Genomic DNA, 72,089 nt, shown 5'->3' on the forward strand with positions numbered 1-72,089 from the left:
CCTAGTCAAGCTCATTATGACTCAAGTTCCCCCAGAACAAAGAGGAAGTGTTCTATTACAGTGACATTGTACATCACAGAGCCTGGATAAAGTCAAGAGCCTATGTAAACCTTGACTATTGATGTCCACAGAGACTGCTATTTAGATAATGCAAGGTGTGTAAGCCATTTGTGTCGATAAGCGATGAAACAAACAATAAACTTGACCTCCTGTATAAGAATGACTCATGTGTTATACAACACTAGATTGAATATGTTTTTCTTGTGAAAACAATTTAAAGGAATACAAAAAATATACCTTTAAAGGTTTCTGCTTTTGTGAGACACAGATTTGACAAGATTGGATTAAATAAATGTTATATGATGAATGTACAAGGGTAAAAGAGAGGGAGAGAATGGAACACTCAGTTATTAATTACATGGGCTAATCATGTACAGTACAAATAGCCTGAAAGTACTGTTGAACAGAATGTAGGTGACCAAGGGGGAATAAAAAGAGGTGAAAACTACTTAGAGAGAATGCTTGGAGAGTCCCAGAAATCCCTTGTTAAAATTATCTCACCAATCTGAAGAGAAAATTGCTTTGGTTTCCCTTGTCTTTCTGATCATCTTGCTTCTTTGGCTTCTAATAAATCTTCTGCCAGAAGACTTATACCTGTAGCTCAGAAATATACTTCTGAAGAGCAACCTTTTTACAGAATGGTGTAGATTACACTAAATGATAGATAATAACAAATAAAAATCACTGGAATTATTCCTCTTAAAAGATCGCCTAGGGTTGTTACCCACCTTCAAATTACATAGGCTGAACACCTTAAGGTGCTGCAGTATCTTTATAGTATTGTTATGGTGTCTATGTCAGAAGGAAAGTAAAAACATTTCCATCAACTGCACTTCATGTAAGTTTGTTTGCCCAGAGGTATTAGTTGCCATCTGTTCTTGGTTACGGTTATGAAAGAAATGTTTTGTTTAAGCAGGAAAAAATGAATAGATTACCCTAGTCTCTTAGGGTATGTCTACACTACCCCGCTAGTTCGAACTAGCGGGGTAATGTATGCATACCAAACTTGCTAATGAAGCCCAGGATTTGAATTTCCCGGGCTTCATTAGCATAAAGCCGGCGCCGCCATTTTTAAAAGCCGTCTAGTGCGAACCCCGTGCCGCGCGGCTACACGCGGCACGGGGTTCGCACTAGCCGGCTTTTAAAAATGGCGGCGCCGGCTTTATGCTAATGAAGCCCGGGAAATTCAAATCCCGGGCTTCATTAGCAAGTTCGGTATGCATACATTACCCCGCTAGTTCGAACTAGCGGGGTAGTGTAGACATACCCAAACTCTCCTTTCCATAAGCTCACCTCAGTCTATTGTGAGAGGGATAAGATGTTTAGCTCAGACTAGTAGACTATGTAGGAGATGGTTGTTACAATGCTGGTTAGTACATCATTGAGAAAATGCTTAAATTCAGTTTAAGGAGTGGAGCTGTGGCTCCTCTACATGCTCCCTCCCTCCCAGGAGCCCAGAGAAGCCCGTCTATATTAACAAGGAGTAAGTTGGAGATCCATAAAATAAGAAAGGTGGAGGGCAGAGCTGGGAGGTAACCATTCAATATGTCAAGCTTTTATTAAACACTTATACAATTTAGAGAACTTAATCCTATGAAGAGCAGCATTAACTCTGTTCTTTGTCTGATAACCCTTCAGGAAGGGTTGTGGAGAGGAAGAAAGTTGAGTATGTATACATAGTGTTTGAGTACAGCCCATGCTAGATAGCTGGATACTTATGACTGGTGAAGGCACATGCTGGGCTTCCTTGCGGGTGCTACTTAGCCCACAAATAGTTTGGACAGAGAGCAGCAACCATACATTGTTTTTTATTTTTATAAATGGGGGGAAAAGTCATTTTGGAGCTCTTCATAGGGAAGAGGCAGAGTATGAGATGGAAGAACCAGCCATCCTGCTAGAATGATTCTGGAACTTCCATTAAATATATGGATTGTTCATGAAGGAGGCATCCTGCCACAGGATGCTAGACAGCAATATGGGGCAAAGGGACTGCCTTTCTACGTGGATGTGCTGTCATCCCCAGTGATTCTCAGGCTCTGCAAGGAGCCCCATCTATGATCTAGCAATCCAATTATCCATGATAGAGCATTAGTTAGGAATTTTGACAGGAGAACTTCTATAATAAGAGCTAAAGGAAAGACCTGAATGACTCAAGAAAATGATCATATAATATGGAACTTCTTCCCTCTTAGGTCAGTGTTTCTCAAAGGGGTTTGTGAAACCATTTTCAGAAACCTGCTAACTGTCTGCTCCAGTGTGTTTATTTACTGGCTCTGCAGCCACATAGCTCCCATTGGCTCTGGTTCACTGTTTGCGGCCAAGGGGAGCTACGGGAAGGAGAGGCCCAGCCCACGCTACTTCCCATAGCTCCCATTGGCTGCAAATGCAAACTGGAGCCAATGGGAGCCAGGAGACTCCGTCAATGCAGACCTGGTAATAAATACACCAGAGCGGCTAGTTTTCAGGTTTCTCAAAGTGGTTTCATGGACCACTTTGAGAAACACTGTTCTGTTTGATCTGAGGAAGTGGGTCTGGCCCACGAAAGGTCATCACCTATTAATCCATCTTGTTAGTCTTTAAAGTGCTACACAGTCCTGTTTTTTGTTTCAGCTGCACCAGACTAACACAGCTACATTTCTACCACTGCTCTAAGTAAGGCATTCAGATATGGTATTTCTCATTAATGACTGGAAAAGTCATAACTTACCCGCTGATAGTTGCTTAGTGGTTTATGTGAAGTGTTGTTTGCAATTCAGTTCCTGATAGACAGGTGTTTAAAGCACAAATCCCATCGTCACTTCTGAAATCCTTACTGATAGTCTTAGCAGTGAGACCAGAACATAGCAGATGAACTATACACATGCACCTAGCCTCTGATGTGATTCTTCTCATTATGAGCAGACACACAGTAGTGATGCATTATCTATAGTGAAACTTGCACTTCCACTGTCTCTTCTACACATAACTACACAGTGCTGTCAAGGTAGCACTTTTTAGGGGCAATATATTCATTTTGAAAGTTCCCCTGAAATATACTAAAAACAGAAAAGAAAAAGAATACCTAATTTATGCCAAGTAAAAGTATTAAAAGCAAGCTTGATTGATTTGCAGAGGCATAGCAAAATTCCTTTATATAGTGGCCTCATGAATGAGATTTGCAATATGCAAGTAAAGCATAATGATTGGCACATTAAATACAAGATCTTTGTCACCATCTGTTTCCTGATTGTGTCAAGCAACTGATTTTTTTCATGAGTGTGAGAATACACCACAGCCTAAAAGTATCAAAGTGTCAATTATATACCACATTTTACAATTGGAAGCCCAAATCACAAAAGCCAGTTTTAGAAATATCCTTGAATTCTGCTCCAGATCATGGATAATTATCTTTCCTTCTACTTTCACTTGCTCACTATATAGTAAGCTACAAAGAAATGACACTGAGGGTATGTCTACACAGAATTCCTCTTTCAAGAGAGGAATACAAATGCAGCTCAGTGAGATTGCAAATGAAACACAGATTTGAATTTCCTGTGCTTCATTTGTGTCCGGGCGCTATTTCAAAATACCCTATTTTGAAAAAAAGAAATGCTGTCTAGATGCAGTTATTTCAAAAGAAAATCCTTCTTTTGAAATTACCCTTAAACCTCATTTTATAAGGAGTAAGGGTAATTTCGAAAGAAGGGTTTTCTTTTGAAATAACCGCATCTAGACAGTGTTTCTTTTTTTCAAAATAGGGTATTTCGAAATAGTGTCTGGTTGCGTTTATGCAGATGAAGCATGGGAAATTCAAATCCGCGTTTCATTTGCAATTTTGCTCAGCTGCATTTGCATTCCTCTCTCGAAAGAGGAATGCAGTGTAGACATACCCTGAGATCCACAAAGCCGAATTAGGCACCTAGGCTCCCTATACAATGAATGGAGAGAGAGAGAGATGCCTGAGAATGTGATCCACAAAAGCCAACACATTAGGTGAGGAGCCCCCAAGATGGTCAGTGAAAAATGCTGATGAGAAGGGTACGTGTAAAGTCCTGACTTTGTCTCAGAGATAGACCTAAGTGTAGGGTGCAGAGAGGCACTTTGCCCTGCTTGACAATTCTCAAACAGGAATCAGTTGCCTAGAGTCAGACAACTTATGCTCCTGAAGCATTTCTGGTGGAATGAATTAAGCACCTGCCTCACTCCACATGAAACAGCCCCAGGGTAAGATGGCCACCTTGTAACCTTTAGCCAGTGATCTGAGCACTCATCTGAGAAGTTCAGGGGCTTGGGATGGGGCAGGGGGAAGATTCCTGCTTTGTCTCTGGCCCAAATATTTATCCACAATGAAACAGTGATTGGGCCAGAGACAGAGAAAGGGTGAATAGGAAAGACTCTGTAGGCCAATGGTTAGGGCAACCATGTGAGGGACCTCAGATCCAATACCCCTGCTACAACCACTCTTATTATTTATTCACAATGGAACAGCTTCAACAAGAGAGATTGAGGGCTTCCCCAGATCAGAATATCCCATAGCTCTCTTGTTACAGAACTCTCTTAAGAAGTAGCAAATCTCATTCATGCCCTTGCTCTCCTTCTGGAAGAGAGGGAGTACTTGAATCTGGGTCTCCCACAACTCAAGAAGTTAAAAGTTATAAGGTAGGTGGAACCATCTCCTCCTCTTGCATCCAGATTTTGAATGGTGCCAATTCTGGTAGGCACATGCTGAGCACACCTACTGGATCAGATTCTGCACTTGTGTTAGGTGGCCAAATACCCATCTTATCCTGTTTCATGGATTGCTCATCAGGTTGCCAGGTGTCTGGTTTTCAGCTGCTAGAAAGTTGGTGGCCCTAAAGGAGATAGGCATCTGGATGCCTATGACAATACAGTTGTACGTATGACCAGAGGCAGAAACATATACATGTAAGATCCTTATTACACTGAAAAATGTAGGTACCATGCGAGTTCTGGTACCTTTTAGATTTGATAGGGGTTTTGTGGATTGCATTGGAGCCACAACTGGGATTTAAGTGCCTAAACCCTAAGCATCTAGTGTTTAGGCAGCTAAGTACTTTTATGGATCCCACCCATGTACCCTACTCCAAAGCCACCTTAAATCATAGAATTCCAATATATTAAAAAAACAACAGTGAGCTTTAGATCAGGATATTGGTGATTGCACATTGGAGTCAACTCAGATGATATTTCTGTGCTTCTTCAATACACATCCTTTGTAAAACACTTCAAGATCTTCAGGTAAAAAGTTATGTATTAGAGCAAAGTATTATTATTTCTAGGACCTGTGTTAAACAGGACAGGAAGGGGTGTTAGCATCTGTCAAGGGGCATGGCTACACTTGCAGGGAGTGCATGCAGCTCTTTTTCAAAATGTTACAGGGCTACTGATTTTTTTCCTTGTGTCTCTCTTGAGGTATTACTACTGTTCAAAGCTGTCCCATTAATAGGATGAATTGGGGCAGTTGCCCCAGGCCCTGTGCTTTTGGGAGGCCCACAGTGGCCACCTGATATGTTCAATGGACAAAAGGGACCTGTGGGATTATGGGGCCCAGCACAGGGTGACAGCAGGCATCATCTCTCCACACTCACGATATAGGCTATGGAACCCTCCTAGCCTGCTGCACTCAGTTTCTCCACAGCAGTGGGAAGCAGAGTATTCCAGCCCCAGGGCACTCTGCTTCCCACCTCTGTGGAGAAGTAGGGTGCAGTGAGCAGTGTGGTTTGGTGGGTAGGGGAGTGACCCCTTATTGTCATCCCACACCAAGCCCCCATAATTTCCCAGGGGACACAGGGGCAGACCAAGGGCAGGGCTTGGGCAAGGGTGGGTGGGGATAGGAGCAGGGTCTATAGTGAGGGGGTGTTGACCCAGGCCCTTTGCTGGAGGTACTGGGAGGGTTGTCCCAGGCCTTTGGCCTCTCTTGGGATGACCCTGTTCCAGTTCCTAGACAAAATCAGAGTTAAATCTAAATCTAAATTGGTGTAATTTACACCTTCTTCCAACCCCTTAATGGTCAAATCCGTATGTTGTATTAAAAGAGACTCCTTTTAGGGAGTTTTAACTCATAGATTGTCATACACTCAGACTCCAGGTCAAATTTTTGTGCAATTAGATGTGTTACACTATGACAGGGGTTGGCAATCTTTGGCACATGGTCCATCAAGGTAATCTTCTGGCGGGCCACAAGACATTTTGTTTATGTGGACTGTCTGCAAACACAGTTCCATGCAGCTCCCAGTGGCTGCAGTATGCTGTTCCCAGCCAATGGAAGCTACAGGAAGCGGTGCCTTCTGCAGTATGGTATAAATAGATAAGTATAAAAATGAACCCAAATCAATCAATAAGCTGGTTAGCAGGATCCCTTATTTTTCTTATTAAGTGCAATAAAAAAATTCATGGATGTACCTGAAATATCAGATTTAATACATTATATTTGGATTACAGAGGCATGATAAATAGAAATAAATGAAAAGTGGGGAAATATCCTGGGAAAGAAATAGATTTGGTGTCTTTGAGTGAGCAAGTTATTACACACCTGCACTCTCCCCTTGTAAGACCAGTGAAAGGACATAAACGGGGGTACTATAATTCATTGATCTCCATCAGCAAAAGCGCCAGGGCGTATATGAGGATAGTGAACATTTGTGTGAAAAATTTCTTTCTCTTTTCCATTTATCTAAATAGAAGGGTTTTCAGGAGCAATGTTCTGATACCCAGAGGGTCCAGTTGTCCACTACAGGTTACAAGTCACTTCCAGGGAAGCCAATGGAATGAGGCCCTAGGAAAAAGGAAAAGAGATCAGATTTCCTGAAGATCCTGTAGTCAGTGAAGTCTGTTATTTCAGTTCCATCGTGTCTATACAGTGGCTATAAAATATGAGCTGGGAGTATGATGTCAATGCATCCACTTCCAATAATTGATATGATGAATAATCTCAACCTTCCAACACCTGTATCTCGCCACATCTCAAGAAACTTCATTCATCAACCACATTTGAAATATTTAAGTAATCTCAGTGATGTATAGAGCACTGACACTCCCTTGTTAGAAATCCTTGCTACTAACATTCTATCAAATTAAAAAGCCACAGAGCTCCTGTGCATAAAATTATCATAAATTATCTCTGAAGGTTCACTGCAGCTTGGAATGTTTAATTGTTCATGGGCTGAACTTCAGCAGCTGAGGACGATTAATCAATTTGTCAGGAGCTCTCTGATAGTATGGGGTTTTTTTATTCCGACTCTAGAAAAGACAAACCTGAGTGTGAGTTTCTTAGAAGCAGGAAGTACCCCTTATTAAAGGGTACTTTTGATTGTTCGTTTCCAATAGAGAATTGGTCAATCACTCCTGTATCACCCCTTTAGATGGAAAATTTAATTCTACTGAATCCTGTCCTTAGGATTTATGGGGCCGTAGGCAGTACTATTAAACTGGTGCCCCTATGCCTGATGGCAGCCAGGGGGGATGATGTTTTCTTAAAGATGTGATTTTACAGTCATCAGAAACTTACTAATTAAATATTTTTAAAACAAAATTTAAACTAAGGTCCTGTAGACCAGTGTTTATCAACTGGTGGTACAAGTACCCTTGGGGTACTTGAGAGAAGTCTGAGGGGTACGTCAACACAACTGAAATTTGGAAACGCTGAATTTTTGTTTTAAGTTTTACAGCGCTTTATTATTTTTGTACTTTTTACACACAAAAATTTCATTACCCTCCTGACTACAATTAAGTTGTTTAAACAAATGTGTTGTAATGGTACAAAAAAATTGTGTTTCTGAACACTGTAGGTACTGGGGGTACTTATAATTTTTTTTAAAGGTGTACTTTATGAAAAAAGATTGAGACACACTGCTGTAGACTAACAGAGTAAATTCAGAAACTGACAGGAGTTGGCAAATGCCTGTTAAATGGTTTAATTACCACTTGAATGGCTCTTTCCCAGGTTCTGCTAATAGGTCTGGCTGGCTTTTTCACCAGAGCCACAGAACAGAGATAGGAAGATGCACGGAGGTGGACATAAAGGATGTGTTTAGACTACAGGTTTTTTTCGAAAAAAAGTAGTCTTTTTTTGAAAAACTTCTCCTGCGTCGATGGCAGCCATGTTCTTTCGAAAGTAAATCGAAATAACTCAGCAGTTTTTTTGACTGTGGAAAACCTCATTTTACGAGGAATAACGCCTTTTTGGAAAGTGATCTTTCGAAAAAAGGTGCTATGTAATGTAAACTGTGCTTTTTCGAAAGAGAGCACCCAGACTACCTGGGTGCTCTCTTTCAAAAAAGGGGTTGCTTTTTCAAAAGTACTAGTTGTAGTCTAAACACTCTTTTTCGAAAGAGGCTTGCAGTCTAGATGTAGCCTAAGGGTGTGTCTAGACTACAGTTTTTTTTTTAAAAAAAAAACAGTGGCCTTTTTTCAGGAAAACTTCACCTGCATCTAGACTGCTGCCGCGTTCTTTTGAAATTAAATCGAAAGAACGCGGCAGTTTCTTCGGCCATAGAAAACCTCATTTTACGAGGAATAATGCCTTTTTTCAAAAGTGCTCTTTTGAAAAAAGGTGTTATTGAATGCAAACAGTGCTTTTTCAAAAGAGAGCATCCAGACTGCCTGGGTGATCTCTTTCGAAAAAGCGGCTTTCTTTTTAGAAAATTCTGGTTGCTGTTTAGACGATCTCTTTTCAAAGAAGCTTTTTCAAAATATTCTTTCAAAAAAGCCTCTTTTCAAAGAAGCTTATAGTCTAGACATAGCCTAAGACCCAGTGGTGCCCCAAATCTTCAGGTAATCTATGCAACTGTGTGGGTAAGGATAGCTTTGCTAGTATTCATAAATCTCTAGTTACAATTTGCATATAGATAAGGGTCAGATTTTTAGAAGAGCTGAGCTTTTGGCTAACTGTTCCCAATGAATTGAAGACTCAATGACTTCAGTGGAAGCAGAGTTAGGCCAGTGTTAAATATTTTGAAAATCTCACTCTGCATGAATTAAAGCTAGTCAAAAACTTCAGCTAAATAATTTTCCTAATTAAAGTGAATTTTTGTTTGAAATGAAGTTCTTTCACATGACATTGAGTTTTTGATGAAATGGTTCAATTTTTAATGTCAAAGTTAGAGAAGAAACTAACCTAAAATTATTTTTTGATTTGTTTCTAATTGAGATTTATTATGGCTTTTGAAAAGGAAAAATGCTGGAATTTTAGATTTTTTTTCTGACATTCTCCCAATTTTTGCATTATTTGGAAAAAAAGTTGACAATCTGAAAAGTTATAGAGAGCTAGAGTTACTGAATTTTATTTTTCCTGTTGCCACTCTGTAAGTTGTCAAAAGTTGGAGAATATGCAAAAAATTGCAAAGCGGAAAAAGAAAAAAATCTTGGTTGCCTTATTTCAGTCATTGGCAGAAAGAGGGTAAAAACAGAAAAAATGAGAGGAAAAAAAGAGAAAAAGCAAAAATGTGTTGTTATAGCCATTAAAATAATCTGAGATCTTGAACTAGCATGCTTCTTTTTTTAAGGCTAAATGCAGACCATTGACACCACAGACCTCTGAGCAGCATGAGAAGATCTTGAAAAGAGAAGTCCCGTATAAATAAAAGAGCTAGATGTATTGTGATTGTTTCTCAGTTTCTCATTACTATAACCCAATATTCTACTGTCATAAAATTCAGTTAAGTCTTACTGCATCATGCACAGTGTTCATAGAATCATAGAACAGGAAGGGACCGCTACTGGTCATCAAATCCAGTCTTCTGCACTCATGGCAGGACCAAGAACCATTCAGGAATGCCTGACAGTTTTTTGTGTAACCTGTTCTTAAGGTTAAATGTCCAGTGATGGAGATTCCACAACCTCCCTAGGCAATTCATTCCAGTGCTTAACCATCATGACAGTTATGAAGTTTTTCCTAATGTCCAACTTAATCCTTCATGGCTGCAATTTAAACTCATTGCTTCTTTGTCCTTCTCACTCTCCTCCTTGTAACGGACCTTTTAGATATTTGAAAACTATTGTATACTCTCTGTCTTTTTTTCCCTTCATACTTTTCCAGAGTCTAGGAGACAATGTTGCACTGTCTTCTTTGCTATTTGCATGGACATTTCACTGGAAGGCTATGTCTACACTCGCAGTTTCTTGCGCGAGTAATATGCAAATGAAGCTAAGCGTGGAATATCGCCGAGCCTCATTTGCATACCTAATGAGCCACCATTTTTTTTCAGAAGAGGCTCTTGCGCAAGAAGGAGCATCTATACTGCCCCTTCTTGCGCAAGAAAAACCCTCTTGCGCAATGCTGTTCTTCCTGAAAAGTAATAGGTGTAACGGCATTGCTCAAAAGGGTTTTTCTTGCACAAGAAGGGGCAGTGTAAATACTCCTTGCGCAAGAGCCTCTTCTGAAAAAATGGTGGCTCATTAGGTATGCAAATGAGGCTCAGCAATATTCCACGCTTAGCCTCATTTGCATATTACTCACGCAAGAAGCCACGAATGTAGACATAGCCGAAATGTCATTGCTTTGAACCCTTGCACAGTGTAGAAGTGTAAGAAGATCTTACTTTGTAAATGAAACATGAGTATCTAAGAGTTAAATTTCCTTTCATATCTTGATAGAGTTAGAGAGACATCATTAATTCTTTAAAATAAATGAGTGTGGTTCATTATTGCTGAATAATCTTTCATTTAACATTTAACAACACACCAATCCGTTGATTTTAATAGTATGATTATTAGGTATATACCAAAAGAATTCAGTGCTTGGAGAGTTATAGTATTTTGTACAACTTACTGTCATATAAATGAAGATAATTTATTTCAGGTAAGCTAGTTTTGTCAAATTTCCTAAAAAGAACAGGCTGAACTTGTCCAGCTTCAAATATAAACATCTGGAGCTAAATTTCACCCAGATTTACATGAAAATGGTTCAAATCTCAGCAGAATTAGCCCCTAATTTTCAGTGTTTGCAGAGCTCCTATACAATTTTAACAGCACATTATTGAACTAAACCTCTTACAGGGTATGTCTACACTACCCCGCTAGTTCGAACTAGCGGGGTAATGTATGCATACCGCACTTGCTAATGAAGCCCGGGATTTGAATTTCCCGGGCTTCATTAGCATAAGCGGGGAGCCGCCATTTTTAAATCCCCGCTGCTTCGAACCCCGTGTAGCGCGGCTACACGGGGCTCGAACTAGGTAGTTCGGACTAGGGTGCCTATTCCGAACTACCTAGTTCGAGCCCCGTGTAGCCGCGCTACACGGGGTTCGAAGCAGCGGGGATTTAAAAATGGCGGCTCCCCGCTTATGCTAATGAAGCCCGGGAAATTCAAATCCCGGGCTTCATTAGCAAGTGCGGTATGCATACATTACCCCGCTAGTTCGAACTAGCGGGGTAGTGTAGACATACCCTCAGATACCTTTGATAAAACAGCTGCCAAAAGTTGTACAAGTTTTAGAAGGTGTCACCATGCTGTGCTGCATCAAAATTTGTCCTTGAAATGGATACTAGGCAATTGCCACTTTGCTTGATCCTAAAAATGTTTTTTTTATATTTACTATATAAAGCTTTAAATGCATTAATCAAAAAAACTCCAGTCAGACCTAATACTAATAAATAGGGATTTAGAAATACTTCAGATATAAAGTACAGAAAACAATGCACATAAATCAGTGGATGGTGGAGTGACAAGAACCTGTCAATAAAGGATTTCAGATTTCATTTCCTCCTGAAGTCACTATACAAGTCTTGCATGATCATGTTGTTTTGAGTGTCCCTATTTAAATATTATATGAAAATTGTTTCTCATAAAATGTCTAATGCCCCAGGAGCTTTTGAGTACCTTTTTCCAATAGGTTTTTTTCAGAAGAGGCTTTTCCAAAATTTGGCCCGTCTACACTAGGCCAAATTTCAGATCCCCCCCCCCTCTTTCGGAAGAGCCTTTCTTCCCCAGGGGAGGAGGAGGAAGACAGGGCTTCTGAAAGAGTGCATCTGCTGTTCCGCAAAAGAAAGAGGAAGAGCAGACGTGTTCCCTGGACATGGCAGAGTTATTCCTGGTAATCTAGATATAAGCAGAGTGATCATCAAAGTGTTTACACATTTAGAAAAACTAAGGGCATACCACACAGTAAAGAAATCTACTAAGCTTCATATTTTACTACAGTATTTAGACTAACTAGGGAAATTTATAAACAGAGTCAGTTTTAACTTTGAATCATCTTATTTTTTATACATGTACAATTTTAATAAAAAATGTGTTCTATAAGAGAAAAAGTCCTCTCATGGAACTAGTACCTGGTTAGAAGACAGAAAACAAAAGGTAGGAACAAATGGTCAGTTTTAGAATTAAATAATGGGAGTTAAATAATGGGACCAGTATATAAATGATTTGGAAAAATGTAAACAATTGGGGTGGCAAAATGTTCAGGTGATACAAAATTACTCAAGATAGTTAAGTTCAGATCAGCAATGGACAACCTATGCTAAAAAGTGTGTTGGGGGAGGAGTGCTAGTGTTTTTGTGTCCACCATTTTGATTTTTCCTTTGAGGCTGCTCTCAGCCTCCCTGTCACCATCCTATGCTTGAAAAGGCGGGAAAAGGAAAGGCAGAAAAAGTGGGGTCACCTGACCCTAAGCTACCCAGCAATGCGAATGCTTTTAAAGGGCACTCACCTGTCCCTCAGGGCTCTCTGTATGCTTGCTGCAATTCTCTGGTGCTAGAGCAGCAGCTCAGTTGTTTAGCAGGCTTCCTGTTTCTGAGGTACTTAAAAAGCTGCTATTGCTTTTTGAATTTTTGATTAGCAATTCTTCATATTTCTTTTTGGCCTTCCTAATTATATTTTTACATTTTATTTCACAGAATTTATGCTCCTTTCTATTTTCCTCTCTCCAATTTAACTTCCAGTTTTTAAACTATGCCTTTTTATCTCTCACTGCTTCTTTTACTTGTTGTTAAGCATCAGTGGCACTTCTTTGGTTCTCTTGCTGTTTTTTAATTTGGGGGCATACATTTAAATTGAGACTCTGTTATGATGTCTTTGAAAAGTTTCCACGCTGCTTGCAGGAATTTTACTTTTAGTACTGAACATTTTAATTTTTTGGTACTGAACATTTAATAATCTCTTCATTTTTTGAAGATCCTCTTTCTGAAATTAAATGCCACAGTGTTAGGCTGCTGTGGTGTTTTCCCCACCACAGGGATGTTAAATTTAATTATATTATGGTCACTATTTCCAAGTGGTCCAGTTATAGTCATCTCTTGGACAAGATCCTGCACTCCACTTAGGACTAAATCAAGAATTGCATCTCCTCCAGCTTCTTCAAGAAGCAGTCATTTAAGGTGCCAAGAAACTTTATCTCTGCATCCTATCCTGAAGTGACATGTACTCAGTCAATATGGGGATAGTTGAAATCTCCCACTATTACTGAGTTTTTATTTTTATAGCATTTCTAATCTCCCTTAGCATTTTACAATCACTATGAATATCCTGGTCAGGTGGTTGGTAACATATCTCTATTGCTATATTCATGCCATATTAGAGCATGGAATCTACGTTTCCTTTCACGTATGGTGCCATTCCCTCTCCAGCACAACCTGTTCTGTGCTTCCAATATATTTTTTACCCTGTACTGTGTGACATGCATCTGATGAAGTGGGTCTTTGCCCATGAAAACTTATGCTCCGATAAATCTTTTAGGGTAAGTCTACACTAGCCCCCTAGTTCGAACTAGGGAGGCTAATGAGGGTGACTGAAATTGCAAATGAAGTACGGGATTTAAATCATAGAATCATAGAATCATAGAATAATAGGACTGGAAGGGACCTCGAGAGGTCATCGAGTCCAGCCCCCCGCCCTCAAGGCAGGACCACTCTCCGTCTACACCATCCCTGAGAGATGTCTATCTAACCTGTTCTTAAATATCTCCAGAGAGATATCTCATGAAATGAGTTTTAACAGCTAATTCGAGTTAAGGGTTTAAATTGCAGAATGGACAGTTTCAGACAAGGCATAAATTCAGACAAGGCATAAATAGTGCAGTAGATTATATATCAATAAGTGAACATAAGTGGATGAGAATTAATGCCTATGAGGCAAAGGAGAAGGGTTATTTTACTTAAAATAAGCAAGAGGGAGATGTAAGAACACATAAGATAAAGCAGACACCTCTATCTTAATTGTACATCCTTCAGTTCATTGCCTTTCTTGCCACAACCCTACGCTCTGTCCGACTGATATGATAGTTACAAAAGCTTTCAATCTCTCTCACTTCCTGATGTGCAACTTACTTCATCACTTACATCACCTCTGATCTTGACCCAGAAATTCAAACTCCTGTTTCACTGCCGCATGTAGAGGCGGGCAGTTATTCCGGGCTAGTCAGTTTCCAAAATGGCGACCACCCGGGAACATGCTAATGAAGCATGGGATATTTAAATTCCATACTTCATTTGCAATTTCAGTCACCCTCATTAGCCTCCCTAGTTTGAACTAGGGGGCTAGTGTAGACGTACTCATAGATCCTTCATAGGCATGGTGAATATTGATTTCTTCCCGTCCTCAACAGGTGAATTGTTGAGCAATTGTTTTGACTTTGACTAGTCTGCTAGGACAGGGATTATGCTTTCCAAATATGCAAATTTATACAGGTGTTTGTCTAACCTGCTCTTAAAAATCTTCAATGATGGAGATCCCATTGTGTCCATAGTCAAGTTATCCCAGTGCTTGATCACCCTGACAGTTAGGTAGTTTTTCCTAATGTCTAACCTAAACTGTCCATTCTGCAATTTAAACCCATTTGTCCTATCCCTAGATATTAAAAGATAACAGTTTTTCTCCCTCGTCCTTGTAACAATCTTTTATGAACTTGGAAAATTTTTATCATGTCCCCCCGATCTGCTTGTGTCCAGACTAAACAAACCTAATTGTTTCCATCTCCCCTCACCGGATGTATGCCTTTAATCATTTTTGTTGCTCTTTAGTAGGCTGAACAGAAGAGTGATGGGGGATTTGATAGCAGCATTGAACTACCTGAAGAGGAGTTTACATTTATCCACATCTTTCTTGAAATGTGGCACCCAGAACTGGACACAATACTTCATTTGAGGCAAAAGCACAGAGATGCGTGAAATAATTACTTCTCATCTTGCTCACAATACTCCTGCTAACCCACCTCCCAGAATTAAGTGTGTTTGTTTGATTGTTTGAATTTCATCTGACAACACTATCATGAATGGCCCATACATGAGTAAGAATCAGGATTATTAACTTTAATAGAAAAGTAGAAAAGGTTGCAGGATCAGACCCTAGACCTGTACTTTACAGAGAAGGCCAAATTCAGACAAGGCATAAATAGTGCAGTAGATTATATATCAATAAGTGAACATAAGTGGATGAGAATTAATGCCTATGAGGCAAAGGAGAAGGGTTATTTTACTTAAAATAAGCAAGAGGGAGATGTAAGAACACATAAGATAAAGCAGACACCTCTATCTTAATTGTACATCCTTCAGTTCATTGCCTTTCTTGCCACAACCCTACGCTCTGTCCGACTGATATGATAGTTACAAAAGCTTTCAATCTCTCTCACTTCCTGATGTGCAACTTACTTCATCACTTACATCACCTCTGATCTTGACCCAGAAATTCTACTGATGTATGATTCAGTCCTATTCTCTAATTCCCAAATGCAAGTATGTGATTACAGGTAATGATTGTTCATTCAGATTTTGCCTCTCCAAGTGCCAAAACAGTATTACAAGCTAAGTAGTGATGCATGTCTGCATATCAGACAGCGGGATGGAGCCCTTAGTTTAAATCCTTCTCAGTTCATGGATCATTGATCTAATAGCTCATAACAGTCTATTATGTCAATCCAACTACTACATGTGCTCTAACTGTAAGATCTGAAGGGTCTTACGAAATGTTTACTTGAAAAAAGTTACTGTATTTAAACATATGATGACTCTGAAATCATTATAATAATTTTAAATATAAAACCTTTCTGTCTATTGAATGCCTTATTTACTTATATACTAACAGAACTGAAAACTGGTAAAGGTGATTTAACTTTGAAGTAGGAATAAGATCCTCCGGAAAAGGGCGCTTTTTCCGGAGGATCGGGGCCAGTGTAGATGCTCTTTTCCGGCTTTTCTAAAAGCCGGAAAAAAGCGGCGGACATTTTTCTTTAAATGCCGCGGGGGATATTTAAATCCCCCGCGGATTTCCCTATTACGATCGCTGAAATTAACATGCCCCTTCCGGAAAAGGGGCCAATGTAGACGTAGCCAAGTAGTTTATTTCTTGACAGCTAACAGCTGTGCCCCATAAATGGAAGAACAATATAACAAAGAAGCAGCATATCTTACGTCCCTTCCTGCAAGCCTGGGACCCCGGATAGGCTGTGAACGAAGTGGGAGGATGTCTCAGCTTCCGAGGCGCCGGTACCCAAAGCCCATCAGTAAAGTCTGATTTGCTAGGCTCTGAGGCAATCTTAAACACAATTTTCCTGCCTTGTTTGGCTGTTTGGAAATTTCTAGGGCTTACTCATTAGTGCTGATGTAGGGCTTAGCTGTTAGTTATCGATCTGGTTCTGATCTGGATCTTCTTGTTCTTTGGCCCTGTTTACGTGATCAGTACGTTAGGGTAAACAGAATTGTTTATACATTCTTGCCCTTTACTCTTATCTCATACTATACTTCTATACTGGCAACAATGCTTATCTTAAGTGGCGTATGTTCCCAAAGACTTGCTTCTGGCTCATCAGATATAGGGAAAAGAGAAAGGGGGGAAAGAATGCAGGCTTCACCACCCCTAAACTATCACGTACAAAGTTCTTCTGCAATTGATCACTACAGGGCTATTCCATCAGTGCTGGTATCCTCCCCCAGCAGTAGAAGCTAGGTCAATGGAAGAATTCTTCCATTGACTTAGCTACATGTACACCAGAGGTTATGCTAGTTTAACTATAGCCCTTGGGTGTGAATTTTTTACATACAAGTACTGTAGCTAGGATGATCTGAATTTTAAGTGCAGATCAGGGCAAAGGTTCACTGTGAAAAGTGTGTGCTCTTACGGACTTGTTGAGATTTAGCTATAAACTATGGCATATGTATGTTTTCTGTGCTCTACTATTGTATAATCTGGATACAATTCTGAGAGGAATGGCAACCTCCTTTGGAGGTAAAAGTGATTTCTCATTTTTCAGGAACAAACTCAACTAGACACACAAGAGCATTACTTGGTGGGAAATTTCAAGGTAAAAAGGAAGGCTAAATGCATGTGTTGCCATGTGCATGCTTGCTTAAAGATTATAATGTGGTTTGTTTGGGGGCTGTTTTAGTTTATTTGAGAGCTTACTAATGAGGCTTTCGCCTTCTGTCCTTTGTTCTCAGGCTTTTTAGAATCTCATGAAAAAGGGGTAGGGTTAACTTAAGAAACAGGGGTTTAAAAGGCAGTTCCTAAGCAACAAGAGGAGTGAACAGGGGAGTTTTGTGAAGAAAAGATGAGGTGAATTTGTCCGTTAGTTGATTCTGTGCTTACTTTCTTGAAGTTCATAATATGGGGGCTGTGTGTAGAATTTCCCCAATACCTCTTCCACTCATCATCCTAGCTACAGTACTTGTATGTGAAAAATTCACACCCAAGGGCTATAGTTAAACTAGCATAATCTCTTGTATACATGTAGCTAAGTCAATGGAAGTATCCTCCCCCAGCAGTAGAAGCTAGGTCAATGGAAGTATTCTTCCATTGATCTAGCTTCTACTGCTGGGGGAGGATACCAGCACTGATGGAATAGCCCTGTAGTGGTCAATTGATGAGTTGATCAGCCTCAACTATGGGGGAGGAATAGAGTGCATACCACATATCCAAATTACAGAATAATTAACTAGCTTATAAGCACATTCTAAAACATATTATTTCATTCATTCTATGATTGGTTCATTAATTTCTCTGAGCCACTCCCTGTACAAATCGAACTGTTCACGCACCACACATACGCTGTCTGTCACACTTTGCTTACTTCCCAACTATCTCTTTCACTAGCTACATATTTTACATACAAGACTATTGTGAATTTATTCTTTGTTCCATGTTTCACATCCTTGTTCACAAGAGATCTGCCCTGTGTGCTGAGCCAAGCCACCTGATAGGCTCAGCGGAGAGAGTACTAATTGGGCTCTATCTTTTCATTTCAATTCCTTTAGGATCCCTTGACAAGGGACTAACTCAGGGGGAACAGAGGTTCTAAGAGCCAGCTCCTAAGTGACCAGAGGAGCTAGCATACAAGGGAGTTTTGCATGGCAGTTTAGAGAAGGAGTGTGAAAAGCAGATACACCTAAAACACACACACTCAACTTAGGCCAATAACCTCTCCCATTGCAAAACAAACAAACAAGCACAAAATATTCTGCAAGAGTACAGATAGTTCAGAAAGAAGACCAGCAGCAGAAAGGGTTATCCAGTGTATAGCATTCTATGCAGCATGTACGATTATCTGCCTTGTGGCATATGTGTGGATATAGTGAAAGCTGTTCAGGGTCATCAGAGACACAATGCATACTCATGAGGCCAGAGTGCTGAACTGGAGGAAATAGGGGAGACAGAGGACTACATAGATAAGATTTTCCAGGACCCACTAGAGCAATTCCACCTCCAGTCTGTGTACCTCACAATAGGCAGAAAAGATTAATTCCACACTATGGTGGGAGGAAGTCCTGCCCCTCAGATTGTGCTCGGCATGCTATAAATGGTGCACTAATAAAAAGGAGAGCAACCAGTTTAGTCTAGGTTGACCACCAAGAAGGAAGGATGCTGCCTGGAGGCTCCAGCCCAGTAGCTGTTATAGCCCTTGCCTGCGGGTGTCACCTGCATGGAAGAGCCCAGTGTCGCTGATGCTCTATAGAATGCAACTTCAGGAATCCCGGTAGGAAGTGATCCAGGGAGGGTGAGTAAGTGGTATGAACCACCCATTTAGGACCAGAGTGTTGTGGTTAGATTCCCAACTGACCCTGTGGTAGACTACTCTACCACTGATAGGGCCCTTGGTCTCTCTACCCTGAGTGCCACCCCCTCTGGCAATGACCTGCAGATAGCTCTGCACTTGAGGGCTGCTGTATTGACTCTGGCCACTAGGGCACACTACCTTGTATTCAAAGGCCATGGTATCAAGTTTGGCTGCTAGGTCATGCTGCCCTGCACATTCAAGGGTTGTGGTATTGACTCTGGTCACTAGGCCATGCAGCCCAGAACTTAAGGGCCATTGCTTTGACTCTGACCCTTGGACCTCATCACAGTGAGACTCAAGATAGTCTGGTAGACTGTAACTGTAGTATCAGCACACCCACTAAGTATCTGGCATTGGCCACTGCCAAGAAACAAGATTCCGGACTAGATGGACCATTGGTCTGACCCAACATGGCCATTCTTATGTTCTAACCTATTGACAATGAAGGTACTGAGAGACATAGAAAAGAGTCATTGACAGCTAATTTCAGCTGAGTGAAGAATTCATAAGAAGTCAATTTTTTTTCTTTTCCTCTCTCTTTCTTTCCACAATTTCCTCCAAATTACTATTTGAAATGATTTGCTGAATAATTTCTCTGAATAAGCAAAATATACATTTACTTCCCATGACTATTTTGTAAAATTAATTAGAATTTGCTGTGTCTCTGAAGAGTTCTGCCAACAATTAGATTAGCTATAATATTTGTGGAAAGTGAACACAAAATGATAGTGAACACAACCAAAGTTTCTAAAGTCTGAAAGAGCATGTGTGGTGGAAATGGTTTTTTAGCATTCACCCTACATTTTGCTGGCTTTACTTAGTCCCCTCCTTTCTCTACACGAATTAATTAAAAAGTGTAAGGTAGGCCCAGATGACTAACAGGGCATAGAAAGCAAAGGTGGTGAAAAGTATGATGAAAGTGCCTTATATAATCTCTAAGCAAGATTTACTCCATGCTATGGAGTGGAACTTTTGAAACAACAGTTAGAGACAGCCCCTGAAGATTCCATTATCAGAGTATGCTGGGTTTTGCTGATGGGAATATTTTGATCTTCGGCCTCGCTGGATACACTTTATAAAAGATGTTTCTTCTTTGCCTTAATATTACATCTTTGTCTATTAAATCAAGGCTCCTGTAATCTGTGATGCACTTAAATCAATAGTTAAAGAAAGAAGGAAGAATTTGAGATTTTTCTGCCTTTGTTATTCCTATTGAAAATGACACAAACAAAGTATAGATAATGTTGTTTGGAAATATCTATTTTGAGAAATAAAACCAATAAATAAACTCTAAACTTTGTCCCATGTGTTCAACAAATAATGAGGCCATAGTGGTGTAGAAGAAACAGATTCTAAGTCACAGCACTAGCACTTCAAGATTGATCCCAAATAATTCAATTTGCATTTCATTTATTATGTTTTGAGAAGTGAAATACCTTTCTGTTTCTTTGCAATGTTAGTTCTTAGGAGACTGGGGAGAAATCTTCCATGAAGTTGTTTTCAATAGTTTTAGCTTGTGTGGTCCCAAGTAATATTTCAGAGATCATCATACTTACCATATACCAACATTGTTTGATGGTTGTAATGGCAACAGCCATCTCATTAACAACTGAGCTAATGCTAACACAGTAGCTCACAGTTTGTGGTCATAGTTATTCCCGTTTCATAGGTTTAGCAGAATTAGCAAAAATAAACTTTGCATCCTGGCATGCTGAGAGATGAATGACTTGATATATGAGTGAAGGAAATGTACATCATGCATGTATGGTTCTCCAAAGGGCAAGTCACTTTCAATTCTTTCTCTATTAGAAGACCATAAAAGTAAATGCACAGTCAGAACCAAATTGTTAGCCACTGTATGTTATTGATCTTTTCATGCTTTACTAGGAACCCTTTTGTATCATATACAAAACTGAATATCTATTTCTATGTTACAGTTTATTAAAGGTATTGGCAAAGAAACAAATTGTAGAATTAAGTTGCTTTAAAAGTATAAGTTAAGAATGATTTAACATATCTTGAATATAAGGGATGAACGTCACTGAGGCCTTTCCAGATAACATTTGGTATCTACAAAGTGACACAAAGCCATGGTCTTCTGGGATCTGTAGTTAGACAAGACCATCTCTGAAATGGGTAGTGCTCACCAGAGACAGGATGTAGACATCACAGTCTGTGGATGCACTGTTTCAGCCATTCAGATTGCCTCTTCTTCCTGGTGGGCTTCTATGAAAAACCAGTGAAGATTAAAATATTCTATGTGCTAATGTGTGTCAAATTGATCTCGAATCAAAACAGTTGAGGTAATGGAAGGGCAGTTCAAATGGAACAGCTCAAATGTATGGAAATAGACATTCTTAACCAGACCAAAGATGAGGTAAGAATATGGCTCGCATGCCATGCAAAGAGACTGTTGTTTGCAGGAATAATCTATAAGGACTCCTGCAATAGTTCTAAGGGTATGTCTACACTGCCACCCTAGTTCGAACTAGGGTGGCTAATGTAGGCATTCAAACTTGCAAATGAAGCCCGGGATTTAAATATCCCATGCTTCATTTGTATGTTCCTGGGTGCCACCATTTTTAAATGCCCGGTAGTTCGAACTACCTGTCCGCGGCTACACACATCACGGACTAGGTAGTTTAAATTAAAGCTCCTAATTCAAACTACCGTTATTCCTCCTGCAAGGAGGTTTAATGGTAGTTCAAATTAGGAGCTTTAATTCGAACTACCTAGTCCGTGCAGTATGTAGCCGCGGGCAGGCAGTTCGAACTACCGGGCATATAAAAATGGCGGCACCTGGGAAAATGCAAATGAAGCCCGGGATATTTAAATCCCAGGCTTCATTTACAAGTTCAAATGCCTACATTAGCCACCCTACTTTGAACTAGGGTGGCAGTGTAGACATACCCTAATGCCAGTTCAGAGCATTCTGCCATGTAACATTCTTTCATAAATTCTACTGATCTGTTATACTCTTGCTATGTTTGGTCCAGTAGTCTGGCATATTGTGCTGGTATCTGGTAGTCCAGGGGAGTTTTTACTAACTCTGGATGTCATTAAAGGTTACCTAATTTCCAGACTCAATCAAAAGCCTCATCTTACAAGGTGCTAAACCTCCTGTATTCTCATTGGTCCCAAATATTATATAACCCCCTTTGGGGAAAATACCCAAAGCAGTCTAGGAATCAAACTGAAAAACTCTTCATGAGAGAAGTATGATTTGGTCAAATTACAATGACTATTGGTGTTGTTCCTCTTAAACAATCTTTACTGTGGAAAAGCTCCAGGTTTTCTTCTGGTATTTATGTTATTTTGGTAGCATTTCCTTTGATTTACTCAAGGATGTTTTGTTTTAATTAATGTTTATGATTGGCTTCATCACCAAATCAGTGCAGACAAAGTACTGAAGTAGTTGTGCTTTGTTTATAGTTTTTTAATCTAATTATGTCATCCATAAAAATAGACCAAACAATTTTGTTTGTCTGCCAAAAATCAATGCTTTATCACTGGATTGCAGATCTTCATTTTTTTTCATTTAAAAGTAATAAAGTGGTTTACTGATTATTATACAACTAGTCTATATGGAGGTTTCCAATTGTTTTTTTTTTCATTTAAAAGTAATAAAGTGGTTTACTGATTATTATACAACTAGTCTATATGGAGGTTTCCACTTGTTTAATTTCAGTATTCTTTTCTAAAAGGACAGATACCAGAGTTATATTTATCACTGAGATATGCCTTTTTTCTAGTCACAAAAATTTGATACAGATCACTTTATTACTACTCCAAAGACCATTCCCGAAAACCTCCATTAGTGTGACCAGTTCTGCAATTTTATTCCGTATGATGAATTTTCACTAATCATTTCACTAAGGGTTTATAAGATAAGATCATTAGGGTCTCTACCTTTTAATAAGAGAAAAGGCTGGTGAAACTTAGATATTGTTGTGCAAACATTTTATGCAAATATTTTAATTAGTAATTTATGTGTGCATTTAATTGGTATATTTGGACAGGATCACAAACTTCCTTTAAAAAAAATTGGATGTAGATTTTAATGGTGGTGAAAGGCATCATTATGACAGCTCTAGTGAAAGAGGTCCTTTATTTAGCGACAGGTCAGCAATAGGGCAAGCTGCCACCATACACATTGCCCTACTAGCATTCCTCAATCATGATTTATGGGCAACTTCCTCTTAGAGTAACAGGGATAGTTTAGTCTCTATGGACCATGATGTTCTCTTCACAGTTAAACCTGCCAAACTAAGATGATGACAATATTTCACGTTTTAAGGTTTATGACCCTGGTTGTTTTAGTTTTGTGCTCCATAGGCTGAGAGGCATGGGAGATATACAATTGTATCACTGAGCCACTTGGGTGTTACAAGGAAAATCAAACTACTAACCATTTATAAAAACTAACTATTTAGTTATACTCATTGTCTAACACGGGAGTCATGTACACCCAACTGCTACTCAACCTAGTCATCATCATCTACCCAATTTCAAAGATCTTAGTGTAACTCTTCTGCCACGTGGACCCATCAGCACTTTTTTATCGATACAAAACAGATGGAGCTCAAGCCCTCACCCGTAATCTGTGAAATGTATGCATCACCCCAGGTGCCTATGAGAGGCAATGCTTTCCCACTCACAAGCACAGAATTTGAGGGTGGAAAATATATTTTTAATAAAAAGAGGAGAGTATCTGCATTAATTTGGAAAAACACCATAAATAGGGTTCACAAACAAAAAGCATGAGTAAAAGACTCATCCCCAAGTAGGTTGGACAGTGGCCTTTTCTCTTCAGCTTCTTAAGTCCAGCAATCTAACTATCCCTTTCACATGCCCAACCATCTCTGCACCCCACTCACAGTTGAGTGTCTTGAAGCATGGCCGGAGTGCTCTACAATCATACTATACTCAGCTGGAGTATAATTTTTATAGCACTTGAAGTAGCTGGTGTAACTATGTCATCTACACTGAGCCACCTACCTTGAATATCAGGGTACGTCTACATTAGCCCCCTAGTTTGAACTAGGGAGGCTAATGACGGCAACTGAAATTGCAAATGAAGCACAGGATTTAAATATCCTGTGCTTCATTAGCATGTTCCTGGCCGGTCGCCATTTTGGAAATTGACTAGCCCGGAATAACTGCCCGCGTCTACACACAACAGAGAAGCGTGATTCCGAGATAAACCCCTTAGTTCAAATTAACAGTTAAACCTCATTCCATTCCTGTTTAACTGTTAATTCGAACTTAGCGGTTTATCTGAGAATCGCGCTTCTCTGCCGCATGTGGACGTGGGCAGTTATTCCGGGCTAGTTAATTTTCAAAATGGTGACTGGCCAGGAACATGCTAATAAAGCACGGGATATTTAATGAAGCACGGGAGCTTCATTTGCAATTTCGGTCGCCCTCCTTAGACTCCCTAGTTCGAACTAGGGGGCTAGTGTAGACATACCCTCAGGGATATGTGTGCTCCTCCTTTTGCTGTAGAAGTCTGGTGCAGCAGAGAATCTGGAGTTCAGTTCTGGCTGTGTTAAGTTCACACTGATAGCAAGTCTTGCCAAAGGAACTGTCTAAGAGCTGTATTAAGACAGATAAGAGAGACAGTGTGGTCTAGTGGTTAGATCTGTATAAATGGAATCCACAGTACTGGCTCCATGGCCTGTTCTGCCAATAACTTGAAGACTATCTTGGGTAAATCACTTACTGTCCTGGTGCCTCAGTTTACTCATATATAAAATTGGTATAATAACTATTTCATGGTAGTGTTGGGAGGCTTCATTAAAACTTGTAAATTGCTTGGAGATCTTTGTTTAAAATATCCTTAAGTGCATAGTTCTTGAATATGAGGGACATAGCACACACACTACAATGGAATGGCTGGTATTTTTCTACTTCACTAAGGGTACATCTACACTGCACCCTTGGCTTGTAATAACATACACAATTAGCGCTATGCAAATTGTGTAACTTATTTCAATTCTATTTTGAAATAGGCTATTTTGAAATTTAGCATTTCTACACAGTGCTAAATTTAGAAATAAAACACAATTTCGAGACAAGCCTTATCTCTTGTGGAACGAGGTTTACAGGGATGCCGAAATAGCGGGTCTGCTACATTTTGCAATAGCAGACATGTTCAAAAGACATGAGGTATCCCAAAATAGCCTTGAAATGTAGATGTACCCTAAATGGATATAATAATATTGACCTTTTTTGTAAAGTGATTTGAGATTTAGTGATGAAATATACAATATAAAAGCTAAGTATTATTATTATAATTTTTTATCATTATTTATTCAGAAACTACTCTTTTTCCATCAAACATATTCTCCTATTAAGTGCTGATTGAATAACTTTAAGATACATATGTCTGACAAGCACACCAGTGTAAGATTAGATTTATTTTTAGATTTATTTCCCCCTGAGCACTAAAAATCCTATTCAAGTGCTGTAAGCAATCCTATTTTCTCTGTTGAGTAACACTAAATCCCATATCATGCTGCTTGTTGGCAATAATAGTCACACTCTTACACTTGATAAAAAACATATCATCCTTCTGTTATATTCAGCCACCTGTTCCATTTTTGTGAGTAGGGAGGGGACTAAAATGTATCCTAAAGCATGCAGGTGGTCTTGGTAAACTAGCAAATAGCTTACACGCATACAGTGCATTTCATCCAGAAGGATCCAAAGCCCTTGTCTACACTAGGGAGCTACTTCGAAATAACCTCCCTTATTTCAAAATAATAAGCAGAGAGTCCACACTACTTAGCCTATTTTTTCAAAATAATGGTCTGGTTATTTTGAAATCTGTACTCCTGCTGTCCTAAGGGAGTAACACTTATTTCAAAATAGTTATTTCAAAATAGCTAGTGTGCTCCTCTGCTGCAATTTTGAAATAACTACTCCTCAGAGTAATTTGAAGTAATTACTCCCCAGTGCTTCCTGGAGCTCTAAGTCGAGGTAGTGCATCCATAATAATGGAGCCAGCCTCGGACTAATTTTGAGTCTCCCATGTAGTGGATACACTCTATTTCAATTTTGTTATTTTGACAGTTATTATTTTGAATTTGGTTGTTTTGAAATAATTTCCTAGTGTAGACATGCCTAAAGAGGCACAGATAGCACCACTCAGATGCAGTCAACTCTGGGGTAGTATTCAAATGCAGCCATTTCTGGAGTGGTATCCAAAACAGTTTAGACAGGAGTGAAGAATACTGTATCCATATGAGAGAGCAAAGGGAAATGAAGCCAGAACAATGGCACTAACAGCATACTGCTATTAATTTTTAAAAATTGTTTATCTTAAATAATGTTGTGATTGCATTTGTGTCTTTCCTTTTACGGGAACAAAAAGAAATAGGTTCCTGAAGAGGAGATTAACAATCTGGCTGTTGCAAAAATTTAATATCTCTCTATTTGTTGCTCGATGAGCAGAAACATTATTCTTGATACCTACAGGTTTGTTAATAATTGGTAAACTATGTTTTATAGCTGTTATCTGAGATTGTAAACATTGTGAGCGTCTTCACCATTCCATAATATTTTAGCTTCCTATATATACGCAAAGTAAAAAGACAGAACCTAGTAAAAGTGAAAAGATACTTATGTTTAAAAAACCCAAAACTTTACAAAAGCTCTCAATTTTCTTTCTTTCTGCTGGAGGCCTGAAATTGTCTGTTTGGGTGGGATCCATGCTTCAAAGGAACATAAACTTTTTTTATCTACTTTCAACTAAGTTTGCAATTTTAACTACTTTTTTCTGAATGGCAAATGTAGAATATAACAAAATTTAGTTTTGTATTGAGCCTTTCTTTCCCAATGGGCCTATTTCTGCTGTAACATCAGTTTTAAACTGATGTAATTCAGTTTTCACTGACATCAATCCTGATTTACACCAAACTAAGTAAGAGCAGGATCAGATCAGATAGTGGAAAACCTGTACTGATAAATAGAACAGCCATTATGTACTTAGCTATAATACACATGCAGTGTTTGACACTGGAGTCTGCTTTTATATCCTTTTTAGAGAAGCATTTTGTAGCTGGATAGCTTGAATTAAAAATGCTCCTTAATTTTCAGCTAGATTTTTCAGGTTTTTACAATTTTATGTGCTCCTAGAGCCTGCTTTTTATTTGGATATTAAAGAACTAAAAAGGGCTTTTAAGAATATTTCAAATGTGTTCAGTTTCTTCCTGGGCTTGAGATAAGTGACTATGGCTAAACAACTGGTGTGAAATCCTGGCTTTGTTGAAGTTAATGGGAATTTTGGCATCCAGTATTTCACTCTGAAGACTCCACTGCTGTGATTATCAGGTCTGCCTGCTCTCTAATCTGGGTAGTGAGATGTGTACATAATCTGTATATAATTAAGCCATAATGTGTAGGTATATTTCAGAGCTGTGTAATACCAAGATTATTCATTCATCTCAATGTATAATTAAATATATATAGATGTTCAATACTTCATTTGAAAACTTGCACGTATACATTACTAGTCAGACATCTGGATCTAAGACTGTTGGAAGATGGCTGGAAAATAAATATTTACTTAAATTCATATCCTTATTTTGATCAGAGGTCTCTGCTGCAATTAGAGCTCGAGCTCTTCAGATGTTAGTTTCCGCACTTCAGACCAACTTCCTTACATAAAAAAAGAAAAAGCTGAAAGAATCAAGTGCTAAATCTACTCCCGTCCCCTGTCCCTCCCCATTCTAAGCAGAAGTGGAACAGAAGGGCTCTTCCAGGGAACTCCTGCAGAGAATGAGGAAGCAAGTTCAAAGAGATTTGTGTGACCTTTGTGTTCAGGAAAATGAGTCAACTGACAACTTGAACTTGCAGATCTCAAATAAGTGGCTAAACAAAACGTGGCCAATGTGTGGTCTAAATTTTGCCTATCGAGTATTACATAATAATACACTAGTGTAAATTACAGTACAAAATTTGGCACGGTAGTTTTCATAACAATCAAAGAGACTGTACTGATGTAAATGAAGGGAAAATTTTGGTCAGTGGAGTTATTCCAAAATTGCATGAGTGTAATTGAAAACAGAATTTAACCTTTGTTGTGCTGTGCTTATAATGCACAAAGAACACATCAGATGACGGTAAGAACATTTCCATTCCAAGTTCAGGTCCAAAGATAATGCACAGGTTCCAGGGTTGACAAAATCCAAGCAGAGGTAATAAAGGTCATTAGAAGATAATATTCTAAGTAGACAGTTAACAAGAATCTGTAGCTAAATATGGGTGAACAAATAGGTGCCACAAGACTGGAAAGATGGTTTTATCATGACCTTTCCAAAAAATGTGATCTTAGTGAACGCATGAACTGGACAGGAATCATACTGTCATCAATCCATGGAAAAGTATTGGCTACAGTTATGCTGAATAGAATGAAAAAGGCAGCAGATGACATTTACAAGAAGAATAGGCTGGGTTTCATCCAGGTAGACCATGTTATGAACAGATATTCATTCTTTGTCAGATCATCAAAAAGCTACTTTTTGGCAAGCTACTGTAATCATTGGAGTAACTGGACTGCCCAATGTTTCAGTGGCATATTTATACATGTAACTGTCCAATCCTTTGTTAAATCTTGCTAAAATCTTGGCCTCGTTAGTTTTCTATGGCAGTGAGTTCCATATTTGAATTATGCATTTTGTGCATTTTATGCATTTCCATTCCTCAGTTTTGAATTTGCTACCTTTTAATTTAATTGAATGTCCCCATTCTCCATTTTGTCTCAGTCTTCCTGTTTCTGAATCCAATCCATTATAAAGTCAACTGCTCTTTTTTTCTCAAAATGCTGTATTTTTCTTTCCTTTGAAAAAAAATCATAAAAATGTCAGACATAATTAACGAAAGGAAAGCACTGAAATTCCACATTAGAAGAAATTTGGCTTTTATCTTTAATTGACACAAAGCCTGACCATCTCTGTTATGAAAACACACAAACTGAAGCAGAAGCCAATATGGATGAAGTATCCAACATTAATTATTGGTAATAATAAAACAAATGGTAGACAATAATGGAAATCTACAAATTGCTATTGCTTATTATTAGTAGCTCCAGAACTAACATTATGGCTATACATTTAAAAAAATAATTATTGATAATGTTGCTATTTTGGGGAAGGTTATATTTTAATGCTCATGAAAGCGAAAGAATATTGGCACTAGCTAGAGCCAGGCACCATAGCTGAAAGCTTTGGACAAGTTTACTCATTTAGCTCTGTGAATATGTTTGTATTTCAGTTTTGGTCAGCAACACTCTTGAGAAACCAGCATGAACATTCACCTAAGCACAAAATGAGAAATTGGTCAAAATTCATGGGACATTTCTGATGTCATCAAACATCTAATAGAAACAAGACTATTAGAATAAAAAACAAGATAGGCCTGACTCCCCACTGACTTGCACCTACTGTTGTCACTAATTACACATATACCAAGGAAATACATTGTGGGTGCACTTTGTTGGGAGAGAGCAAGCAAACTCTATTCTTTGCAGGGCTCCAGTAAAGACTGATTTACACTAGCAACTTATGTCAGTTATAACTACATTACTCAGCAGTGTAGAAAAACTACAGCCCTGCACGATTCAGTTAGAGTGACCTAGCTCCTGATGTAGACAATGCTGTGATGATGGGATGGTTTCTCTTAGGGAAGTGGATTATTTATGCCGATGGGAGAGGCACTCCTGTTGGGGTTATCATGGTGCAGCTGCATCAGTGTGGCTGCAGCATTTCAGATTGTAGACGAGCCCTGCATAACTTCTCCTGGGAGCAAGTAGAGAGAATGACAGGAACTGTGATTTAGTTCATTCCTTGAGTTGCTCCTACATCAGCACAGTTACACAAAATCTGATGTCCAGGGCTTAGAGCTAAGCCTCAATTTAGTCCAATATAATAAAATAAACAAAATCATTATCACTTGCATATCTAAAGCACTCTTGCTGGCCAAGGTACTCTGTATTATGAATAAATAATATGTTAACTTAAGTAATAAATAAATTATAAAGCACAAAAATATTCAGAAAATACTCTCAGAAAATGTTAAAAATGCAAATATGCTTTTTTTTTTTTTTTTAAAGCTGAGCGCCAGACTTCTCAGTAAACTCTTTATGTTAGTCTCTGGCATAGAGTATTTAATGACTCAGCTGCAGTGTTACTATAGTTAAAAGAAGCAAACAAGTCTTTACTGTAAATCTGGGCCTGGCTGCCTGAGTATCCAGCTGTTAGATGAAGTTTACATTAATAAAATGTTTGTCTCCTACCCAGGGGCTTTCCGAGTAGCCTGTATAAAGAACTCCGGAAAAATGAAGAGTAGATTTGTTCCTAGCAGGCAGGAAGGAAGTTGTCAAGCGGAAAAAGGATATGGACCTGTTTGCATGCGAGGGTCAGTATTTACTTGCTGGATATTTCCGTTGTGTCCACACGACAAGAAAATCCTTAGTTTCCTACACTGGACAAATAGCAGGAAAGGGTGTGAGAGTTATTGAATGACATTATCATCTTATAGCCTCATCGGTGAGGAAGGCTGCTTATCAAAACTGATAGCCTGGAATTGAATTTTTGTAGCTGACGTGAGACGCTAAAATTATGAAGGCATTCTTCTTTAGACTTCATTATCTCTGTTTAGCTATTGTAGCTTCATGAATTTCTGCCATCTTTTTATTTTCAGCTAACTGCACAATCAGGATGGGAAACTTTTAAAGCCTTGATGATTATGTTCTGAACAGAGAGATTAAAAGAAATAAAACCTGAATAAAATAGAGATTTTTTGTGGGTCTATAATTTATGCCTAAATTATTGATGAACTACTGATGCATCAGGTATCTATTCCATTCACCTATGTGCACAGACAATATGAAGTACTGATCATCTGCCAGTAAATTAAACAATTTCTACCTGTAAGTCTGATGTTGTAAACATTTCTTTACAAATGGAATACTTACTCCTTCAATTAGTGCCACTGAAATCAAATAGACTTCTCGTGCTAATAAGCACTATGGCCAGGATTAGCCCGTGCTTCTAAATTCTCTAACCATGTTCTTTCAAATGTGTAAATGAACTTTTATTTATTGTGTTCACAACCTCTTTTCTTTTTGTTTACTTTCTGTAAAGATTTCTGGCATGCAAGTTTATATTTATGAGAAGCAGCATTTTGGGTTGACTGTTTGGACAGTCACCAAAAGCAATTTTCAGTTCATATATTCAGTTGTAAAATTTGCCCTCTGCAATTTCTGTTGTGGTGCTTTGCTATGTACGTTATCAAAGCATAACTCTAAAACAACACTGGGTTGTGAATGTGACTAACTGCACTCATGTAGAGCTTGGTTAATGAACAGTAAGTGAGGAATTATTCAGTAAAGAAATTAATAAATCTTCTGGAAAATCCCCCAGTCTTGTGCAAATGGGGGGGGGGGGGGGAGAGAAGGATGAAATATGTCAAGTAAATTATTTGCCAGGAATTGTAAACACAGAACTACAAAATTCAAATATTACAGTCTCTCCATGTATGTGAATAAAAAGATTGTACATGTGATTTCAAATTGCAAGTGTCATTGCTCCGCTTTCCCATTGAAACTTATCTATCCACAGCCTCTTTTTCTCCCCTCCTCCAATTTTTTCTATTCCTCCCTCCCCTTCTCTCCTTCCCCTATTTATTCTTGGTTCTGGACATCCAACACTTCGGTCATCTGAAGAAGTGGGCTCTGCCCATGAAAGCTCATGATACCATCTACATGTTTTGTTAGTCTTGAAAGTGCTACCAGACTATTTATTGTTTTTTAAGTTTTTCCTGTTCCAGACTAACTTGACTACCCCTCTGAAGCTTTTGAAATAGCAGTACAGGTTGAACTGCTCTACTCTGGCACTCTGTGGTCCAGCAACATCCACGATCTGACATGACTTTAGTTAGCTGGATATCCACTTATCATTAGTGTGGCCAATTTTTCCACAGTCCCATAAAGGTTGTTTACAGCTAAAAGTCCTGGATCTCAGTGTTCTGTGCTGTTATTTAGCTCTAATTTACTACTAAATGTCTTCTAAGAGCCCAGTAAGCCATGGAGGTGTTGATAATGCTGGTAAACAATATTGACGTCTTGTGGCACAGCAAATTATCTTGTTTGGCACTAGTCAGATCCCTAAGGTGCTGGACTAAAGAGGTTCAACCTGTTTCTCAGTCTTAGTCAGTTAACTAATTTGTGGCAGTTAATGAGGTCAACAAATATATACAAGTCTTAGTATAACTTAGGCCTAACTTTATCTTGTGCTTTTGGAGAGATAATCACATCTGTTGCACACTAAATGATGGATTTTGACTGAGGTTGGTTAGGCATGTAAGCATTCTATAGTTGTTAAGTTTTTAAAATATATTTTGCATTAATCTACATAATAGCAACCACACATACTTCAGAAAGTTGCAGGCAGAGTTATTCATTTACAACAGATGGCACAAGGCAGGAACATGATGAATTGGTATGTGGGACCTGAACTAGCAGGCACATAAATAAGTATCCTACAAGCTACTTTGGGATCTAGTTTGTTCAAAAAGAAGAAAAGATGAGAAGAAAGAATGATGGGCCAAAATATTTGCATATCTTGCTTTATCCAGTGTAATTCCCAAGATGTGCCTTTTATCTGAAGAATGAAGATTCCTACCTAATCATAATTTGGAATGTCTTCAGTCTGGTAAGCCATTTTTAGATACATCTTCATCTCAAATACCACAGCAACAATAACAAAGTTTTCTGTAGTTATTTTTATGTTTACTGATATAATGTCCCTGTACATTTTTAAAAAGTTTGGCTTCATGTATAACTACAATCACCTTCATATACTTAGTAAAATCCCACATAGGTAGTTTTAAACATTCATGCCATTTAATTTATGATGAAATTATTTAACAGAATGAATAATAGTTTTAAAAAATCTATGTAGTTATTTGTTTTATGATTAATGCCACTGCATTTTTAATGTCCTCAGAAACCACCAGCATATGAAGCAAATTAGTTAACAAACATTGATCCATATCACCACTCCAGCACTAAAGAAGTTCTCTAATCCCTCTTGCCATATTTATATGTTGTATTTTGGTGTAGGGAATCTTTATTTTAGAAGAAAAAGTAGAAGAGGTGGAATGATAGAGTTTACACCCTTTTTTCTCAGGCATAAATCACTAGATTGGCTATGATTCTCCACTGTCTAAGTCTCTATGCAAAAACAAAGAGAAAGCAGAATGAATATTTTACTTCATCCCCCATCTTGGATACTATGGCATGTTTCCTCCCCACCCAAACATACATAGTAAACAAAGATGAGCTGTTGTATATTCATGCCATACCTACACTAGGAAATCATTTTGAAATTACTAAATTTGACTTAATGACTCCCAATATAACAAATTCAAACTAGCATGTCCACACTACAGCAAAGCCTCAAAATCAGTCTGAGGCATGCTTCATTAGTGTGGATGCGCTACCTCGGACTTAGACCCTCAGGAAGCACTGAGTAGTAATTAGTTTGTATTACTTTGAGTAAATTAAAAATAGCGGCACTCGAGCATCCACACCACTATTATTTTGAAATAACTATTTCAGAATTAGTATTATCCTGACAAAAAGCAGGAGTCAGGATTTAAAATTCTGCAGCCCATTATTTCAAAATAATGGACTTGGCAGTGTGGATGCTCCACTTATAAATTCAACTTTAGGGGGCTTATTTCAAAATAAAGCCCTACTGTAGACCAGGACTCAGAGGTCAGTACACAGAGAATAAATTCATTGCAACATAAAACATCCCAGTTACTTGCTTTCATGCCATAACTTCAAAGTCATTAGAATTCCTGAGCTTTGAGAAGGGCACAATGTTAGATACAGTGCTAACATTGAACATTTAACATGGCTTTTTCACAGGGGCTTGATTGAAAAAAAATTCCCTGGCAATGTGAGAGAGTCCTCTTGTGTTTTGAAAAGTCATGACAAATCAAACCAAAGGTAATTTCTGCAGCAAGTACTCATTCTTTTGCAAAAGAGATAAATCACGAATTTTTCTATATTGTGACTCATGTGGAATTGTGGACATTGGCTCCTTCTGATTAAATTGTGATCACAGTGATTCTATCAACTTTTCCCTGGGATTCAGGACAATGACAATCACTAGGGAAAAAAGTATGAAAGCCTCTCTGAAAGTAGAAAATGACTGCATGTCCTGGCTGTGCATGCTAGAGAGAGTATGGCTGGCAAAGCAATTGAAAGGAAAGTAAAAAAGCATTACAGAAACATTTTTTGCAGGACAAAAATATTTAAAGAATGAAAGCTTGGCCTCTTGAAAAAATATGAAGCTTACACATTGCAAGTTACCTTTGATTTGTAAAGGACAACACCTTTCCCAAGCTCAAGTCTAAGTATTACATCCTTAAAGCACTGAGTGTTGAGTGAAATGTTTTTGGTAGTTTTGTTAGCCCGTATCACCAAAAAAATCCCTGTTTTTTCTTTAACAACTTGGAATGTTAAGGAATTGCTGCTGAGGAGAAGTCCAAAACAGAATATCCTCTATGAAAGTACACCGAATTTCCTTCTTGTCAGCATTATGCTCATTGATCAGAGAAATAAAATGTTTCACGTGCCTTGTGTGGACCCCACATGCATCACAAAAATGTAGTTCTTATAAATCATGTTTTCATCTATCAATCTACAACATCTTTAGACAAAAGATCAGTATTCTCATTTTATAGATGGGGAAACTGAACCAACTAATTTGTCTAAAGTCAACCACCAGGTTAGTGGGGGAGATAGGAACAGAACCTCTGGCTCCTCAACCAGTGCCCTATCCAATGGACCATGCTGCCTTTCATATAGACACCAACTATGGTACAGCTGGTATACTATTTTAGATGGGGATTTATTTTTTTAACTTGCACACCATCTGTCCTCTCAGTGAAAAACAAGTGAGCTATTTTAACATTCTCCATACTGCTCTCTTTCCTTCCTTCCTTCCCTCCCCCAGTCGACCTGGGAAAAAAGAACAGAATGGTTTTAAAATATAATCACTTATATGTATGCATATATATATATGGTTTATATAAAACACAGGAATCTGTCCCCAAAATTTCTAAAATCATGTTTTGTTAAAAGACCAACTTTTATTTTCCTTTGCCTTTTCATGTAAAATACTGCCAACATTCTAAATCTACCACAGCACTTCTTATCCTCCCCAGGCGGATAAAGTGTACTGAAGTGATTAGATGCTATCCTTATACTTATCTGCCTCAAATATGGTGATTTATCACAAAGGACTCAAAGTACTGCATTATCAAGTACACCCTTTAAATGTCTCTTCTTCTATCTCTCTTTCTCACCAATCAGCAACAGAAGAGACAATGTAGAAGCCACAGTGTATGCTGTAACCTCCCTTATCAGTAAACATATTTATTATTTAGGTTCATAGGATGTGATTATAGAAATGGAAAAGAGCTATGAGATTGTCAAAGTTTGTCCTCCTCCCAGAGCAGGATATACTGTACTCCCCAGATAGTGGGTATATCAGATATTGAATCAAAACTCAGCTTGATCTTAGCAAAATGTCATGGGCCTAATTTGGATCTCACTTACACTGGTTCAGACTGGAGCAACTGTGTGCGGATTCAGGTCAGATTCATTGTTGCTCTATGGCTTCCCTATGCTGTATAGCCAAAAGACAAACAGTGGGCATTAGGATGTCTGCCTTGCTAGACTCACTGAATAGCATCAGCTCAGAGTACACCTCAGTGAAATGTTTCAGACAAAACTTTTGTTTTTCAGTTAAAAATAATGATCTGGAAACACAAAAACATTTTGCAAATGTGTGTAATTTTTGCCGATTGTAAAAAAATAAAACCCCTAAAAACAGTTTCAACCTACAAACCTTTCATTTTGACATTTTCTGAATGAAGTGCTTTGATTTTTTCCATTTAAAATGATGTTTTCAAAATGTCTTTTAATGTTTTTCAACATCAATAAAAATGTTTAAAAACAATCACAATTGATTTTGTCAAAATTAAACATTTTGTTCAACCCCAAAATAATAATAATAATAATAATAATAATAATAATATGAAACTTTCAAAATGTTTTTGGTTCAATCAGAATCAAAAAGTTTTTGGTTCAATTAGAAACATTTTTTGTCTTTTATTTTCAGAATTACAGCCCATGTGAAAAACCTGTTATTCGCCCACTTCCATTCAGGGGGTCTTTTTGTTACTCATATACAAGCCTTACCAGGGATGGCTGTCGGGCTGCAGAGGGGACAGATGGGAAGAACAGCTGGTGGAGCTGCATACTCTTCAAGGAGATGGAAGTGTTTAAACCTGTAAAGACTTAAAACCTCTTGAGATAGCTTCACAATGGGCTGGAATACAGTTGGCCAGCGATTGATCCAGTGAGGGTTGATTTATCATGTCTAGTATAGATGTGATAAATTGAATGCTGATTACTCTCCCATTGACTCTGCTACTCCACCTCAATGAGAAGCAAAGGGGAGTTGATGGGAAAGCGTCTCCAGTCAACATACTACAGCGAGGACACTACAGTAAGCAGATCTAAGTACATCGACTTCAGCTATGATATTTATGTAGCTGAAGTTGCATAATTTAGATCACTCTCCCACAGTAGCGTAGACTAGCCCTGAGAGAATCTTTCTGTGTGATATTGTTCTGTTCATTGGTAGCAAACAAACTGGACTCCTCTTGGTACAATAAATCAGAAGGAGCTGCCAAAAATGGAACTCATCATCCATGACAGGCCTTCACAATAGGAAGTTACTCTCTCCTTGGATTGGAAATAGCTCTCATATCTTTACCTATGGATTATGCTGCAAGCCCCATTGGTTTCTCCAGGCTGTTGGAGAGAAAGGAACATGAAAAGAGATGAGGTATGTGGGATAAAGATAGGTATTGCTTGGGCTTAATGTGCTTTGGTTTGTTACCTCCTGATTTGAGAGTTTTAGTATGATGTATTGTATTTTTAATTTTTGATAATATCATCTTCAGCCAAAGGTGCTTTTTTGTACATATTTAATATTGAAATATATACAAGAAATAGATATACCGCACAGTTTGCCGCCTTTTCATGTGTAAGATAAGTTGATAGACTTAATATTGAAACAGCAATAAAGTGGAACATTTAATTAAAAAATCCTCTTTGAGAAGATAACTTTGATTCTAAAAAATCTCTACTCTTGATTTGATTCTGTTTATTCACGGGTCAATAATCATATCCCATATCTAAATACATAAGTCATGTGTGATTTATCTGAGCATGCATCTTTTTCAGCAGGTGGAGAGCTCCTCAAAGAAAATAAGAATGTTTAATAGCACATACATGTTGAACTATTACTGACTCATGGGCATCATTAGACATATGATTGATGAAAGGTTATCTCGTGTACATGATAGATCTGCTAGATTGAACTCAAAGGGTATGTCTACACATCAAAATTAATTCAAAATAACAGCTGTTATTTCGAATTAACTTTCCTAGCATCTACACAGGCAAACCGCTATTTTGAAATAAAATCGAAATAGTGGGGTGCTTATTTTGAATTTGGTAAACCTCATTCTACAAGGAATAATGCTAAATTCGAAATACCTAATTCGAAATAAGTGATGTGTAGATGCTTATTCCAAAATAGGGGGCCTCCAGTCCTTCCCAGTTTCCCCTGGTGGCCACTCTGGGCCAAACCAGGAAAACTCTTTTCCTCTCCCCGAGGCCCGGAGCCCTTAAAGGGATAGACTCTGGCCATACTGTATGCCAGAGCCAGGCCTGCCAGCAGTCACTGCCCCTCACTAAGGGTGTGTCTAAACTACATGGCTCCATCAATGGAGCCATGTAGATTAGGCTGATCGGCAGAGGGAAATGAAACCGCGGCTTAAATTTAAATGGCTGCCGCACTGAGCCGACAAACTGATTAGCTGTTTGTCGGCTCAGCGCGCTAGTCTGGACGCTCCCACGCCGACCTGAAAGCCCTTTATTGACCTCCCCGTTATGCCTCGTAGGATGAGGTTTACCGGGGAGGTCAATAAAGGGCTTTCATGTCGACAGGGGAGTGTCCAGACTGCCCCGATCTGCCGACAAACAGCTGATCGGCAGAGCGGGGCAGCCATTTAAATTTAAATGAAGCCGCGGTTATTTAAATCGGGGCTTCATTTCCCTTTGCCGAACAAACAAATCTACATGGCTCTGTCAACGGAGCCATGTAGTCTAGATGTACCCTAAGTGGCCAGAGAATGAGGTGGGCAGCCAGTGCCAGCCAGCTGTCCGCCGCCCAATCCGGCCAGGGGCCGAAGATGGTGGGCGTCCTCCTGGACTAGTGTGGAGATCATGGACCTCATTGAGGTTGGGGGGAGGCCTCCAATGTCCATGATCTCTGCACTAGATGGATGAACGCCTCCAGCTACAGATGCATAGCTGGCACCATGGACACCAAAGGCCACATGCGCACACAAGAACAGGTGCACATGAAGATCAAGGAGCTGTGGCAGGCATGCGGCAGGCATACGCCAGGGCCACTCAGGGCAGCTCCTCAGCAGTGGCAGACCCCTGCCCCTACTTCAATACCCTCGACCGCATCATGGGGCGGGGGGGCAGGACGGTCCGTACCACCCTGGGGACCAGTGATCCAGGGCCAGAAGGCCCTGATGAGGGCGCAGAGGAGGAACCACCACAGAGAGTGCCATGCCGGCCGGACCCCCGAGATGTGCCAGCAGCAGAGTCACCAGGGTCATCCGGGGAGGCCACAACATGTAAGTGTCATCACTGTCCCCTTCCCGGGAGGGGAGTGGGAGGGAGACCAGGGACCACGCACATGGGGCTTGCTTACCACAAATCACACAGCAACCTGTGCACGTGTGAGCATATGCCATGCCACCCCTGGGCAGGTGGCTCCAGCTGCGTGCCACACAGGGGTTGTGGCCTGATAGCCACTTGCCTGTGTGAAGAGACCTGACATGCTCCTGACTCCAGGGCGGGACACAGCAGGACTCCCTCCCTTCATAAGCCCCGTCTACACAGAGGCAGGGGACATCTCCCCCTCCCCACCTCAGCTGCACTATCCACAGCACAGGGGCATGGGTGCGGTCTTGAGGCAGCTCCCACTCCCGGGGATATTCCGACCATGGCCTCTGTGCAAGCACAGTGCCTCTGAAGGTGCAGGGCAAGTTCATCCTCACTTCACAGAGGGGCGCTGGGCTTCACCCACTGTATCCCCAGGGAGAACTGACCACTTCTCTTCTTTCTCCACAGCCGCACCAACTGCATGTGCAGGGTGCACCACCCCGCCCAGGACATCCTCCCACACCTGAGGGCTCAGCAGGTCCATTGCAACACTGCAGGGGTACCGAGACCAGCACCTGGGGGCCCTGTGAGCCATGCACCACACCATGGAGCAGTGGGTGCAGGGCGAATGGGAGTTCCAGCGGGAGCTGCTTGCCCACAGTCATGCCATCTGTGCCCATCTGCTGACCCTGGTGCAGAGTGTGCTGCCTCATTCCACTCCAGCGCCTGCTGCCTCACCAGCATCCGCTCCTCCTCCCACTCCTTCTCTCCCTCCCGCCCCTTCCTCCTGAACCTTCACACCCTTGCCTCAATCTCCACACCCCCCACCTCAAGCTCCATACTCTCCTCCTCATCTCCCTGGCAACGCCGGGGCCCCCGCAACTGCTGTGCTGGGAGACATATGGCCTGGTGAAACCCCCACCCCTGAGCCCTGAACTTCCCCTCCCCCTTTTTCCCCTTGCTTCCCCCTGCCAGCTCCCTCCTCCAAGTTTTCCCCCTTCCCTCTCTCACCCTCTCTCCTGCCCTCTCCCACCTCTTTTCCCCAGAGTTTCATTACCCCCCCCCCCCAGTTTTGTTAAATAAACAGAGTTTATATTTTTGAAAATACGTGTATTTTATTTGATATCAGGAAGGGGGGTTAGGGAGGGGTAAGTGGAAGGATGTGAGGGAGGAATGAGGCACAAGCCCCCAGTGGGGCAGACCAGGGAGGCACTTGGTGCTCCTCAGGGTGGAAGCTCTCCCACAGGGCCTCCTGGATACTGACAGCCCCCTGATGGACCTACTGGATGGCAGCCTGCAGAAAGTGCAGACAGGCTCACAGCAACATTTCCATGAGAAGCAGCAGAGTACCCAGGGGCAGCTCTGGCTCGATGTTGCAGAGTGCTGTGGTGTCCCGAGTGAGGGCAACCAGAGCATACAGAGACAAAATGCTTTGCTGTCCCTCATCAAGGTTGACAAGCAAGCAGGGAAACCTGAGAATTCTCTGTCTGAGAGGGTCCCTTTAAGCACAGGACCTTAGATAGCCTCAGCCAGAAGCCCCACACAGTAAGTCCTGACCTGGTGCCCTGCTGGAACTGATTCTGGCCAGCCTTAAATGCAATTCAGAGTCCACTCTGTGTGGATGCACTATTTCAAAATAGAAAAATGCTATTTCGAAATGCATTTTGTGTGTAGACGCATTATTTCAAAATAAGCTATTTCAAAATAACACTGGAGTGTAGGCATACCCAAAGAGTGCCCTCATCAGCACTGGTACTCCTGCTCCTCATGAGGAGTAAAGGAAGCCAATGGGACTGTTTGTTCCCATCAGGCTCCTGCTGTGTGGACAGTGCGGAAATGCGATGTAATATGTGTTGATTCCAGCTATAAAATTTACGTAGCTGGAATTGCATATCATATTTTGACCTTCCCATGTAGTGCAGACCAGGTCTTAGTGACTGATTTTCAGACTGCTGAGCACTTGCAGCTCATGTTGACTTCAGTTTTAACCTGTGAGTGCTCAAAGCATCTAAAAATCAGGCCCATAATGCATAGTAGTGCTATCTGAGCTGAAATCAGACTTCAGAGTCAGAATTCATTTTAACGTCTTTTTTGTTGCATGAATTATATCCTTGTGTACATAAAAATCCTTAGTATTAGTTCTCAGCTTTTCCCTTTAGCATCATATAATTCAGTTTATTATCTCATGACAGACTCTTTAGGACTAGGGGTGGCTGAATGTCTGATTACTTAGTTTGACTCCTACAGGGAAATGTGACCACATTTACTCCACACTTTATAAGTTTCCCTCAGATCATGCAATGCTATACCTCAGAGATCCCTTTCTGTCACAACAGTAAAAGAGAAATTTGGAAAAATAATGTCAGAAGTATAATTGAGAGTCCCAGATGTCACTATTACAGATACTATTGTTTCACTGATTGTGTTTAGCAGACTGTTGTAAGCTATTAGCTCATAGAGATATATCTTTGTTGTTAGTTGCGATGCTTCTCTTCTTGATATTTGAGTATGTCACTGATATATTTTATTCTAACTCTCTGAATCTCTCTGATTAAATTATTTCTTCCTTTCTTTTTATTATATCCATGCGAGGAAACAAAAACCTATACAATGTCAGGACATTACATTGACTCCACTGATGCTTTCCAAATCAGTTCACACTAAGTTTAAAGCTTCTATGAACAGCTTTTTAAAACACACTAGTGATTCAATTCTGCCTCTTTCAAGCAGTCTTTAATTGTTTTGAACAACAGTCCCTATGGATATTTAAGTAAAGAACATGATCTATAGTATAATAAGCTATTGTTACCAACTGTTTTCCATAGCAGGGATTCAAATAATTCCATATTCACAAAATTGTCAGCATCTATAACGAAGGCAAAAAGCTTCTGTCTGACTTGGATGCTGATCTCAAAAGAGATACTGTTTTTTCTGTCACAGGAGAATTTAGGTGTTAAACATTATTCATCTGCAAGGACAGACTAAGGTAAATGGAGTCCCAGCACAGGAGACCTTGCCATGATGGACTTCCTATTCCATGCCCTCTATATGGTCTCTTTTATCCCTCCCAGTTTTGAGTCCGTAATTTTTCTACCAAATGTTGTCTCCTGCTTGTCTGCATGCCTGCTCTGATCCAGATTCCCTCTGGACATGGCTCCAAAGACTCTATTTTAAATTACTGCACTCATTTTTAAGAGTTTTTAAATTTTATATATGCTTGATCACTGTGTCTTCTATTCTAAGATGATATCAGAAGTGCACTCCTGCATCTTTTCTTCATCTCCAACTATTGGTAAATATATTGCAATTGAAACTTGCTTCTGTCAGTCATAGCTGAGTGAATCCAGTCAAGTTTCCAGGGACAGGTATAATCTCATGGCTTGAATATCAAGATATTAATACATCTTCTATGATTAAAAAGAGGTATAAACCACAAAGGTCACTGCATCTAGGCTTTGCTCATTCCTAGGGCGGAGATAGGTTGTTTCCATACTGTGTTTCTCTAGGGATTTACTAAACAAGGGCATTTTGTCCTGAATCAGTGGCTTTACCATTATGCTCCCTTTCTGGATACCAGTGTCCACGTCAGGAGGACTACATTGTTGGATTTCTCTGGAGGTTTGGTTGCAAATCCTTCTGCTGCTGTATTCCCTGTCCAAGATTCTTTCCACCACTTCAGTCTCTCCGCCATCTGCCAAACACCCTTAGTCCTGGCTCCCTAGCTAATTAAAAGGTGCTTGGATGTTACTAATGCTATTTGCTGTATATCCAATACCTCATAATCCCCTGAATTAAAATGATGGCAGAAATAATAGAGATGTGATGGAGATAATTCCTCTAATGAAGATTTGACAGATATGTGAAGAACTTCAAAAAATGAAATGGAAAATAATTAGGCGGTTGGACTAAACAAACAATCAATCAAATTGCTCTTTTATTTTGCTATTACTTATTTAAGTCTCACTGTCAAAACAGGTGCTGAACTGAGGTGCGGTAATGCTGTTGCTACTTAGCACATTAAAATGTACTTTTGCTAACTAATCTTCACAACAGTCTACTGATAGTCAAGTAAATATTATTAAAGAATATGAAAATGTAGTGTGTATGTCTTGAATGCTTGTTACATATGGGTCTCTTCTTAAAAATATGATGGTTAAGTATTGTGACAGACTCAATACAGAGTCAGGCCACTGTCCCACAATTTAGGAGTTGCAGTATAAGATTCACTCACCTTGTTTTGGTGTTTGGCATCTCCCTACAGCCGTGGTCACCAATTCGGTGATCATGATCGACTGGTTGATCGTGAGGCCTCAACCAGTCGATCATGAGGCATTCAGGCATTGCCACACCCCATTTTCCTTCCACCCCTGAGAAGCCCCACTACCTACCTCTAGTGTAGTGCCGGCTTCCCGAGGGGTGGACGGAAGTCCTGTCTGAAGCCCGCATCATTTCCGGGGGTTCCAGAAGTATGCGGGCTGCTCCCTTCCCACAGCTCTGTTGCATGCTGGGGGAGGAGGCGTCAGCCCTGGAGGAGGAGTGTGGTGGCTTCCCAGCGCTGCTAGAGCCGGAGGGGTGAGTTGAGTGCAGGGGTTTCCCTGCATCGCGGGAGCGGGGGTCAGCCCCGGGGTTTGGCCCAGGGCAGGCACCCGTGGGGGTTTGACCATGCTGCGGGGGGGGGGGGGGGGAGTGAAGGGTTGACTTGGCCAGGCCGCGCAGTGGGAGAGGGGTTTGGCCTTGGGGCAGGTGCCTACAGGGATTGGCCACACTGCAGGAGGCAGGCTGTGCCACGGGAGAGGCGGTTTGGCCCTGGGGCAGGCTCCCGCGGGAGTTTGGCCCTGCCACAGGAGTGGGGGGTTGGCCACGCCTTGGGGTGGAGGGGTTGGCCCTGGGACAGGCGCTTGCAGAGGTTTGGCTGCGCTGCGGGAGGCACGCGCTGGCTTCCCTCAGGGATGTCGGGGGGGGGAGAATCCTGGGAGGAGGTGATATCAGGGGACTCTCTGCCCCCACTCCCTGCTGTTACCTCCCCCCTCTCCTCAGCCTCAGAAATCTGTCCCCACTGGCACCCTGTCCAAACAGGTTCCCTGCCCTTCTCATATATAAAGACAATGCAGAAACTTTTTGTGTTTGGCATAGTATTTTATTTGAAAATGAAGCCTGGTCAACAAACCCCCAACTGGGGCCAACCCCCCATTTGGCCACAGCATCATGACACTCCTGCACTTCCCTTTCCCCCAGACTCTACATCTGAACCTATCATACACCAGAATCCCCTGCCCTGAGCTCCTCACATACCCCAACCCAAATTCCTGAACCCTCACATCCAGAAGTTTGTGGCTTACTTAGTACCCTAACCGTACATCTGACCCCTACACTTCCTGGCCTGGAACTCCCTCCCCAAGCCAGCATTCCCTTATCCACTTCCTCCTGCATGCAGATTTCCTCCCAGAGCTTGCATCTCTCACCCCTTCCCGCACCCAAATCCCTCATTCCCACCCTGGAGCCTACACATCCTGTCTCAACCCAGCAAGGTTACAGCTAGACTGCAGGAGTTTTTCAGGATTCCGGAGATATCCCAGAAAAACTCTTCTATGTGCAGGGATGCGTTTGTTCTTCCACTTCTTTTAGTGGAAGAGCAAACACGATCTTTCGGTCACCCCTATATTCCTCTTTCCACGAGGAATAAGGGGGTTCCAAAAGAAGGGTTTTTTCTGACATTTGGTCAAGTCTAGACAGGCCAAATGTTGGAAAAACTTCTTCCTACAGAAGAATTGGGTGGGGGGAAGCAGCAGTGCAAGGGTTGGGGATAGCAAGTGATGGAGAGGAGGTGAATAGAGAGGGCGGGGCTTCAAGGAAAGGGTGGGGCAGTAGATCTTGGCTTGTTCTGCCATTTAAAAAGTAATCTTGGGTGTAAAAAGGTTGGAGACCACAGCCCTACAGCCTTTATCAGGGCTGCTGCTGCTGCTGCTGCTGCTGCTCTACTTGGCTCCTCTGGTCTCCTTACCAGTTGTCTTTCTCCACACGTCAAATCTCTCCTTCACTCTCCAAACTCCTTGTCAATGCTCCAGATTCCTTCTCAACACTCTCCCGCATCCACCCGCAGGGAGGGTTTTGAAAAGAGGCCTTGTGGCTGCCCCAATAAGCCTCACCTGGACCTTAATTGATTTGTAGCCGCCCGTCTCAGCTGCCCCTAATTAGCCAGAATTGCTGCCTTTTTCTGCAAGAGCTGCCTCTCTCCCCTTCCACCAAGCCCTTTAACCTGCTCTAGCCCACCTGCTCTGTCACAGTATATAATAAAGTCTCAGAGGGGTAGCTGTGTATGTAACTTTAAAAACAAGAAGTACCCTTGTGGCACTTTAGAGAGTTACAAAATACATATAGTATCATGAGCTTTCAGTGGCAAAACCCACTTCTTCAGATGAGTCAAGCTTGACTTTTCTGACAAAGTAGGTTTTGCCCCTGAAAGCTCATGATACTATACATATATTTCTGTTATTCTCTAAGATCATGTCTATACTAGGAAATTATTTTGAAATAACTTATTCTGAGATAATAGCTCCCAAAATAACTATTTTGAAATAGCATGTCCACACTACTGGGAAGCCTGAAAATTAGTCCAAGGCAGGCTCCTTCAATGTGGATGCACTACCTCGACTTAGAGCCCCAGGAAGCACAGAGGAGTAATTACTTTGAATGACACTGGGGAGTAGTTATTTTGAAATAGCAGCAGTGGAGCATCCACACAATTGCTATTTTGAAATAACTATTTCAAAATAAGCATTATTCCTCATGGAAAACAGAAGTTATTTCAAAATAACCTGCACATTATTTTGAAATAAAGGGCTGGGTAACGTGGACACTCTGCTTGTTATTTCAAATAAGGGGAGTTATTTAGAAATAACTCTGTAGTGTAGAGCAGGGCTAGGGTGCTGCAGGATTCACGTTGTCATTTAATAAAGGTTGAGTTTATAATAAAATATAAAAGCATCACAATTTCATATGAATATACAGCACAATTATCTTTGACTTATAGACAGGGAAAGTGAGGCAGAGAGGTTAAGTGACAAAAGTCACATAGGGATTTAATATGAGAGTCAGGGTGTGTCTAAACTACAGGTTTTTTTTTAAAAAGTGGCCTTTTTTCAAAAAAACTTCCCCTGCATCTACACTGCCACTGCATTCTTTCGAAAGTAAATCGAAAGAACACAACAGTTTTTTCGAATGCGGAAAACCTTTTTTTACGAGGAAGAACACCTTTTTTCAAAAGTGTTCTTTTGAAAAAGTCTCTATGTAATGCAAACTATGCTTTTTCGAATGAGAGCATCCAGACTGCCTGGGTGCTCTCTTCAAAAAAGTGGCTTGCTTTTTCGAAAGTACCGGTTGTAGTCTAGACACTCTTTTTTGAAAGAGGCTTTTTCGAAAGATACTCTTTTGAAAGAGGCTTGCAATCTAGATGTAGCTTCAGGATTAGCACTCATACATGAAATCTTGGCCTTATTGATGTCAATGGAGGGGCAGTTTGCCAGTGAGGCCACAATTTCATTCAAGTAGTTGTTGAATTCTGTGTTCAAACCACACCAGTCTTTGTAGGAAAGCAGTGCCAAATCTTCCACCTTCCTGCAGCCTCGTTAAGAGCCATATACTTTCATTCACTGTATGGCACTAAGAGAAACAATCACAGTATGTCCTTTTAGCATATTGGGATCTCCTATCTGAAAAGATGTCCTGTTTATATTTTGCTAAGGAGAGGAGACTGGAGTCCAAGCAAAAGCAAATGGTAATTATACAATAACACCTGACCCGGTGTAGAAGGGTGGGCCCACACCATGAACTTTACCAATGCTGCGGTATTCCGATTGGGAGTTTGGATTCAGCCTGGAAAAGGCCCAGTTAGATTCTGTATCTGTACCTCTTCTAAAGTATCAGGGCAGGGACTATGATTGGAGTGTCCTATCTCTAGTGTTAAGGAACAAAGGCTCTGTTCATAATCTGCTTTTTGCAGTGTGTGGATCACACCTGTCACACAGAGGGAGACCACACTGTTTCTGTGGCAGTGTCCCAGAAGCGGCTGTGACTCCTAGAATTGATATGTGAGAAACAGTCAGGAAAAGGGCAGGCCGAGGATGACACTAGCATAATACATCCCCCTCACTTGTCTTGTGAATCCCCAGATAAATTAGCAGGAGCCAACTGCCCCTTCCCCCGAAACATCTTCATCTTCGCCTCCCTCCTAATTTCTCCCTCCCTTCCCTCAACCAGTTGGACAGGTTGGGGTCTTTGCCTACGTGACTGCTGGGCAGTGCTACAGATACCGGCCAGTAGGGGTCACCCTCAGCCCAAACACAGCCACCAGTGGATGACCATAGTGTATGGCCTGATGTATTGCTTGCCCACTACCTCACACTCTCTCAGGGGGTCATGGAGGCACTTGCAGCGTTGTTACTTTAACTCCATTGTTGCCATGCTGTAAGGAAGTTTATGGGGACCACTGGAGCAATGTGTTTCTATATGAATAAACTTGGTATCCTGCTAGTTCACTGGTCAGTCAGTGTGAAAAATAAATATGTTCTCACGTTAGAGACTTGATAGATTTATTTTAATATTTGTGGGTTAGGGGGATTAAAATCTTTATAGATAAATACAACATGACAAAGAGCTGAACAACAACTCAGGTCCAGTAACAAATGCGGGGCTCATTGCTTCAAATACTGGGGTGTGTAAACTATCTCACATATCGCGTGTCGACTGGCAGCTCTGATATATTGGCTTCACCTCTTAATTATTGGACATGCTTAATAGGCTGAGGTCATGTAGAGTAGGCAACAATGTTAGCCTGCAGGGGTTGCTGTAATGCAGTGATAATTATCCTGAAATGTTGCAACAAATCAGGCAGTAAGACTAGAATTTGTTTTTGTTTTAAGGGTTGTGTTTATATCCCACTTTAGCAGACAGGCTTCCCAGCTACAGAATCTTTTTGTAGAAGGCTAAGATTATTTCCAGAAGAGTGCAAGAGCTAAAGCATGACTTTTTCAGCATTTTGGGATCTCTTATCTGAAAAGATGTCCTGTTTATATTTTGCATGTATATTCAGTAATGACGCTGCATGAGTGCTCCAGAAATGAGATGAAACACAAGAAGCTTGAAAAGGGTTTTCACACAAGTTTGAAAAATGGCACTTTCTGATATCTGTCAACATTCTGTTTGGGATTAGTCCTCGAAAAGACTATATTAAAAATCAAAACAAAACAACCTATGCACTTAGGGGAGAGAGGCTATGGCATCTATGTAATGCATTTTGAATGGCTTGGGATTTTTCCCCTGTTTAACAAAAAAACTAAGGAGAGGTTGATATTTGGCAGACAGCCAGTGTTGGTTAATAAAATGACTTTTGTAGGTAACTGAGCTCAGCAGAAAGGAATATTATCAGAGAGCAGCATCCAGTAATGGCAACATTAATAAAGCAAGGAGGCTAGATTCTCCATTGCACTGCATTTTGTTCAGTCATCTACCTGGTGCAGATGGTGTATTTTATATATTCAGTTTAAACACACTTTGCACGGGGGCAAGTGTCTCCATAAGATGAAGGGCAACAGAACTAAAAATCAGCATACTTTAAGATTTGAGCATTTTATTTAATGCAGTTTTTTGAGAGGGGAAGGGGTAAGAGGCTACAGGTGACTTAGTATTTGTTGATAATATGTAGAACCAAGGAAGTAAATTAAGATACTGTAGAATCTGAGGATAGGAGAACCTAAGTAAATCTATTGGGAGTCTAAATAGGCATATCTCGTGTGAACTATATCTTCTGACCCATCCTGTACATTTTACCCCAACTTAAATTCCTCAGATTTACTTAAGGATGAATTTAGATCTGAGTCTAAGAGATGCAAGATGATTTAACCTATATTATTATGTATTTGTATTACTGCCATGCCTAGGAGTCCTAATCTCCCCATTGTGCTAGGTGATGTACAAAATCAACAAAAAGATAGGCCCTGCCCCAGAAAACTTGCAATCTAAGTAAAGGACAAGTAACAACAGATTGGACACAGACAGGGCAGTATATGGAGATAATGGAGCAATATTGTTCAGCTTGATAGTCAGTCATCTCAGCGCAGCCATGTATTCATTACTTAATTTTTGTGGGCATCATAGAAAAGGGGTATTCTAGAAGGAGGATAGTGCATTAATTTTGAAAACTCAGACACTTTTCTTCATGGCACCTCTCCCCCACTGCACATCTCTTCTTTTGTGGTTCTCTAAATTCAACTTAGATGACAAGAATCCTCACAAAGTCACCAGAGTCTGGGCCTGATTCTCCTCTTACAGTCCCTTCATTGGTGTTACTCCAGACTTGCATGGGTGTACCTGAGTGCCAAAGCAGGCCCACCTATCGGTCAATGGGAGAGGCTGCACTTAAGAAAAGGCAGTGATGGGATAGCTTTATAAAGTAAGCTCAATATAACCATAACACCATTAGTAAGGTAACTACATTTATGTCTAGCAACACATTAGAAATCTAGAATCTAAGTTCTTATACTGAGCCCATCAACACAGTATTTGAGAAAGTGAATATAGAACACTGTATATGTTATTAAGTCTGCCAACGTTATCTCTGGAATATAGGAATTGGTTGGTGTAATAAATTGTACTCCAGAGTTCAGAAAGCCCTTGATTCTATATTTACATCTCTGAACAAGCTCACTTTGACTCATAGCTTCTTAATTAGAGGCATAGTCATTTTCTTTTCTGTAGGGCATTTTTTTTACCCTCACAATACAAGCATACATTTGGTAACTAATACCAGCAATTAGCTTCATCTGCTATGTAAATGAGTGTAATTGCAATTAAATACTTTAGTGGGCCCAAAGGGAAAACATGCAATCATTACAAAGTAAGTAGGAGAACATGGTTAAGGGACATTTTAGAAGTGTTAGCAGAAGTGCCTTTTCTGTAGTGACTAAAGTCCTTTTCATTGTTAATTATTTCTTCAGGAAGTTAGAAGTTGGCACAAAGTGTTTTTTCTTCTCTTTCACGGAGCACTGGGAGACACATGATTCCAGGAATGACTTGCACGGGGAAGAAAGGAGCAATTATCAACAAGAATGTTCAAATCATTGTCGCGTATCTCCTGTCATCATAACCAGTACTCCAAAAATAATATTGGGACAAATCCTCAGGTTATGTCAATTTGTCATAGATCTATCAAAGTCAACTGCTATGACAAATGACACCAACTGAAGGGCTGTGACACTGATTTTTGGAAGTTTGTATGCAGGTGAAACACCCATTAACATTATTGTGGATTGTCCTATTTAAAGAACTAAAGAAAATGTCTCTTTGTGGATAAGAACCAAATACCAGTTTATCCAACAATATTTAGGAAAGAGTCCAGATGTAATCTGTCTTAGGCTCAAACTAAATAAGACTGAAAAAATATATCATAAAAATGGTGACACATTGAAAGAAATGGGTGGAGACTATGAGCTCATCTTTTTAATGGAGGTGTATGCCTTTTCCTGCATTGTCAAAATGGGTCATAGTCACAGGGACATTTTTTTATCCATCACAGCTACTGGAATCTCAGTATTGGCAAATTGAGCAATTTCTTTTCTATGACTTGTACAGTGTCTGATTGTTCCTCTTTGAGGTGGAGCCTATAATGCCAGTCCATGTCTTTGTAACATGAAGGTCACGGCAATGAGCTTTACCTGTGTCTACCCTCAAAAAAGTCTCTACAGCTAGCATAGATGGCACTGTCTCATCTCTTGAGTGAATAAGAGTTCTCTGAAGTCTTCACAGAAGACTTTGTTCAGTTTATAACTCCTTTAATTGCACTATCCTAAATGGTCTGCATCACAAATAACAGCTAATGTCCCATCATTTGTATTAATTCTCTACTGATGTCATAGCTATTCTGGGGTTTAAGCTTTCCATAACTAATAGGGTAGACTCACCTCCAAAAAGTTTCCTTCAATTATCTAGGAGATACTTTATTTAGTGAACTTCATTTTAAAGTACAAGATCTATTTGTATGGACAGGATTTGCCCTATTCTATGTAAATCAGCATTTTTTAATTTTTTAATTTTTGTATCCTATTTGTATTGCTTTTAGATGGATGGTTTGTACTGATACAGGGAGACAAAATTTCTTTTGCCAAATATGGAACCTCATCACCAACAAGACTGGCTTATGAAAGAAAACATCATCATATCTGGAAATTGTTACCCTTAATTAGCATGCACTGAAATGGATGAAATACAGTTTAAAAAAAGCAAACAACAAAAATAAACACACACAGAAAAAAAAACAATCCAGGGGGCTTGAGGGACATCTGTGTCCTGAGTAGTTCCATACTGGTTCATGCATGTCTGCTGGCATGTGAGTCACTGTAAGTGAAGTGTGGAGGGAAAGCATGCAGATCAGCAGGAGGGCCGGGATATACGTGGAGGGAAGGAACTCATGCAGACCCCCGCTGGAGCCCTGCCAGAGGGGAGGTACCCTCTGGCCCACTAGAAGAATTTAAGGACTGGTGCTGGCCCTAAGGTAAATTGAGTTTAAGACTCTTGCCACAAACTATTTCTCACCTTACATCCCCACCCTGAATATCTTTTACCTGAAGTGGAAAGATCAATTTTTTTACATGGATTTCCTCTTTTTAGGAAATGAATGGCCACAATTAAATTAGCAAGTGTCATGATGTATGAAATATAAGTGAGAATATGGAGATGATTGTGTCAGTTAGACTATATGTATGACACAATTACACTGCAATAATTTTAGCCAGGTAAATATCAAAAGTAAGTATGGCAGTTTTCCTCTAATGTCATTCAAATGTTGGCTTTTAAGCTGGGAGATGTATCTGTGAAGGAAAATATAATTTCACATGCGGTAGATGATTATATGAGGGACCTGTTCATTAGCCAAGATGTGTGGCATTCTTGCAGGTGAGAGGGGTGGATAGCTGTATCCTGATTTATCCAGGATAAAAGATTGGTTTCCTGGACAAGAGCTGAACTAAACAATGACCCAACTTCTGCATCCAGGAACAGTAAAACTGCCCAAGGCATTCTGTAATCTTGTAAATGTGCATCTTGTTCTGATATGTCCAACCTCTAATTCTATGATAAGCCTATTTTACTCTTCCTTTCAGTTCACACATGCTAGAAACATATGGACAACATGGGTTACAACAGCTCCATAGAGAGAGAAGCTGATTACTAATCATTATGGCTACGTCTACACTGGCATGATTTTCCGGAAATGCTTTTAATGGAAAAGTTTTCCGTTAAAAGCTTTTTCGGAAAAGCGCGTCTAGATTGGCAGGACGCTTTTCCGGAAAAGCACTTTTTGCTGAAAAGCGTCTGTGGCCAATCTAGACGCGCTTTTCTGCAAAAAAGCCCCGATCGCCATTTTCACGATAGGGGCTTTTTTTTGTGGAAAACAGTACTGTGCTGTCTACACTGGCCCTTTTGCGCAAAAGTCTTTCGGAAAAAGACTTTTACCCGAATGGGAGCAGCATAGTATTTCCGGAAAATCACTGATGATCTTACATGAGATCGTCAGTGCTTTTCCGGAAATTCAAGCGGCCAGTGTAGACAGCTGGCAAGTTTTTCTGGAAAAGCGGTTGATTTTCCGGAAAAACTTGCCTGTCTAGACACAGCCTATTAGTATAATCAATATTATATTCTGGCTCCAGGTAATAACCAAAAAAAGCAACAAATCTAACTTGTATTAAGGCAATGTGGAAGGAATGCTGACTGCAGTCACTACTTGTGTGGTACTACTTACCTTAGTAAGATTGTGTCTCACCACTTCTATTTTAGAATTTCATCCAGGAAGAAGGTCTCATTAAAATTCCTTTCATAGTTGATTGACACCAGTCAGTCTGAGAAGAACTTCACTGTTCCAGTGACAGGGGAGACATTTGCTATTCTCAGGAATCCAATGATTACACAATATTAGTTTGCAATGTCTGGGCTCTATCCCTGAGATTGAGCATTAGCCTTCAGTGATTATTTGAAACTGAATTCAGCTATATTCATCCAAATGCTTAAGTCAAATGCCTCAATCCAATAAGGAATAATATTTTGAAGCATCTTGCATGCCACATTTTAACTTTGAGGTTGCACACAGCTCTAAACTGGAATAACCTGGTTTAGAGATAGAATGTCCCATTGCTACTCAAAGTTCAACAAATACCATGTTTACCATTTCAGAGTTTAATATTTGGGATTGTCATTACTAATTCAATATCTATGTATATATTTGTATTGGACAGTTGGGATATTGGTCCCATTGTTTTAGACACTGTATACAAATCCTATGATAAGATGGTTCCCATGCAAAATTGCTTTCAGGTTAATCAATGAAATCAAGCTACAAAATATAAATCCTAATCAAAGTCTCAGAATTCAGAAGTGACCAGGAAACAGCTTTTGTTCACTGCATTATTTAGTTGAGTCTCTTTGCAAAATTAGAATTTGGGTTCATATTTCAAATACCGTCAAAATTAAATAATGCTTGGATCTTGATTTTAGTTTCAGCCATTCTCTGTTTAATGTTGTGCTATTTGGTAAGTTCTGAGGATGAACTTTGCTCATAAATGTTGTTTTATTTAACAGTTATGCTGAAATTAAAAGCCAACTTTTAAGGCTCTAGGGTGGGGGTATGGGTTACATAAAATAAACTTAAGGACATTGCCTAGATTTGCAACTATTAGAGAAAAACCTGAGCAAAAACTTTATATGAGTGAGTGCAATGCTTATCCTATCTTTTGTTCTGTGTGAACTAACATTCACCTCAGCTCTATGGAATAAAACTCTTTTCTTCCACATATAATAATCAGTGTGTTTGTGACCTCATTGCAAATGGAATTGTTTCAGTCTTTCCCCTACCAAAAGCAAAACATAAACAAGCGACATTAAAATGGAAACAGGATCTTGGTTCTTTCTGTTTCTCAGTTTTAGTTAGCATTGACCTTTAACCCTCATTAAGATACTCTGGAAAGTTTGGGGCTCTTTATTTGTATTGCCCACTGTGGGAATATTTTGGTTGTGTTATTATTGTTGTTTTCCTCCTCCAAGATTTTTAACTGCCTTTGGGCAGGTATGTGGAAAGAAAAGGCCACCTTCAGAGAGTCTATTGAACTTGTTGAGGGACTGAGGTCAAAGCATATGCTCCAGATATTGCAGTCATACCATAAAAAGTCATCCTTTCAGACAGTAGCACCCAGATTGTAATCCTTAAAATATGAGTACAAGTAAATGCAAAATGGCATTTGTCCAGGCCAAAAGGCATAGTTGTGTGCAAATGGATTACTCTATTTAAACAAATATTTGTTCAGTGAACAAATATGATACATTTGTATGCACAAAATAATTGTGGTACAAATAGGTTTTTGTGCATTCAAAACGTATTGTGAAATGTATCCAACAGACAGATTGTGCATGCAAATACCTGTGTGCACAGATCTTGTTTCCACAAGAAAGTATTTATATTGCTAGAAGATGCCTATTTGTACCAATGCTCATACGTATATCTTGCAGGCCCATTTCAAGGATCATTGTCTGAAAATTTAGCCCAGAGTAAGTAAATGGAGCCCAATATCAACAATCTTCAAAATGTATCAGAATCAGAGCATTCCTCCCCCTAGGTTCAGAAAAATTAGTCATGCTTTCTCTGATTTAAATATGTGTAAGAGGAGATGGATTAAAATGTTACCTACACCCACTCTTGCTTCCTCCTGGAAAAGATTCTGAGAACAAGGGTGCATTTAGGGACAAACCTGTCCTTTTTTTGTCTCCCTTGTTGCTGGGTTAGTGCCACATATAAGAATCAGCAAAAGCATAACTGTCAGTTCAAGTGTTTTCAGCAATCAGCAGAGGAGAAACACTGTCCTATGTTCTATCCCTTATATTAAACAGAAGTTGATGCTCTTTTTTTGATGATATCAAGGAAACTGGGGACCTTTGTGTGTGACAAAGACAGAACCCAAACACATGAACAAGCACACACATACTGTTGGTTGGAAAACGCTTTTTTTTTTTTTTTTTTTTTTTACAGAAAATTACCTTTAAATTATTTTTTCATAATTTCTTACAATTTTTTCCAATGAACAACTGAAACCAGAAACCAAACACTTTGCTTTAGTGTTTGTTTTATTTCCCTCTCTTTATTCCTCCCATTTTCCAATAGGAAAATAATTTTAAAAAAAGAGAGAGAGAAAAAAATAAGGGAAAAAAGGTGCATGTAGAAAACAACCAACCAGCCAAAACCTGGAACACTTTTGGATTGTGGATTTATATTGGATTTACACATTAATAAAATAGAAATTTTTCATGAAAAAAAATGAAGAAAAACATTTTTCTTTAAAACATTGCATGTGATGGAAAATCTTTCAACCAGTTATACAAACCAAAAATATTCAGAGCTTTGTTTAGAGTTCAGTGTCCACAGGCATGGCCACTCCCATTTGACAGTCAATGGGAGCTGCAGGAAGTGGTGGTTGAACCCACACTGCTTCCCACGGCTCCCAATGGCTGGGAATGGTGTACAGTGGCCACTGGGTGCCATGAGAGGCCATGCCTGCAGACAGTCAAATAAAAACAGTGTCTTGTGTCCTGCTAGTGGCTCACCCTTACAAGTCACAACCCAAAGTTTGAAAACTCCTGCTCTAGGAGATGCCAATAAACCTGCTTCTATCCATTTGTAGCACATGATCCCAGCAAATATAGTTAATGGTGCCCGTTCTTCCTTGTCCTCCTGGCAGGTCCTGGCAAAGTCCTCCATGCTCCCCTCTCAACACTCCTTTAGCAGTGTCCCTAGCCCCTATCAGCTATAAGGGAAAAGTTTCCCCCAAAGGCAAATACTAACCCTGGTCCACTCTCCCTCCCAAAATTTAGTTTGTATGTACCTAATCATATTTTGTAAGTTGTTGAGATTCAGAGAAACCACTGCAAATAATTGAGATCTGTGTAGTTCATGGCTCCTTCTTCCTCCCTAAGCTGTCTCCAGAGGATCGGCCTGGAAGAGCACCTAAAATAGTCAGTCAGTTGGTGATAGGCATTTCAAAATCACCAGGGCCCATGCTCATTCTGCTGCATGAAAAACACCTTACTAGAGTTTAAACCTCTCTAGTCTGGCACCTTCGGTACCTGAACCATAGAAATTGCCAGACCACGGGTGGTCAATATTGTCTAGCAGCATTACTAACACTGTCAGTGCTTACTGGGCTCTTAGAAGACATTTAGAGGTAAATTAGAGCTAAATAACAGCATAGAAAACCAAGAGCCAGGACTGGTGGCTGTAAATAAACTTTATGGCACAGCAGGAAACTTGGCCACATCCATGATAAGTGGACATCTAGCTAACTGAAATAATTCCGGATCATGGATGTTGCTAGACCAGAGAGTTCTGGACTAGAGAGGTTCAACCTGTCCTACAAATCCTGTTTCAATGATGCTGAACACAACATCTAGCACTGGTTCTTATATTTTTCTATTTGACTAAAAGGCTATATTTGAACTAATAACATCTTACAATTAATATATTTATTTGAGTCTCAAATAATTTGATTGCAATCCCATGTGTTTCTTAAATTTTTAAAATACTACCAGTCTAATACATTCTGAATATAACTTCATTGATCATGATGATATGACAATAGGGACATGTTTGTCCCAACAAATCTAAATTTGCAAAATTCAAGCAACTCTTGTCACATATCTTCTAAGACTCCAAGTCTTTCATTGGCCTCCGATCTATTTTAAAATTAGATTTACTATAGATCATTATAATCCATAAATTTTATGTCTATTAAAGGAAGAGGCTTTGCTTGCAATTATTATTAATATTTCATGGCAGAGATATCATTCTTTATCACTAATTTTATAGGTAATAGTTAATTTGGAAAGACTTGAAACGTCTATGTAAAGCTGCATTTTAAAAAGTGACCTTGTCAAAGGATTGCTCTTTTGTTTCAATTAAATTTTGTAATGGTAAATTGGTAATGTTAGCTATTGTAAGAATACTTTACAAAAGCAGTTAAAACACTCAAAATAATTATATGCTATGGTAGGTTTGTGGGTTTTGGTTTTTAGAAAAAGTATTATTTTATTTAAAAAGAACTTTACAAAAATAGGTCAGTAAATGAGCCTAATTAAATTGTAGAAGAAGCAAAAGTCACCAAAGGTTGTTATATTTATTCTACCCAGTCTAAGATGCAATATGGCATCAATAGCTTTACAATTGCTAATTAGTTCAACATGAATAGCAGTAACAATGCTGTCAGTTTAATTTAATGTCCACTTGAGAATTTCCAAAGAATATATTTCTTTCTGCATTTTGTGATTTCAGAAATAACTATATCATCATCAACAACAAAAAGGAAAATAAAAATAAAGTTGCTCCTGCAGTATTTCATAATAGAGTTTGTTGAAACAATTTTTTAACAATTTTCCATTGGAAAATGCAGTTTCATCAAAATCAAAATGTTACATGGGAACATGTAGGCTTCACAGAAGTGTATAATTTCAACTTTCTCATGTTGTTTTGATAATATTGAAACATTTTGTTAAGGTAAAAATATTTCATTTTGACAAGGTACAAATGTTTTGTTTTGACAAGGTAAAACGTTTTGTTTCAAATTTATCATCTCAGTTCATTTCAATTTGACATGTTATGTTACAAAGTTTTGACATTATCTAAATGAAACATTTCAATGATACTGAATTTAAATTTTGCAGAATTTTTGATTAGAGGGAAATGTATGTGATGGAAAATTTTCAACTAGCTCAGTACTTCAAAGCATCCATACCTTTGTTCCTATAAGAACTGCAGCAGGAAATTTCAAAACTTTGGCTTTCTATTCTAATTCAGAACTTTTTTTTAATGGTGGAATTTCCCCACTGAGTAGGAACTCTATTTTTTTATGCGCTCTAAACCAGTGCCTCATTACTTTTAAAAGTGACAGTGCTACTTTAAAAATGCCATTTTTATATAAGGTACAGTATGCAAATACACTGTGCAATCCTAAAATATGTGCTGCAGTGAATATACAGCCTCATTTTATTCAAATAAAATAATGATGCTTTGGCTTCCCCAAAGTCCAGTTACTTTGGGAAATAAGTTGACTCCAGTTCTGTAGTTAGCAATGGTCTGAACTTCTCATCACACTAATATTTGGATCATGTACAGTATATGGATTATTTTCATATTCAGAACAGCCAAGGACTCCACACATTCAAATCACTGAACTTTTAGATATAAACAGCAGGTTGTAGACTAATCTATCTGTCTATACTTGGATTTTCTATATCACAAGTCAGCATAGTTTCTAACCACCTTTTTAACATCTGAGCTTTTACTACCTGGAAATGAAATACTCTGGAGTGCAGTAGACGAAAAAGGTAAAAACGTCTTTATTCTTGCCAACCACTAAGATTTTAAAAGTCAGTTGATGAATGGAGATGATCTTTTGACAAAGGGGGAACAGAATTTTACTCAATTTGTTTAATACAATCTTTAAGACTGTATGCCTAATGCAGGTTTCCCAGTAAGTTTGGACCATTTCATTGACTTCACTTTATGGGTATTAGGAAATCTCTCATTATAAAAAGTAAGAGAATACCACATTATTTTAAATGTTGCATACTAATAATTTTCTTGCATTCTCTTATTTAGGATGTTTGTTCAACTTGTCAGGTTAAGAGTTAGTCTAGAAGGTGAAAAGGCTTTTCTCCTCCCTTTTCTTTGTGCATGGCAGAACTTAAGTCCAAGAAGAAAGCTCTGATGGCCTTAAAACAGGATTTATTTGTTTTTCTTAGTTGCACATACAATCCTCTTAATACAATGACTTGGTGAATATGCAAGTGAGTCTTAGTTTGCAGTCCTCATTGACGTACTGCATTTGTATGTATATATGTTTACTATAAGGCAAGAGAAATTTTTTGTGCAGATCTAGCCATTTTGATACTATTGAGTTTATATAAAACACATTATTATAGTTTCTTGCTGCCTTCTAGCCATCATCCCATGAATGTAAACATTCCTGGAACAGAACTTCAGAAAGTTGATTCTTCTACTGAAGTACATGGTACTTAACTAAATTCTAGAAATGCTGAGACTAGTCAACCCCTTCTCTGGGGACAAAGAAAGTGGCTTTAGGGAAGGAAATTGCTGCAATATTTTCCCTGTGGAGATATCTCCTAAGTTGCTCACTGGAGGCATTGGTAAAGGATACAGGGCTCAAGTACGCTCTCCCTCGACCCCTCTCTACCCCCGCCTGCCACTACTACATTCTATAGGATGAACCAAACCCCAGCAATGCAGAGCCCAGAAAATCAGTGGGAGGTTGGCTTGTTTCTGCATTAACCTCTCTCCACTTATTAGCCATGCTAATATGCCCCCTATATCCTGTGGATTTCCTCACAGTGACAGCAAATAATATGATATAGATTTATGGTCTTTCCTAAGGAATCTCTATGCGGCCAGTGCATAGGACACAGTGCTTTGCAACCCAGCCCAACTCCTACTTGTTATTCCTTCCCTGGATCTCCCATTCTTCACTGCTCCCCACTTTCAGATTCTTAGGCTTCTGAAGCACACTTCATAAACCCAGGGCATTGTTGTGCCTTGATGGTCATTATTATCACCGATGAATTTTTAATTAACTTTACTTATCTATGGGAATTTACCATTCTGAACATTTTACCAACTTTCTAAAGTACATACCAGAAGACTCATGCTTAAAAAACAACATTTGTTCTCTATTACCCATTTCCACATGTAAAATCCATTCTAGTTAAGAAATAAAGGGGAATGTAAAATCCCAGGATTGTAATGTCAATCTGAAATTCAGTCAGCTTGAAATACCGGACACAAGCAGTGAAGGAGAAGTCAAGTATCTATTACTCACAAACACCTTAATCAATGCTTAAGTCAATGGAAAGACTCCCTTTAATGGACACTGGTTTGGGACCAGATATAGGAATGGAGGTTGCTCCTTAATCAGATGGACTGGTATTCATTCCCAGATAAAAACTTCACTAACTTTGAGATGAGGTTATAAATATCTATTTTAGGATTATATTCAGAACCCATCATCAGAGGTTCTAAAGGCTAGATTTTAATAGGTCTTTTTTGTGCCTAAATATTCAGATAGCTATCTCAAAAGTGGAAGAGGTGTCCAACTCCCATTGGCATCACACTTCTTGTAACACATCTACGACTGTATTGTAAGCTCCTCAGGTATCAGATAAAATGGATGAAATTCTGTCTCTATTGAAGTCAATGGCAAACCTTCCTTTGAGTTCTGTGGGGCAGAATTACATTCTGTTTCTTTATATTTATTTTTCAAGCACCTACCATGTTGTTGACCACCATATAAATAATAATTAATTATTACTATAAAAGAAAGAGAAAAAATTATAAGATTCTATAATACATATTTAAGATGCCAGAAAATGTAATGTGATATTATGGTGTATTTTCTAAGCCCAGGGAATTATTTCCAGATAGCCCCCCTTATTTCAAAATAGTAAGCAGAGTGCCCACATTACCAACCCCATTATTTTGAAATAATGGGCTGGTTATTTCAAAATCTGTACTCCTGCTTTTCTCAGGGAATAACACTTATTTTGAAATGGGTATTTTGAAATAGCATTAGTGTGGACATTCCACCGCTGCTATTTCAAAATAACTACTCCCCAGAGTAATTCTTGGGGCTTTAAGTTGAGGTACCGTGTCCACATTAAGGGAACCTACCTCAGACTAATGACAATGCTCCCTCGTAGTGGGGACACACTATTTTGATTTGTTAAGTCAAGAGTTATTATTTCAAATTTAATTATTTTGAAATAATTTCCTAGTATAGACATGCCCCAAGAGGTGGGATATGATCATACTATGAAAGACAGTTTGACTATACATATGTACAAAGAGTAGAGTTAACTTTATATGTGCAATTTAAACTTTGGCTTTTTCCTAACCAGACGGTCTAAGGCTGATAACAAAAAATTGGTAGTCTATTATAAAACAATCATAATGCTTGGAGCATTCTTCATCTGTGATGCATATGAAGAAGTGAACCACTGCCCTTGGATGGTGTTTCTCCTGCACTGAAAGAACGGTAAGATAATTTTGTGACAATACCCTCTGAATGTCTAGTGGAAAAACCTAGTCCATTCACTGTATATCCTTTGTATCATTAAACCCAAAGTGAAAAATGAAAGTACATATTTTCTGCATGTGTTTAGCAGTGGAACTGAGTATCTGATATGGGCATCAGCCTTCCATGCCATCTAGAGAAAATTCAGCATATTTGGCAGTTTAAATATTATTCTGTCCCAGAGAGCATCCTTGTCTCTAGCTATAAAGCAAACATTTATGATGATTTCTAGGTCACTATGCTGTGTGAGTGAAGAGCTCATCTGGTAGCATATTTTCATGGTTGTAATAAGTGTATACCTACGCTATGGCAGTGGACAGTCAATTTGTGATTTGATGCAGCATCTAGAAAAGTGACTAAATGCCAAGATTGCCACAGCCTCAGAGGAAACATTTTTAATTTAAATGTTCATGCTGAGATGCTGCTGTGCCAATGCATGCATATTTATTGGACCTGGCCAGGAGGCAAATGTGTAACTAATTAAACTATTGTGGTGTCAACCACACTGGCTAAGATTTTATTCTAACGATCTGAGCTGTTGTAGACTTAGTTCAGAAGGTTTTAGTGTTTTAGGGACATTTTAATCAATAAGTGTATCTACAGAACAGTAAACAGGTGCATGTTACCAACAGTAGTTTATTTTCACAGAGTTCTGCACAGGTGGCTACACTATACATAGCATTTCTCAACAAAGTCAACCTTGAACTGGTATTTTGATACCGTCATGAATATATATAGCATGGGCATTTACCATTTGTTACCCTAAACTCCTTTGGTATGTCAGACGTGAGTTTAAGAATGAGTGAAACTAGAGATTTAGTGAATTGGATTCTTTTGTCAGTTTGATTGTTAAGCAAAGTCAGTGCTCTCGGAAGGTGCCAGACTGACTGGTTTGGAGACTGAAGTCTCCTGTTTATTTAGAGAGCATTAGCTGCATGAACAACAGCAGTATAGGTTTTCCCAACCTACCCTGCTAATGTGCTCATTGCTTCTTTAGACAGGCAAAAAAGTTCCACTGGCCTCTCCAGACATTCATCTCCTGGAAAAGAATGCCAATGCAGATGTATATTGTGGTCATTTTTTTGTGAAATGGATAACTGTACACTAGGAACTATGCTGAGACAACCAACTTATTTCACATACACCAACAATCAGCTGTCAGATGGTATTGACTTTCAGGTACAGTGGGAAAAAAGTAAAGACATAGGATCTGATTTTTAATGCTTTTTTATACTGACCTGGCCTTTATAAGTCTCAGAGGGATAACCCTTTTAGTCTGTAACTTTAAAAACAATGAGTAGTCCTGTGGCACCTCAGGGCATGTCTACACTCGAAAATTATTTTGAAATGGCTGTTATTATTTCAAAATAATAACTCCCAAAATAACTATTTCAAAATAGCTATTTCAAAATAGACTTCAGAAGGAAACTGCTGAGCTGCAGTTCATCTGCAAATTTGACACCATCAGCTCAGGATTAAACAAAGACTGTGAATGGCTTGCCAATTACAAAAGCAGTTTCTCCTCTCTTGGTGTTCACACCTCCAGATCAGCTGCTAGAAGTGGGCCTCATCCTCCCTGACTGAAGTTACCTCATTATCTCTAGCCTGATTCTTGTCTGCATATTTATACCTGCCTCTGGAAATTTCTACTACATGCATCTGACGAAGTGGGTCTTTGCCCACAAAAGCTTATGTTCCAATACATCTTTTAGTCTATAAGGGTATGTCTACACTACAAAGTTAGTTCGAACTAACGGACGTTAGTTCGAACTAACTTTAATAGGTGCTACACTAGCGCTCCGCTAGTTCGAATTTGAATCGAACTAGCGGAGCGCTTAGTTCGAACTAGGTAAACCTCATTTTACGAGGACTAACGCCTAGTTCGAACTAGCTAGTTCGAACTAAGGGCTGTGTAGCCCTTTAGTTCGAACTAGTGGGAGGCTAGCCCTCCCCAGGTTTCCCTGGTGGCCACTCTGGCCAACACCAGGGAAACTCTATGCCCCCCTCCCGGCCCCAGACCCCTTAAAGGGGCACGGGCTGGCTACGGTGCCCGTGCCAGGTGCAAGCCTGCCAGCACCCAGCTAGCAGACCCTGCACCTGGCACGGCACAGAGCCACCCACCCGATGCCCCCAAGCCCACCCCCTCTTGCCGGGACCAGGCTGGCGGCTCCCGGGAGCTTGCCCTGGACCGCAAGAGGCGGGCACCTTCCTGGGCTAGTGCGGACATCGTGGACCTCGTCCACGATCTCCGCACTAGGCACAGGAAAGTGGCCGTCTAGGGCAGGAGAGCTGCCAGCCTGGCCACCCAGGACCAGGTGTGCATGAAAATCAAGGGGGTCCACTGAGACCCCCGACACTGAGCCCTGAGCTTAGAATGGCCGTACTGGGTCAGACCAAAGGTCCATCTAGCCCAGTAGCCTGTCTGCCAACAGCGGCCAACCCTAGGGACCCTGGAGGGGATGGACCGAAGACAATGACCAAGCCATTTGTCTCGTGCCATCCCTCTCCAGCCTTCCACAAACTTTGGGCAGGGACACCACTCCTACCCTCTGGCTAATAGGACTCCATGGACCCAACCTCCATGACTTGATCTCACTTCCCTTTAAACTCTGTTCTAGTTGTAGCCTTCACAGCCTCCTGCAGCAAGGAGTTCCACAGGTTAACTATTTGCTTTGTGAAGAAGAACAACTTTCTCTTACTAGTTTGAAGCCTGCTACCCATTCCTTTCCTTTGGTGTCCTCTAGTCCTTCTTTATGGGAACTCAGGAAGAACTTTTCTGAATGCACCCTCTCCACCCAACCCCTGCTTTTAGAGACCTCTATCCTGTCCCCCCTCCGTCTCCTCTTTTCTAAGCTGAACAGTCCCAGTCTCTGTAGCCTTTCTTCATCTGGGACCTGTTCCCAACCCCTGATCATGTTAGTTGCCCTCCCCTCTCCCAGCCTTTCTCTTCCCCTCTCCCACCTCCTTTTCCCAGTCTCCCCCAGTTTTTTTTCAATAAAGACAGAGTCAATGTTGGAAGAAACGTTATCTTTATTTTGTACATCAATAAGAAGGGGGGCTAAGGAAGGGTAAGTGGAAGGAGGTGAGGGAGGAATGGGGTACGAGCCCCCGATGGGGAGGACTGGGCTGGCTCTGCGGGCTTCTGGGGGTGGAAGCTCTCCTGCAGCCCCCCAATTACTCCCCCTCCCCAGATGGCAGCCTGCGGCAAGTGCAGCCGGGCTGATGGCCGAGTGGTTTGATGTGCCCAGTGTGGGCACTCAGGGCACTCCAAGCCAGAACTTCTTTGCAAGCGGGGCACCCCTTAGAACTGTGTGTCCCGGGTGGGGGTCGGGACCCTTTAAGCGCAGCCCTCGGCTAGCCTGAGACAGCATCTCCATGCTCTAAGTCCTCCTTTTATGCCCTGCCGGCACTGCTTCCGGCCATCCTTAAGCCCTGTTCAGAGTCCACTCAATGTGAACTTGCTAGTTCGAACTAGCAAAACGCTAGTTCGAACTAGTTTTTAGTTCTAGACGCGTTAGTTCGAACTAGCTTAGTTCGAATTAACTAATTCGAACTAAGTTAGTTCGAACTAGCGCTGTAGTGTAGACGTACCCTAAGGTGCTACAGGACTCCTTGTCACTTTTGCAGATCCAGACTAACACAGCTACCCCTCTGATATTTCAAAATAGTGTGTCCACACTAAGGAGAAGCCTTGAAATTAGTCCAAGCAGTCTCCCTTAATGTGGATGTGCTAACTAGACTTAGGCTTGTTACTGTAAATGCTTCACATGTTCTTTCAAAATAAGGGGATTTATTTTGAAATAACTCCCCAATGTAGACCAGGGCTTAGAGACTAACAAATCTTTCTCTCAATATATATATATATATATTTTTCCCTGCAGAATGACAAAGTTATGTCATTGTGTCACTCTGTGTCCCACACTCTGCCTCCCCCCTCAGCCACAGAGCCTCCTCCTTCACCCCAGCCTGGTGCTCTGGGAGGCAGAAGCTGCTCTGCCTCCCCCTCCTTGTTCACCCCTCCCCAGTGCTCCAGGGAGCTGCAAGCCATGCAGCCTCCCAGCTCCCTGCATCCCCACTCCCCCTCGCACAGCCCCTCAGCCGAGATCCCACATCCCCAGCCCACTCACTCATACTCCCCAAACCAAGACCTCACACCCTCACACATCCCCTCTACCAAGACCCTACATGCCCAGCCCTCTCACTCACGCCTTCCACCGAGACCCCACATCCCCAGCCAGACACCCTGCCCCCAGACCTCTCCTGCACCCTTCCCCCAGCCAGACACCTACCCCCAGAGAGCATAGCGAGCAGGGGGCACAGGCCCTAGTGTGTGTGTGTGTGTGTGTGTGTGTGTGTGTGTGTGTGTGTGTGTGTATAAGCATGAGCTTTTGTGAGCAAGTCCCACTTCTCATCTGAAGAAATATTAGAAAATACCAGGAAACAAAAGGACTGTAACTGAAAGGGGAGGAGGAAGAATTGCTGGATTCAGGCAGAAAGGACCGCTCTGGTCTGTGAAGGACTTTACTTGAAATAATATCCATGGTGAGAAATTATTTGTAATTTCAGTAAATCTGTCTTAAATTTTGTGTTTTGTTTTATTTTCTTAGTAATGTGCTTTGTCCACTTTGATACCTTTTCCAAACACTTAAAATATACCTTTTCATAGTTAATAAACTTATTTCTGGTTTACACCAGATCCCAGTTTCTGGGAGGTGGAGGTGGTGCACACCCTATTTCACACTTAAGCAGGAGACAAACTGTCTATAACTTTGGGTTTGTATACCAAGAGCAGGTAAACATTTGGGTGCTATAGTAAATCCCTTAATCTGAGAATTCCCAGAGCTGATCTCAGTGTCTGTATCTGCAGCTTGGGATGGCCCTGCCTATGTGCTTTGCTGGAGGAGACTTTAGTGCCTGGATTAGCAAGACAGGATTTAAGGGGGGCAGGCTAACAGAATACTAACTCAGTGGTATCACAGTACCTCCATTGGCATTCCAGGTCCCTAACTGTCACAACTTGAATCGAGGAATTAGGACTTTAAGAAATACATAAAATATTGTGGGACTCACAATAAAATTATGAGGGACATCTTATATGGGATATTTTGCCACTTCCTCCTGATGAATTCTCATCTCTATGGAAAAAGGATAGTAAACAGATACCTGGATATTTTGGTCCATTTTGTGAAGGCTGTGAAAACTATCAGGCTGCGTCTAGACTAGCATGATTTTGCGCAAATACTTTTAACGGAAAAGTTTTTCTGTTAAAAGATTTGCTTTTGCGCAAAAGCATCCGTGCCAGTGTAGACGCTCTCTTGCTCAAGAAAGCTCTGATGGCCATTTTAGCCATCGGGCTTTCTTGCACAATAAATTAATGTGGCTGTCTACACTGGCCCTCTTGCACAAGAATACTTGTGCGAGAGGGCTTATCCCTGAGTGGGAGTGTCAGTATTACAAAGTCAGTGTTCTTGCGCAAATACTCGTGGTCACTGTAGACAGGCGGCAAGATTTTGCACAAAAGCAGCTGCTTTTGCGCAAAATCATGCCAGTCTAGACGCAGCCTCACTGTATAGTAAGTGTCCACTATTCTATATGCCAGGCTGCATGCCAGTCTGTTTTTGCAGTGAAGTTGCTATAGTGGAATTTGAGATAAGAAAATAAAAGGAGAAAAAGTGAGACAAATTAAATTAATACCCACCCACCTCCAGCCACAGCTTCAAGTTTAGCTCTATATAAGATTGAACACTATTTACCTGTATACCCCTTTGTGTTTAAATTCTTATATTTTACACAGTAATATGCCTAACCAGATGAAAGGTTATTTTGCACAGTAAGTTGTTGTAAATAAAAATGTTGATTAATCAAAGAAAATGAAATGGTGAGCACCAGTATCACGCCTTCCTGGCTGGTCCCAGACTCCCAGCTTGTTTATTTAGTGTCACCCATAGTCTGTCATGGCTGACCTAAAACTATCAGAAACAGCCTCAATTGCAGCCAAGCATAAACAAAAATCTGAACTGAAGGTGCAGAGGGACTGCCATTCTAAAGATAAGATCTATTGCTGTAATAGACCTTGATTATGAAGACCAAAGGAAAAAAACACCAAATATACAGACACACTTCTGTTTATTTAAACATGAAGGGAGGGAAGCAAATCATTTACAAAGAGGAAGGCATATAGGGAATATGGTTTCATTACATGTCAGTGTTTCTCAACAGTTTATAAAACAAGATTTTCTGATAGTAGAGGTTTGCTTGTGGTCTTCTTTGTTTGCTTATTGACATTTTGCAGTGTGTTAAAAATCACGAACTGTAGATGGAGATAGTGGAGAGACAGAAAGAATCTGACAGATGGTTATCTGTAGGTAGTGATTTTTTTTTTAGCCCTCTGTCTACCTAGAGCATAGAAGAAGCCCCAATTTTATATTGTAGACAGACTTGCACGTAGATGATATATCACATGAAAAACATATAGTAAGATATTATGTTTCATAAGCATGCAAAATCCACAAATGCTGGAGATCAGAGTAAGGGATGAATTTTATGCATGTAAAAAGCAGCCCTCTATTTGAGACACAAATGTACTCTCTTTACTTTCTGTGTAGTTATTTTGGGACAGGAAATGATTTACTTAGACTGTCAATTTTACAGTGTTGGTAGACCAGATAGGGAGAAGAATGGGATTTAAAGCCATGATGAATGCTTTTGCCCCTTTTTGAAATTATTTTTTATTATTACTATAGTTTGGTGGAAGTGTGGAATTATCTCATCCCAGAGACAACTTCTGAACATCAGTGAGATGTATTGCAGATTTATGGGATCTATAAAAGAATTCAAGAAATTTGCACTATAACTAGATGGCCAGAGGTGGACTAGGGGAATTGAACCACACCGAATATTACAGCCAGAACTTCTTTTTCTATCTGGGCATATCCCTAATCATTCTCTAACAGGCTTTGTTGGCATATGAACAGTTTCTCCTGCAAAAGAACTGAATCCAATCTTTTCTCCACTGTATCACACTGAATTCTAAGTGGCCATCCTGTTTGGTAGTACTTCAGGACAGAGACATTTATTATCATGTGTTTCTGTATGTTAAATGCTTGAAACAGTTCACCCCATCCAACATCCTTCAGATGGGTTTGTGCAAATTGTTGCTTTTTCTTGTTTTTTTTCCATGTGGGCTTGCACCTCCCATAATTGTAAAAGTGTTATGTTCAAATAATCTCAAAGAGAAGCTCAAGAGAAAGCACAGGATTTAATCTGATTTCATGAAGAAAACAAGTGAAACTACTAATTTAAAATTATTTTGAACAGAAGTGCCAATCAAAATTTGTTCATTAGAAACAAAGGCCAGGTTTACTTCAACATTTCAACAAATCTGGCCTGAGCTCATAATGAAACTCAAAATCAGGAGAATTTGGCATGGCTTAAGCTTCTATTAAACATTTGGATTACTTGTAGCTGATGCGCTCAACTGGAAGTACAACACACTGTGTCTTAGCCCATTTTTGCCAAAGAGTTAGTGTAAGACCTTGGTCAAATCACTGAAATTCTTTGGACCTTATTTACCCACCTAAAAAATTAGAGTAATAATTCTTGCCTCCCTTCAGAGTACTGTGAGGCTTAACTTATAGTATGTGTGAGAAAGGCAGTTTTCATAGGTTTTGAACAAGGGGTGTGTGAAACATGAGTAATATTAGTGGGTGCCCAGAATTAGGGGAATTTGTGAGATAAGCATAGGCCATTCTTGTATTTGGAAAATACCAGCGTAGCAGTCATTCAAATCATAAGTTCTCACCCTACTCTGAGACAAATAAAGCCCATTTTTCAAAAGTGACTTTCATTGATTTCAATAGGAGTTAGGATCCTAAATCACTTTGTCATTTAAAAAATGACCTTTCATAACTAGGATTTTCAAAGAAGAGGGTTTGGTTTATGTGGTGTAGGGGGAAGGAGTGGAGGAGGTAGAGGGTTGGTAGGAGAGGGAGGATGGGGGATCAAAAGCAGGCTTTGGCTAGGAGACATATCTGGGTGACTCCTGGCCAGCAGCCCAGCAGGATTCTCAGGCAGCCTCCCTGCCTGTCCCATCCATGCACAGGCTGAAGGGGCCATGTACATTAGTGAATAAGAGCCTGAGGGGAGGGGTAAGTTGTGTTTTGTGCGCTGACTGTTCTTCGAACAGGCAGTCTCTGTTGGCCAGAAATTGACCAATAGGATTGTGCTGGGAGTGGGAGCAGTGCATGAAGCACCACTCCTCCTTTTCACAGCTCATAGCTGTGGAAGAGAAATAGCTGTGGCAGCTGCTTTTCTGAGCAGTGGGGGGAAGGGGGGCACAGGGAAAGCAGGGAATCTGTCTGAGGCTGCCTGCTGCATCTGTGGGCCAGCCATATTTTCCCTTATATATCTCCTCTTTAACCTCCTCCATTTGAGTGGAAAGCATGGCTGGTTATGAACAAAGGAGTCTTGTGTTTGCTCCTTGGCTATAAGAAGTACAAAGATTCTAGAAGGACTTGAACGCTTCCAAAAAGAAACCTTTTAAAGGAACTTTCCTGGTCTGAAATCTATGAATCTGCTAGTCATAAATAATAGAAGTAGGTATGTTTTATCTGCTTTGAAGGACTTACCTGTTTCTTGAAAAGTGCATGTCCGTGGCTTGGCAAGTGAGTGTCTTGAGCCCATGGGATTACAAAACAGGCTGTGGGGTGGAGGAGTGGGGGGGGGGGGGGGGGGAAAGGCCTGAATAAACAGCTTCTGATGGAGTTTTCAGACTATCATGTGCTAATTTCCTGGCCAATCAGAGCTTCCTGGAAATGCCTGCTAGGATAACATCAGCATATTCTAATAATGTATGTATGTATGCCCAAGGGCACTTATTTCAAGAGGGAGTCATTTTCAGAGTGCTTTGAGATCCTCAGATGGGAATCATTATGGAAGCATAGAGCATTTATCTTATATAGGAATATATTCAGAAAAAAAAACTATGGATTTTGTCAATTATATTTCTGACACAAAGTGTGAAAAAGAACATGTTCTCTCCAAGAGGCACTGTTATTTAGGTCTGCTACATATTGTTTTATATTAGTTGGTTGCTAGGACAAATTGTTGTGTCCACGAGGAGTAACGGTAGTTCAAATTAGAGATCCTAATTCGAACTACCTACTCCATGCCGCGTGTAGCCGCGGGCACGGAGTCTGCACTAAGGGGGTTTAAAAATGGCGGCACCCGGCAATATGCAAATGAAGCCCGGGATATTTAAATCCCGGGCTTCATTTGCAGCTTCAAATGCCTACATTAGCCACCCTAGTTCGAACTAGGTGGCAATGTAGACATATCCTTACAGTCTAGTGTGCATACTGCAGCATGCGCTTGCTGGGGAACACACTGTTTTTTCAGAAAAGCCCTAAAGTACAACTGGCAGTTGTTTCTCCAGGTTCATCCCATGGAAACTATCTTTGCTAGTAGCAAAGGATACAACTTTCTGCATTGTTGGCTAGGATAAGGCTTGGCTTTACACTCTGGAGCTTCATTGCATACAAAATCTCAGAAGGGAGTTAGCTGGCAAGGTTCTTAACACTAATGCATCTATTTTAGGATACCGAAAATGTCCAAGAGAGAAGATATACATTTAACCAAATCACAGTCATACTGCCAGGAAATTTGGGAACCACTCACTTCTCTGCCAGTAGAAGGAGTAGGTTTTAGTCACAAGAGGCAATTCCTAGAGCATTTGTACAAGGGAAGTAACTAAGTTACTCTGGCTTCAGATTCTGGCAAAGATGTTTCCCTATGGATATTTGTTCAGCCAAAGTAGTACTAGAAAAAATATAAATTAGAAACAGTGTCAGGGCAGAATATCTGCACAAAAGGCAGTTTAAGGGATACAGATATGGGAGATAGAGCCTTTCGCTTCTAGGTTGTGAATGAAAGTCATTACCAACCAAAGATTCTTTAGTAGTCAGTCTAAAATGAGTTGGTGTCTCAATCAGTCCCTAGAGGACAGACATATACATACTAAAAACTATCATTACATTCATCACTCTTTTTAACTGTCTTAACCTTCTTTTCCATTCAATCCCAGTCCTTCTGTCTACTAACTCCCCAAGATTTATAGATTCTATTGCCAGCAGAAACCTTTATCCTCATCAGTCTGGCCTACTGATGTATAATAGTGTTTCGCAACCTTTTTTTTAATAAAGTACCCCTTTTTTCAAAAAAATTATAAGTACCCCCAGTACCTACAGTTTTCAGACATATTTTTTGTACCATTGCAACACATTTATTTAAACAACTTAATTGTAGCTGGGTGGGTGATAAAATTTTTGGGTGTAAAAAGTACAAAAATAATAAAGCATTGTCAAACTTCAAACAAAAATTCAGTTTTCTGCAAATTTCAGTTGTGTTGCTGTAGTCCCCAGACTTCTCTTGAGTATCCCTAAGTGTACTCGTACCACTGGTTGAGAAACACTGTTGTATAACACAAGCCATAGAGCATTCTCAAAAAATTAATTTTGAACAGTGCATCTTTAAAAAAATGTCCAGTGATGGAGAAACCAAAATTACTGTTGGTGAACCTATTGGTACAGTGTGGGGCAGGGAATCCTCCCATAGTGAAGTATATATTGAAATTGTTCTGTGAATAGAGAACTTTACTGTAAGGGGAGCTTTAACATGTTACAATCATTCTTCCACAGATTGGGTTTCATGGAATAGTAATCCTTCTCACTTACTGATGTGTTTGGTCCTGATTTATTCAATGTAACTGCTATTCTGTTTTTTCTTGGGTGATGATCACATTCTCTTTACTTACCGCAAGGATTCCATTAAACATACTAGAGGTCTAATATATGCACCCTTCCTTTGATATATGCTGGTGTAACCATTATCACAAGTTGTTTATGGCAACGTTTCTCCATCTTTTCCATACTTGTGGCTCTGTAAAATATCATATCTCAGATAAGGTTGCCAGCCCTCCAGGATTGTCTCCAGGAATTAAAGTGTAATTGTCAATTAAATATTATGTCATGTGATGAAACCTCCAGGAATAAG

This window comes from Pelodiscus sinensis, chromosome 4 (assembly GCF_049634645.1).
Source record: "Pelodiscus sinensis isolate JC-2024 chromosome 4, ASM4963464v1, whole genome shotgun sequence".
Lineage (NCBI taxonomy): Eukaryota > Metazoa > Chordata > Testudines > Trionychidae > Pelodiscus > Pelodiscus sinensis.